The sequence below is a fragment of the Lepeophtheirus salmonis genome, chromosome 3 (genome assembly GCF_016086655.4).
Source record: "Lepeophtheirus salmonis chromosome 3, UVic_Lsal_1.4, whole genome shotgun sequence".
Taxonomy (NCBI): Eukaryota; Metazoa; Arthropoda; class Copepoda; order Siphonostomatoida; family Caligidae; genus Lepeophtheirus; species Lepeophtheirus salmonis.
This window is the reverse complement of record NC_052133.2, coordinates 23414582-23485607: the sequence shown is the minus strand read 5'-3', so window position 1 is coordinate 23485607 and position 71026 is coordinate 23414582. Positions and strand designations below refer to the sequence as shown.

Genomic DNA, 71026 nt, shown 5'->3' with positions numbered 1-71026 from the left:
TTTATTAGCAAAATGTTTAATAAAAATATACTACGTATAATTGACTTAGACGGTTTTTATCCGTTACAGTGGATTTGAAAACGTCACATTCTATGAAATTGTAATTCATTATGAACCATATTCTCAGAATAATAACTAATAAAACGACAAAGTAAGAGTATTTCGAAATATATTTGAAGTTCCTAGTTTAAAATAGAAGGCTTAAATTAAATATAATCTACATACTAAAAAATAAACCATCATACATTTAAGTTAAATATACAAAATTAAACAATTAGAATCATATAACTAATAATAACAATAAATTATAAACACATAATATTGAAATAATAGATTGATCCAAATAATATTTTCTTGTTCTAACATCGGAATTCAGTTCAATATGTCATAACTTTAGGTTGCAAAACACAAGCCAGGCGTGGGGTTTAATAAAAAATATCATCACCCTTTTTTCCTCATGTGCAAGTTGCATATACAATTGTGCACAGGATAGAAAAATCTCTACCGATAAGATCTTAATTATTAATAATAAAGTAAATGTCAAAATCATAAAATAATGTTAGATTTAAATCCATATCTTCTTCCAATCTTAGTACGAACAGCTTCTAGAATCCCACTTTCATTTATTTCATGTTTATCTAAGAAAAGAAACGTTAATCCATGCAGTAAATATTACTCCTTATTAAGAACATCAAAAAAAGACCCCTGGTGATTTATGCTTGTATAACAACATACTATTATAATGAAGGATACACACAATTACTAATTATAATGCTACACCCAATGTAACTACCTCCGTTGTTGTGACCATTTAAGCCGTTGTTTTTGCCTTTTATGAGTTTTTGAACATCATTTCTTGGAGCTTATGAACCATAGCTAATCCTTAAGTGACAAAAAAGTAATATTTATAGACTATGTAATATTGGAAAACCTAATGATCATACCAAAGTCTTTAAGCGAAGTAAGTAGTCTCAGACAAACTAGTTGCGAACCATCCAAAGCTACTACCCCCGTTGTTGTGACCATTTAAGCAGTTGTTTTTGCCCTTTACTGAGTTGTGTATCATAATTCTTGATATGTTTAGCTAAAATAAAATCATTTTTTATGGTTAGATTTTAAAAAAAATTGAATACTTACTGTGAGATAGTACAAAATTCAGAGTTCCATTTCGATATTCGTAAATACTTTTTACTGATAACATGATCATCATTTGGTGTGGATGACTCAAAACATTTTTATATGTATTTCTATATATGACATCAGTACCAACATCCTCCATTAATTTAATGATGGTTCCTCGGGAAGGGATATGTTTACCCTTGTATTTCTCCATAAATTTTTTGAACGTAGATGATTAGCAATGGATAAGGTTATATTACATGCAATAAGCATCGTTGTGAGATCAAAGTTAAAGTCTGACTTGATGTATTCATCGTCAAATTGATTTTATAGATGAATATCCATACTCTTGTTATGAGATGAGGATAATGAGTGGCGTGTAATTCTAGACAGGGGACTAAAGGCACATTTATATCGACAAATCCGACAAACCATCTGTTTCTCATCCGGTAAGTATTTTCCAAATTCCTGGGCCTCCATTTTCATAAATCCAGACAGAAGGCGACGTCATTTTGGGGATTTTATTCAGTTCTCTATCGACTATCACCATCTCATATTATATTAATATTGAATAATAAAGGCGGGAATGATAACGTTCATGATTGATAGAAGAGCATGTATATTATTTAATCAATGATGCCATAAGTAATTCTTCTTTTCTCCTCGCACGCTTTTGTATTCTTACCAAAATTATCACCCTTAATCATGGGTGAGTGGTGTGCAATGAGCAACCAACAAAAACAACCAACATGTTTATTTACTACAAAGTTATTAAAGAAGCGACCCTAGCAAAAAGATAGTTACATCAGACATAGTGTACATAGATCCGACCCTTATAAAGTAATCAGTATAAAAAGGTTAGTGAGATTTTTAAAAACCGACGTTTGGCTTTCAAGATATCATAAATGTTTGGTTCGAAATTGTTGCATCCAATCAAGAGAATTGCTTTCAAATGTCCATCAAACAATCACGCCTGATGTGTTGCCTTAATAGAATTCATTTTTGAAAATATTTGCTAACAGCAATAGCTGTAAATTAACTTTACAACATTAGTAAATTTAAAGAAAATATCAATCAGGATCTCCTTGTATTTTACGTATAATACTTAATTTTAAATTAAATCACAAAGTTTCGTGATCCATATGTTTTATCAAACAAATTCAAATAACCCCAGTGGCCCAGATGAACTAACGTTGGGGCCGAATCTGTCCTGCGGACCGAAGGTTGGTGACCCCTGCTCTAAAACGACGATGATAATTTATTGAAGTGTTCAGCTGATGAACAATAAAAACATAAGGATCATATCATTCAGTTATTATGTCAATATTAGCCTTAATAATATTTCTTAAAATCTTAATAAATTGTTAATTAATCATTAATTAGTGATAAAATAATTTCTAATTTTTACAAAAGGAGTCTGGTATTAAGTAAGTTTATCATACTGGATATCATTGGAACTTGATGCATTCTTATTATTTTATTCGTTGAGTTAAATGGCTGGTTGCATTTTATAACCAAGCACAAAGTTAAGTGGACTCTTGTTGATGGAGGAGTGCCCCCAATTTTAGAACTTCCAATGTGCATTGGAAGCTTTAAAATTGGGGGCACTCTAAGTGGAGTCCCATCGACGAATTTTTAAGCGAAGAACCTATTACTGGTATAAAATGGCCCAGTTTAAAATGTATTTGTGTAGGGGGAGCTGTGCATAGTGAAGTTTGGGAAATCGTGGCTTAAGAAATATTATAGTTCTCATATTATAGGGCCTTGACAACCTTAGTAGCGGACCTGGATCCATAATCTACCCCACCTCTTCCCAATTGTATTTACACTGTCCGGTGCTAAAACCCCTTTTCCAGATCCATAAGAAGTCCTTACCTATTTACAACTCGAATAAAACTGTATCGCCCTGGCAACGTAAAAAATCATTGGAGAACGGCTTTGTGCAATTGCACACAAAAAAAAAACTCAGAAAATTGACTTACTGATTGAAGCTAATTTATTTTGTATTATATATATTTTATTATATTTATGTATTCTATATAAGAACAAAAACACAAGAACTGAGACCGATATGCAAAATATTACTGTCTCGGTTCCGGTCTCAGTTCGACTTTGTCATTTCCAGTTCTAGCGGTTCAAGAACTGCAAGAACCGCCAAACACCTAAGGCACATCCTTGGTTGTTTGTACTCATCAGCTGTCTATCACTTCAATTTTTTCTTCAAGTAAGCACTCTATATTTTTTATCTCTATGGTCAAACCCCCTTGCGCTAAGATTTTTTTTTTAAATTTGTTCATGCACCATTAATTAGATAGTAAGACAATATACATAAACATGTTTTGAACCTGAAATAAAACTAATATTATCAAAGTGACCAGATAATTATTGTATATAATTATGTGTACTTAAAATGAAAATAAGTAAATATTATTAAGGTTTGTGGTACATACTTAGTTGTATCTATAAAAACTAAAGGCCAATTTCCTTAAAAATATTATGATGTATGAACAATAACTTGTTACTTAACAGTTAATACTAGGCGTTATATCACAAGAAAGCTGCTGTATTGCAAAAAAAAAAGTTGTTTTAGAAATTTTTGTTATTAAGAGATAGAATTCAATACATTAGCTCTATATGATAGTCCTGCTGTCAATGGGATTTTTATTTGTTCCTGGAAAGAGTATTAAGGTCTTGATTTATCCTTAACTTAAATATCGAAGAAAGTTACAAATAAAGTCAAAAAATATAGGTATAATTCTATAATTTTTATAAGAATATATTTTCCCGGCTTTGCCCGGGACATTAAGAAATTAAAATCAATTAAGAACTCTACTGGTAAAACTCCAAAAGATCGTAAAATTTTAATAATTATTCTCATTTAGATAGTCTAAGTATGAGTCTACGAATATATACACAATTCTTTCTCGCGATGAGGAAGTAGTTGCTATATTCTGGGTCAGACCCCGAACTCGCAGTCTTGCACTTGTTTCCCTGAGCACCATGGAACCTTTCTAATATCCCAAAATACACCACGACCCTCAGGTTATACAGGTTAAGTACTGGGCTAAAATACAGTTTAAACTGTATCACCGCCGTGTTTCTGAGCTCCAAGAACCCCTTCCAATCTTATATTAATACACCCTCGCCCACGGGGTGTGCAGGCGAGCTGCTGGTCCCGAGATAAGTTAAATTTCTCCGCCGTCCCTTCCCTGAGCACCAAAAAATCTTCATCATATCCCAAAAGCCCCTCAGGTTGTACAGGTAAAGTACCAGCTTCAAGGTAGCTTAAACTGCACCGCCATTCTATGTCTAAGCACCAACAACCCCTTCCAATGGGCAGTAATACACCCCCGCCCCGATACAAACTATATCGATTGAAGAGTCAATCTTTATAATAGTGGTGATAATAGTTTGTCCTATAAATGTAATTCATAATTTTAACCCAATAAGTCTCCAGTATTATGTATAATATTTAGAGATGTGAAAATTGTTGAAATTTGCTAGCATAAATATAAAAAAGTATAATATGTTGGTAACTTAGAGAGACGAAATATCTAAGGACAGAAAACATTGTATAAATTATAGTCGAGGCCGATTTTGCATCAATTCATAATATTATTTGCTTAAACCAAGGTAATTATTTTAGTTTTTATCTGTAGCTAATTTTTTTTTAATAAAACCTAAGTCTGAGTATTATTTTAATATACATATTAGATTGTTGATTGAAGATTATTGATTCGTTGTTCCAACTTATCACACCAAAAAATGACATTATATTTTAGAAGAATTAATTTGGTTTTTTTAAACTTTTAAGAAACAAATTGAACATTTAAGAGATCGTCCCCAAAAAGTTGCTCAGTTTGTAGCTTTTTTTGTATTTTATTATTATAATATAAAATAAATGGTTTTCCTTAGTAATCAAAGTCTCTAAAGAAGCAGCATCCATATTTTGGATTCTTAAATATAAATGGTTTTTTTCTTATAAAATTTGTTTGAAAGACGTTTTTTATAAATAAAACTTCACGTTTTATTTAATTACTTGAAGATTATTCGGATTAGACATACTTAATTCTAATGCATCAAATTTATATATACTTACTTAAAGACAAATTAAATAAAAAATACCTATGATAGTACATTTATATAATTTGCATTTAATTGAAGAATCGGAAAGTAATTATGTGTTTTATAAATTATCAAATTTTTAATACTAAAATAAAACCCTTTTTCAATTAATTGTTTCGTAATAAGGAAGACATAGAAGCTTCAATAAATATTGCTACTTAATACCATTCCCAAAAATTGAAAAAACATTTAGCTTTAGTAGGTGATTTCATAAGATGAATTTAGGGATATATTTTTGAAGGAGTATGTACATGATGTTATAATAAATGTCTGAGAAGGGATTTTCACATAATTCCTTAAATACGATGAAATAGAGTGATGAATATCAAAAATAAATATTTAAATATGTTTAATATATCTACTTTTTTATATATGTGTTTCAATATTACAAAAATCAAATTCCAAATCTTCTCAAATAATATCAAGAGCATATTCGTAATGGAAAGTTTCCATGGAAAAGCTCGTCTCTGTAGAATCAACTTTAACAGGAAGAGTGTAGGCTATCTTGAGAGGAACCCAAATACTTAGGTAAAACTCATAAATTATATCCTTTTATAAATAAGTGGTAGAGGCAGTGAATATTTGATTGCTCCCCTAAGCCTCGGCCGTTGATGGCTTAATTAAGTAGAAATATCCAATACTTACCTTTACATAAACTTTACTACCTGTAAGACTCAATGATGAGCTTATCTACCAATAGGGGCCTCTCAAATGGTTCTAGAGCTCTTACCCCCGCCCCCCCCCTGTCCAATTTCATAACATTTCACCCCTGAACCATCTACCCCCAGCATTTTACCCAATTTTACAATAAATAGCTACCACACAGTTTTTCCTCCTCGAGTTGTTGAAGAAAAAGGTTTTATTTGAATCATTCAAAAGCTTGACAAAAGACTTAATATCCCTATAAAAAAATTTATCAAGATTGATAGACAAACTCTTTCAAGCCCAAAAAATTAAATTGAAGGGGAGACTTGCTAAAGCCCGAAAAGTCAGCATAGGAATGTATATATGGACCAAAAATGGGTTAAAAGCGTCCTTATTAGCAATAAATACGTGTTACTTTCACCCTACAGATAAAAAAGCGGAGCATGTTTTACTGAATTTAAAACAGCTATGGGAAATGCACATTGGAGCTTCAATTGCCAACTTAATGTGAATATGCATTTAGGAGTGGGATATTCCTAATGAAAAAATACTAACTGTGATAACCGACAACAGCAGCAACATGGTTGCAACGTTTCATTTGGAAGACGAATCAAGCACTTACATAGATGAAAAATCTAAGTTGGATAATTTATTAGATACGAATGTCTGCGAATTGTAAGTTATACTTCCATTGCTTTTAACAAATAACTCTAAAATAGTAAATGTATGTAAGATGTCAATTAACTTCAAAATAAAAAATACTAATATGTTTTTTATATTTCTATCAATTGAAAATTCTTTAATTTCATTCATAAATTCTAAATTATGATTTACCTATATTATTTTTCCTTGTCGTCTTTTAAGATCTTGCAAATATCTCAGACATCTTGTCATAATATAAAATTTATAAATTCCCGATAGATTTGTGACATAGATTATATGGAGTTAGAAATATACCTCTTTATAGGTTTGGAATACCAAAATGAATTCCCTGCATCGTCCACACACTACAATTGGTAGTAAACTTGACCAATAAGGACGACTCTCTGCGATTTTTGTTAAATATATTTATTTTTTACATATTCATCCTTAAAGAGGGAAAATTGATCTAAACAATATATTTATCGAATACGAAAATATATTAAAATTTAACCAGACTTCAAGTTGTAACTAGTACTTAAACAAAGAAGATAATGATAGCCAATACTGAATACAGTCTAATACTGAAATACTAAAGAAATGGGGATTATGTTTAAGGTTAAATTTCAATCTCAAATGAATTAGTAGTTAATATATTGAAAATCAAATTTGAGCATGGAAATTTATGTTTAATAACAAACCGTCTCTCATGCATTTAGAAATATTCATTTTCCAATATAATTGCAGCCAAGTTTGTCGTGTGTCTATTGCTATAAGGAGAAAATTTGAGTGTGTGGTTTATTAAACTGCGTAATTCCAAGCAATTTCAATTACTCCCACTAATTAAAAAAAAAAGATTACTTTTCAAAGGATCTGGGATTAAGAGTACACATGGAAAAAAATAATCAGCATGTTTCTACATAGTGTTGGTTTTGGCAAAACATAAATTCTAAATTTCACAGAGAAAGGAAGTCAGTCTAAGAAGATTTAAATGTTATAGTGGGCTCGAAAAAGAATAACAGACAATTCCAAGTTTGGACGAGTTCCGAGCTTTTGACGGTTTCCGAGCTTTTGTCGAGTTTCGAGTAACGGTCGGCTTTTTATGACTATGAGTCGAGTTTTTTGTGTTGTTTTTTATTTACTTAATAAAACTCGAGTAGCAATTTACGAGTTTTAATCATATCACATCACTAGTTTTTAAGTTCAAAAATATTATTTTGCAATTAATAGTTATGGCTTTTAAACGTTTTTAAGCCTAAGCCCCCCATTTTGGGTGATGACCGCCTTTGAAATCCCAGTAGGGAGTCAAATGGATCATATTAATAGAAATTTTAGTTATAATCTAGAGGTCATAAAAAAACAGTAAATTGGCGTTGGACTATGATCCCACTACATGCCCCGCTGGTAAATTTTACAACGTGTGGGATGAAAAAGTAAATTGAATCTGGAATAAGGAGTTCCTTTGCCAATTAAAATGAATTGACTGTGGGTTATAAACCTACTCCGGCCATACTGACATATTTTTTTGTACTTTTAAAACCTATTTTTCAAGCATTATTAATTACTAAGAAAATATAAATTAAACTTAGAAAAATCGTTTCCAATGCAGAAGAAACTCTGACAATGACTAATTCTGACGAAGACGAAAATCTGATAAAAGTCATGACGAAGACGAAAATCTGACAAAAATCACGAAGAAGACGAAACTCTGACGAAGACAAAATAAAAGATAACTATGACGAAGTCTGACGAAAAAAAATATTATGACTCTAAGATCATATACCATAGTGTTCCTAGTTTCAATGTGCCTCCTAATCTAGAACTTGAATCCAAATGGGAGAGGACTGTTCCAAGACAGAAAGTGGATCTCAAAGGGAATTCAAAACATAGACAATTATTAAGAATTCAAGACTGTGCAGCCTCCATTTCACGAAATCGGATTATATTACTATTGTAGACCAAAGACTTATTGAATAAACGACTTGCATTCCCAGTCTTGGAGCCGATTCATTCTTCAAAATTGTGTTTCATCATAGAGATGACATTACTCTTCAAGAAACCCAACAGAAGGAGATTTTCACCTTGTTTTCTCTCTGTTTGCCTTCTGTGGCAAAATGTTAGCACAGCCCTCTATGATCGAAGTCGAATTACCTTACAGTTCCAAGTATCTAAGAACTCTGTCTACTGCCTTTTCCGTAAAGACTGGACTACCGTCATATATAATTAAATATCTTGGAACAATGATCAAACACCTTAACAGCAGAGAGCGTAATGTCAATCGATTAGGTCTACACCGCAGAAAGAGTCTTGTCTGTTAGAGGTAAGTTCTTGGGCTGCAAGGACTACCAAACAACTAAAATGGTCCTTACATTTATGATCAAATCTGTTGGAGGAAACTGCATGCACTTTATATCGGTTCCCAAATTAAACACTGAATTTCTCTACAGTAAATATACTCCAATTATAAAAACCCTCTATCAAATCAGATTTATCGTTGTGGGCGTATTAGTTGGTAGCCAACCAATCAACAGGAAGTTCTTCACTCATTTTCTTTTTGGTGGTGAGCTCCAGACTTCAATTACTCATCCACACAACATCAATAGAAAAGTTTATCTTATCTTCAACCCTGTACACAATTTTAAAAATATTTACAACTGTTTCCAAAGGCAATAATGTTCAAGTTATTCAAGGGAATACCCTTGAACCGTCTTGGAGTTATATCATCATAACAACCCTAACTTTCCTCATGTCAAAGAAATCCATCATAAAGAGTCAAGAAAGAGCTCTGAAACTACAATCGAAGAAATAATTGATACTGTGTGTGATCAAGGTAACAAATTGGGAAGCATTCTTGGCAAGATTTCACAAATCCTCAACTTGATGGGCAAAAATTTGGTTTCTCAACTCAATGACAACATCTGACAAAAAGACAGAAAAAGATCATCTGAAAACCAACTGAAATCTAGAAAGGTTGCCAAACTTCAATCTCATAGTGTTTAAGTTATGACCATTAATTTTTTTGGTGTTTGCATCTATTTTTGAAATAATTAATGTAAATTATACTGGTGATATATTGCAGCTTATTTAGTATTGAATTCTTATTAATTGTCCTATTATAAATAAATGTTTATAGATTTTAACTCTTTAACTATATATTGAAAAACCGTATTAATATATTCTTATTAAGAAAATAACATTTTCTTTAACTTCTTCTAAGTCCACTCTTGGAGCGCGCGTTTTCTAGTCTGTTGTCCAGGTGCTCTAGACGTCCATGGATTCAGGGTGTAGTTGGTTAGGGGTTAAAGGACGAGGGGTATTTGGTAGGGGATGAAAGGCCGGGGGGAGTTTGTCCAGGGGTAGGGGCCCTGTTCTCCTATAAATCAACCAAATTTTTTCAATTAAAATAGATACTTAGCCTGATTGTTTCGCCATAGGCATTACATAAGATACAAAAAATATTTCGAATAATTCCTTACAATCTTAAGTTTATTTGATCTCACAATATACACAAGCTTTGAAATTGGAAGATTCTTATAATTTAGATAAGAATAAAAAGTCAGATCTTGCTCTAAAAACAATCTTAATTGGATATCTGACAAATTATTGGATTGATTTAAGGAGTGAGACAAGTCTATTTGTTCATTGAATAATTCCAATGATTTTCTGTGTCTTGTTTCTGAAGATACCCAATTCGTATTTCACCTTTAGCAAGATTAAGGAGTGTGTAAGGAGAGTACAAATATTGACGGAACTACATACAGTTGCCAATGCTGGTTTTGGTCAAAAAATTCCACCTTCATCTCATCTGACCACAGTAAAGTGCGCCAGAAGTTGAGTTCTTTTTGTTCATTGGTATAATTCAGCCTGCCTTTTATGTTCCTACTCTTGAGGAGTGGAGTCTTTATTGGCACACAACACCGGAACCCATTCTTGTGGGAAACCCCTTTTCACAGTTAATCGTCCAATTAAAGTTCCTATCGCTTTCAACCCCTGCTGGATGCATTTGAGAGTTGTTGTTGGATTTTTGGCAACCTCTCTGCATAGTTCACTTGTGTTGAGCTCAGCTAGAACTTCCTACCATGTCGATGAATATTCTTGACATAGTCCGTTCATTTGAATTTGGTGATGATAATTTGGACAGAGGATTTTGGGATGAAAAACTTGATGGAAAGTTTCTTTGAAGCTGTTACCTTAATCGTGGGAATTGACTACAAGCTGGCGGATGTCCTCATTGCACTCCTTTCTTTTTTTTTTCTTTTCTTTTTTTTTGTCATGTTGAGTGTTGAATGAGACGGAATCAAGAAATTTGCTCATCACACTTTTATACCTCAAATGATCGTTCAAGGAAATTCTTGATCTCTCGAATACTTTATAGAAGTCTTTTAATCTTTTTAAACTTCACCATGATAAAAAAAACAGAAACGTGTTTGTTATTTTTACCTTTTTGGAGGTGTATGAATATTTTTGAAACAAGCAAAAATTGTTTTGGAGGCATAAAAAAGTCCTTATTCAAAATGTAATGGCTGCTATTTATTGTATAGGGGGTAAAATGCTGGGAGGGGGGATATGGCTCGGGGGTGATTTGCTGGAGGGTAAAATGAGGTCATATATGGAAAGGGGGTGTTAAAAGACGGGGATTACTTGGTTGTAGGTGTAAGAGCCCTGCAAGCTGTTTTTTTCATTAGATCAGCTACAACCAGCTGCGACAAGGGACGAAGGAGAAAGGGATATAAACAAGGATATTTGCTACTCTAAGTCCAAAAAGGACTTACAATTATAACTCCGCAACAAATCATCATGGTCTTTTATAAGCACACACAAATATTCAATCAGGTTTTGACTATAATTGAACCTATTAATGAAAGGATGTTCACCACTCAGGAATTAAATAATAATGACAACTACAAAGGAAAAGAAAATGCATTACTCAGACTACCAATTCCAAAAAAACAGGCCAGCTAAAAGATACACCAGATTTTCATCACTGTCCCAGATCATAAAGACAAACATACATGTAAATCCGGCGTGTTTTTTAGCTGGTCCATTAATTTGTAATTGGTAGTATAAACAATGAATTTTATATTTCTTAGCAGTTGCTATTATTATTTAATTCCTGAGTAGTGAACATCCTTTTCTAAACAGATTAATTTATATTGAAACCCTGTTTGAACGTTCGTGTGTGTTCATAAAAGACTAACCTTGAGGATTTGTTGCAGAGTTATAATTGTAAGTCCTTGTTGGACTCAGAGTAGAATTGGGGATCGACATCGGACTCATTCTAGCAAATGTACTTGTTTATATCCTTTTTTCCTTCCTCTCTTATTTAGAAAGTAAATATTTTCAAATTGTAGTATAAGGTTTCTTCTTTAGCTTCAGCTATAATATAAGTAATTTAAAAAAATATACCTTGCAAATAAAATCCTTCATTTTTATATGACTATGAGTAAACCCATTTTTTAGGAATTGAAATCAAGATACCATAATAAATCATTAATCATTCATGTACTTCAATGTTTTTTTAATTGATTTCAATCTATACTTTCATCTGCATAGTTTTTCACTTCAAAATACGGCTTTAAATCGAAGTTATACTATAAAGGCGTGGTTTAAAAAAAAGTCTAAGGAGAAAACCTAGTCGGTTAAAGGTAATTTAATCATTTTCGTATTCTACGGCTTAAATAACTATAATAATTGTAAGTTTCAACTTACGAGCGTTCCAAAACCTGAATTTTTTTGCATAGTTTTATATAGTTTTCATACAAATATTGAACAACCTTAACAAATATTTCTCCGTTTTTCTACCACTGTTGTATTGTGTGTACATTAAGCTCCACTTACCGGTTTCTATTACTATTAACTAATAATTATTTATTTATAATGATATTAATTTGTTATTAAATATAGAGACTGTCCATAAGTAAAGGGTGACTATGAAAAATTGTCGGGTTCCAATTTCTCACTCTTTCATTAACTGCGTGATCTGTTCTTGTTAATCCATAATCATCAAAAGAAATTTTTGTACTTTTTACACTACATTTTCGTCTAACAATTATTTGAAAAAGTTGTGTCAGTTGTTGTAACTTGCTTCTGAAAAAGGTGAAGATTTCCTCATATTCTTTCATACCCATGTCTTCACGATCGGAGGTCAGGATGGCTGCTGTAGCCAAAATATTTGGTGGTTTGACCAAGCAAGCTGTTGATACTGAACTTGAAGTCAGTTTAAGGTCCGTTCAGAGATGGTGGGGAGCTCACAAGCGAGGAGAGAGACAATTCCAGGTCGTCCCCCTTCAATCTCCCCAATTACCAAGCAAGTCATCAATTGTGTCTTGGGGGAAGGGGGGGACGCCAATCTACGAGAAAACTATCAGCTAGACTGACTGCAAAGGTCACAAGGTTACAAGGTGTCTAAAGAGACTATGACAAAATACTTAAAGAAATATGTTGGTGCTGAGGACTACAATCATGCTTCCAATCCCCTGTTGACAGAAAAAGTGAAGAAAAAGAGGATTACCCTTGCCAAGGAAAAGCTAAGATGGAGTCTGGATAACTGGAAACGTTTTGTTTGGTAAGATGAAAGCTTCTTTCCAATCATAGGCTCACAAAATTTGCTAAACGATTGTAAATTAGCCTTAAAAAAAAGGATGATGTTCCATAGGAGCCAATTGTAAATCACCCTCTAAAAATCATGGTTTGGGGAGCTTTTGGGGGTCTAGGAGTGAGTGATCTTGATGTAGTGTACTACAAGAAGAAGATTGATAGTGTCTACTATCAGAAAAAGATGTTTGAGAAGTTTGCTCTGTCTGCCATGACTCGTTCGAGCTCCAGGGGAACAAGTCTGACTCGAAAAATTGTTCCATTGTCTTCTGAGGCTATCTTCATGCAACACAATAGCTCTAGTCTCATGCTTAAAAATCTACTCAAAAGTGGTGTTCTGAGCATCTACCTAGCTTTTGGGAGAAAGACCAATGGCCTGGGATTTGTCCTGACTTGAATCCAATTAAAAATCTGTGGGCATCATGAAGAATAGGTGTAACAGTCTGCCCCCCTTACAAATAAAAGGAGAAGCTAATCAAACAGGTAATATCTAGATGGGAAACTTTGGATCCTTCGAGTCCTGGAGAATATTGCTACTTACATGCACAGGAGCATGTAGGAAGTCATCAAGAAGAAAGGAGGATACATCGATTGATGTACCGGCTTTACATTCTTTCTAGTCTATGAAAAACACTTCTTTTTCCAACCCGACAAATCTTTAATTGGCACCCTCTATAACGTATGAAATTATTCAAGTATTTCTATTGTTAAATGTTTCTCTTGAGAGTGAACTTTCTGCTACTAAAAGCTAATCCAATGACAATGAGCCAAAAGATATTTAGACATTCAATTAGTTAAATTTGTAATTTAGTTCTACTAAACTTATGTATAGCATTTTTGATAAATTTGAAAACAAATAATGTGATATTCCAATTTTAAATTATAAACGAAAATACTTGCCTAGGTATTTTTTAACCTTTTTATCAAATGGTATAATAAAAATCTAATTTGAAGTGACAAAAAATCAAAAATAATAAACCATAATTAATTATTGATCAATATGCTTTGTTCTTAACATAAGAGGCGATTGTTCTATAAAAATAGTTAAGAAAAATAATATGTATTTAAATTGTCGTAAGAAAATGTATAAAATATTCAACAATAACAAATACGAATATAAACCCACTTCGAATCATGCAAATTACATATATATGTATAAATTATTTTTGGTTAGCATTGTCGATACTAATACCAAGTCCAGCATTGCTCAAGATCTTTAATGATGACTCTGTTTGAACTGCTTCACATACATCATTTAAAGTTATTATCACTTTATTAGGCGCAACTGTCAATGGGTTCAATGTTCGTTCATTGGCTACTTTAAAAGACTGACGAAGTAATAATTCGCAAAAACTCTGACATGCCTATAAAAAAAATAATATAAACAAGTTATAGCAATAACTAAATTTGGAGGATAAATTGCATAATTACCAACCTTATATATGAGTTTTTGGGACATTGGATAGTGTATATCTTTGTCAATTTCCTCACTAACAAGATTAATCCCCAGACTGGATACAGATTCCCCAACATATTTAAACATATCACTTTTATCATCAGGGAAAACTATAGATTTTTTGTCTAATTTGTTTTGAAGATTGGTGGAAGAGGAGAATGATAGGGGTATAGAATCTTCTTTTAATTTCATCTTTTTTGTAGAGGGCACGTCGGAATCGTCCAAACTTATCACATCAATTTCATCCATGTCACCATTGGTCAACAAAACTCTAGAACAGGAGGTCCTTTCTTCTGAATCGACTTTTTCATTCCTTAATTCAGATTCATGGGTAGTAAAAGTAGACAGTTTTCGCTTTATTTTTCTACTATCTTCAAAATTAACGGAATTACTGGTATCTGATATATTATTAACTATAGACAGAGGAAACATAATTAACTTCAAAGCATAATTATATCAAAGTAGTGATTCAAACCTTTTAAACTTATATCAGGGACTGAAAAATTAGACAATCGCAAATGTCTCCAAATACAACGAGTGGTCAAATTTGAAACAATGTTTGAATCTATTTTTCCAAGATCTAAGGCTCTACGAATTATTCGATAAATAGTTTTTGCTCTCAGCCACTAAAATAAAAGCATTTTTTTTTTTTTAATTTAGGAATAGGATCTAAGAAAATAGTAAAGGGTTTCATACTCGAAGCTATTACGAGTTATTAAAATAATAGTTTTGCTAATTACCTCAGATGCCATTCTTTTTCCAACATTCCACGTCTGATATTCGGATACAGAGGGTGCGGCATAGGGATGGAGGGATCGATATAAAGGATCAGAAGCAACATTCGTAACCAAGGGAAGAGATTTTGCCATGTAGCTGGCTATTCTTTCCCACGATGGAAAATTTTTCAAGCTTAGCTTTAACACTTTTTCACTAAAGTATATATTATTAGTTTAAGTTTTAAGTTAGTTAGTTGTATATTAATTTGATTGATCTCTTAACTTTGTAAAACATAGGCAGGGCATTGTGGCCTAAAACTATTTTTCTATAAAAAAGAACATCTTACTTTTATTAAATTATATTTATAATTAAATATATATATATATTTTTTGGCATATTCCTCATAGACTTAATTATCGTAAACAAAAAAGATCACACGTGGAAGTGACCATTTTAGACCTTAATTTTCAAAATAAAGAGGGAAAAAATGGAAATTGATAAGGATTAAGAGAATTTGAATGTTAGAACTCTAAAATCGATAGCTTAGATATAAATAACACAGAGGAACAATTCGGGGGGGGCGGGGGGGGGAGGATATTTTTACAAATGAATTTTAGACAATAATCGAATTTATCTATGAGCGCAGAATCCAAAACAGATCTCAGTTTTTCTCTCATCAGCTAGAATTATAGCAATTCGGGGCTATTATCGTTCAGAGTCATTTTTTACCCTTAAAACAATCCCCAAATTAAAAGTAAGATTAATAAAACTTATGTTTTAGTGTTTTTATTGATTCTTTATCTTGTTCTGAAATCGATATATTTCCATTTTTAGGCAGAAAAATGATGAAAAACGACACTCTTCTTTAGACCTTTATAATACATAGTGATGATGAATATAGTAACTTATACTATAGAAAATATTCAATGTTTAATTTAAAAAATATGTACCTCCAAGAACTTTTGATCCATTTTGTATTTTTTAAGTGATTCCATTTTTTATGGGGGTGTACTAGAAAATAGTCAATATTATAATCATATTTTATCCGGCTTCAATACCAATTTCATGACGTCATGCCACTTAAAAAAAGATCGAAGGAAGACACTTCTAACTTGATCATCCCATCTCAATATTCATCCATATTCGAATTCCATAAGGGACTACGGGAATAGATCATTCATCTAAAACTACCAGAACTCATAAGGGAGTAGAGTAGACTCCTTCATTGGGAATGAAATACTAGGATCGAAACAATAAAGCTATCCATTCACGATGAGTAGAGAATTTTAATATTTCAAAATGGAATCACTTATAAAATACACAACTGAACAAAAATCCTTAGAGATGCATATTTTTTTTTAATTAGTCACTTAAATATATTTCTATAATATAAGCTATGATATTCCACATCAATATTTATAATAAATTAGTTATAAGGTTTAAAGAAGAGTGTCGTTCTTCATCATTTTTCAGCCTAAAAATGGAAATATATTGTCTTCAGAACATAATACAGAATCAATAAAACACTTTTGTTACCATATAAAACACTTCTAAATAATTTTTATTAATCCTAATTTTAATTTGGGGATTGTTTTAAAGGTAAAATAAATCTGAAAGATAATAGTCCAGAATTACTATTTCAGAATTCAAATGAACGAGAGAAAAACTAAGATCAGTTTTTTTTTTTAAATGTACTTTCATTAATCAGATGAGTTGTATTGATTAAGTTTAAGTAAAAATTATAGTATTACATTTACTCCGTCTGACTTAAGAATTTTGTGTAAAATCCATATGCATGAGTATATTTGTTTCTCTAGAAATGACCGCGGGGCAAACATACGCACATTGAGTTCAAGAAATAATTTCTCCCGAGCGCGCTGTCCATTGAACTATGTCAATGCCATACAGTTTTGGATTTTGTGTTCAAGGATAAATTCATTTTTGGGTTGAATTCATTTGTAGAAAATAATCAATACAAAAGTAAAATGTAATGACTTACATCCAACGAAGTTGAACTAAGGTTATTTAATCGCCTCTATTTGTCAGTATGCCTGCTTGTAAGCAGGATTACAGAAAAGTTACGTTAACAGGGTCATTAAATTTTAGGATGTCAAGGTTAAAGGCAACACAAAATGTTAAAACGCATAATCGACCATAACTTAGGAACAAATTGAGATACATAACATAAAATAAAATGGGAACTCGATTAGGCACAAACCTCCAAATAAAATAATTTTCCCTAAAAAATTATGGTTTATTATGCGTTTTAACGTTTTGTGTGACCTTGTTCACTCCACATAAAATCTAATTTGAGATATGCATTTTAATTTTTTCTAAAGTTATGGTCGTTTTTAACATTTGTGTGACCTAGATATCTCAAAATTTATTGCAATTTTACTGCTAACATTTATCATTTTCCTACAAAGTTTTACCAAATTTTTTCCGTTATCTTACTAAAAAACAGACTCACAAGCGGAGGCAATAACATAACTTTGGTCAACTTCGTTGTCGGAGGTAAATATGAACACAATGGATTTGAAATTATATTAAATTAAGCATGCTAACTTTTGAATTGTAACATTCATCAAAAATGAATGTTAATTTTTAGAGAAATGCTTTTAGGCCAATGTATTCTCTCTACTGAGAGCCCCTTCAAATTTATTCATGTAATAATCGTGATAATTAATTCATTTAATAATATATTAAGTTAAGCTATTTGAACCACGTAAAATTTTTATGCCATATTTTTTGCAAAAAGTATTTTATATATTTTATAAGATAAAAATAGCTAATCAGTAATAAATAGTTAAAGTGAGTTTAAATGCGAAAACCTCATATAACAAGTATCAATTTTAGAATTTATTTTCGTTAAAGAAGTAATCTGATACGTTGATTTTAGGGAATATATATTAATTATTGGAATTGTTATTAACTTAGATATTTACTTACTTTAAGAATGATAGGAACTCAGTTTGCTTCTTTAAGAGATGAATACCCCTTTTAGCAACGCGATTTTCGATTTCTGATTGAGTCTCATTGCCAAAACGTCCTAGAATGCACTTCCACGTTTCCAGAGAGACACCTGGAACCGCTTTTTCTAGATCAGTTAAGTGTCCATTTGAACCATTTACTTGTGGGAAAGTTTTAGGCATAGAAATAGAAGGGGGATATGTAGAAGGAAGAACATTTTTACGCAACAAACTTGTTCCCGCCCTAATTCCGGTTACCAAACTTCGTGATTTATCCGGTGAATTTTTAACTACTTTAACTTGTCCGTCCTGAAGTAAAACTAATTTACTACCAGGACTACTCTGTCCTTTAATTAGAGACTTTCCTATTGGTGATCTTGAAACACTGGAAGAAACAGCCTCAACCTGCTTATTTTGAACTAAATTCACTGGTAGGTAATATATACGACCAAATTTATTAGTACATCTTATGTATGTTTTCTTTTCTGCGTTTCGATTATTGAGCAAAAGAGATTGAGACTTGGTTGTATCCCCATTTTCAGTTGCATTGATACATTCTTCAGGCTCTGAAGATATATTTTCAATGGGTTTGGTTCTTAAGTCCTTGTCATCAGAGTGCGACAACACAAAGCCTCCTAAATCAGTATGAATTTCGTCTTCTTCTTTCTTTCCTTCAAATTTAACAAAATTTGGATTGCGACACCATATATCCAAATGTGTTTCACTCCCTAATGTTTGAAGTCCTGTATAAGTTCTATCTAATTTTAAATTATGTATGACATCGACAGGCTTATCATCAGGATGCTTAAAGTGAATTTGAATACGAGCAGGGAATTCGCCCCAACCCCTTCGAGTAAGGTGAAAGGGTGGAGAACTGACTTCAACAACATCATGTGGATGATAGCTCACATGAATGAGAAAACGGACTTTTTTAACAATGTTTGATATGTCTGGGTTTTCTTTATCTCCACGAATATAAATCATCCACTTATGAGTAGAATTATCTTGACCTCGTTCATCACAACGAATCCATTTGGATACATTTCCGACGACAAAGCGTCTTTTGGACTTAAATTGGGAACAGCGTGGTTCTTTGGAGGCAGAAGGTTCTTCTTTCACCTTGGATTTGGGAGGTATATATAGAGGAGTAACACTGGGCTTAGTGGAAGAGGACACAGGTGCCTTTCCTGTCAAGTGGGGGCGTACAGCAGGGTGCAGCGAATTTGTGTTCGGGTCAGAGCGAGTTCTTTTGGGAAGGAGTGGATCATAAAACTGTACAACGGCTCCATAGCGAATCAACTGAAGAGATTTACGAACCTGAAGAATCCGCTCATCGATTAGCTCCAACTCTTTTTCCTTCTCTTCAAGTGCAATGCTGAATTCCCGTTGAATCACTTCTTGAGTCCGTAAAATTACTTTTGCTTCGGCTAAAATGAAATTATTTTGTTTACTTGAACAACATATCAAATATAAGTATATTTCTTACCGTTCCGTTCCAATGTACGGACCTTTTCCTCATCTTGCACGACCGGAGACTTGGTATAGTCGGGATCCTCAGACATATTCCACCCAAGAATCCCTCCAATTAAACTACCTTATTTATTCACGTGTTCACTCTGTTATTATTATTATATATTTATATGAAACATGACGTCATAACTACCGGGACTTGTCGTCATTCAAATTTACTCCCAGCTCTAACTTTTTTTTTCCTCTCTCTCTTTTTCATTCTATTTAACTAGGTAGCTCTGCTAAACGGCCTTTCATTTGTCATTTCTAATTCCCCATAAGAACTAGCTTGACGCATGGAATTTTTCATTCTCACTAGGGGTTCTCAAACTTTTTTATGTTGTATCCATATACAAGATAGCATATTCGTAAATTTTAACCCCTGTGCCAACTCCTCTCACTTTACAAATGCAAAATAAATAAAACAAAAATAGAATGACTATACGAGATTAAAATCTGGGCTCATATATTTTTAATTAAGCAAAGTTTTAGTAAAAAATAACCTCAAGCAGTAATGTATTAAAGTAAGCCCTCACATGGGTGAAGGCTTATTCTTATTGAGGCTCGTTATTCGCTGTTTTATTTTTGGAATAACGAATTATTCGCCTATTCACCTTTATTTATTACGTAAATATTATCGATTGCATTTATATATTTTTTGTAACAATAATAAATAAAATATACATTTTTGGTATGATAGGAGATAGGAATTACATGTATTTCAAAAATTCAAAATCAAGGTCCGATTAATAATTTAAATGTGCCTGCCTAATTTCTTATAAAAGCCAAAAATTTGAGACTATTACTATATTATAGTTAAGTACATTATTTTAGAAAGTGATGATAATTCTGAAGTTTTACTGGAATCCATATATAATTTAAACTATTTTTTTATGTAAATGCGTATTTCAATAGAGCATGAGCAAACTATAATATATTTATTTAATTCTCTGGAAGGTGGTATGGCAATCTGTACCTTGTTCTTTAAAAAATGCTGAAATCTGATATTTTATTAAATGATAACAAAAAATCTATATATTTATTATATCACTCAGATGAAATAGTCAAAGCAAACATAAATTCAGAGGGTAAATGATTACATTATGTGCATAATATGTACTTTCATAAAGAATGTAGATAAATATCATGTAAAGTTACACAACAGGTTCAATACATAGTATGAATCATGATACTAAATACACAGGAAAGTAGGAAGGACCAAAACTGGAGGGTCAAAATGCATTACTGAACCAAAATGGATTAACAGTCCCGTAACCATTTATTATTATCTAACTATACCTAGTACATAAATTTTAAAAAATATATAAATTTTTTAACTCCGCTTGGGTTTGTGTTCGTAACCAAACCTATATCGCAAGGAGGGACTAGATTTATTTGCATAGGGTTCACATTTATATTGATTTATGTTTGAAATTATTTAATAACTCTTTTTTATAAAAAGCCCAAAATTTGAATTTATTATTTTTAAGGGTACACAATAATGTTTCCAGACAATGTTCAGTTCTGAACATTTACGCTATGATTACATCCCTCTGTAGTCAAATGTGTAGGAGACGAGTTCAGAAGGGAGCAATTGCTCCCTCCTGAACTGTGATTTATAAATAAAAATTTCTAACCAAATTCATGTCCGATCATCCAAAAAGGTATGGCATATCTTTCTATGACTGGACCTCACATATTCATGAAGAAAGTTATTTTTGTAGAATTTCAAAATGAGTATTAAGTTGTCAAATGAGTCATCGGAAGCTCTCAAAACATTTGGAGAGGCACAACACAGATGATTAAAAAGTTTATCTTATTAATTTCATCTATTGGGGACAGACAGTGACTAGGATTGATCTTGGGAGGGGGCTGAATATCTCAAAATTGGCCATACTGACATATTTTTTAAGGTAAATTTTTAGAGCTGATTAGAAACTTCAACATTCAAGTTAATTAAAGATTAAACAATTATACAGTTGCCCGAATATAATCCTCAACAACTTTAACAGTTTTTGACTATTTTAGTTCACGTTTATAAGAATATACATAGAAGGACTTCTTATATATATATTATCTATCAGTATGTACCTAGTGGCTAATACCGACCCACGTACGTATCTTATACTAGTTATGTACTTTATATTATCACTTTATTTGTATAACTGATATATGAATATGATAAAAGTTATAACTAAGTGATTAGGTATGCGTTATTAATATTACAAATTATGTTAATATCAATACAAATTGTATAGGGATATATTATATAGATGATAAAATACCTATTTTTAGCATGGGCAGTGTGGAATTACACTTGATTCGGAAATAATAGGGAAATATGAAGTAATACGATTAATTCACTTTTGGGGTTCATATATTATTTTATTTATTATCCTCTTTTTGGGCACTGCTTATAGGATGGAAAGGAAAAGATAGTACATCACGTGACGTTGTAGATTTGTTAGTGGTGGTGTGAGCAGTGAAGAACTGTGGAGTATTTTGGACTAGAAAGAAGAGAGAATGTACGTGCGTACCAGTCTATCACGACTACATATTAATTCCTGAGACTTGATTGACAGACAGAGCTAGCTGACTTACATTACATATTTCATATTTCATATTAACTCCTTCTTCGTATTAATTATTATACATTTTCAGTCCTAATTTGTAGAATATATATTTGATATTTACTCTCCTGGACAAATCCATCATTTCAGCTGCAATATGTTCCGTGGAACGAGTAATTTCGATCGACTCCTGGAGAAATGCACCTCCCAAATGAATATGGAGATGGATTGGACAAGTATTATGAATCTCTGCGACAGCATCCGAAGTGGTGAGACGAATCCCAAATATGCAGTGTTGCAAATAAAGAAAAAGTTTACACATGCAAATCCACACGTTTCTTTATTTGCCCTTCAGGTGAGTAATGCGTAATGACTCAATGACTCAATGACTCAAGCTCGTCAGTAATCTTTGAATCATGTCCAATATTACTTGGATTCATATGAATATTTTAGGTAATGGAATCTTGTGTTAAGAACTGCGGTTCCTTTATCCATGAAGAAATTGCAACTCGAGAATTCATGGAGGAAATCCGGGAGTTGGTCAAGGCTACAAAAGACGATGCCATGAAAGGAAAACTTCTGGAAATGATTCAAACATGGGGGCATGCCTTTAGTAAATCACAGAAATATCGTATTTGCACTGTAAGTTCATTGTAGATTCTATATCCCATTTCAAATCCTCCACTTGACCTCTTTTGAATTCATTCCATTTTGGATGTAGTATCCTTAAAAATGGGTTTAACATAAACAGTTTGAAAATTTAGTGACCCTCATAAATTGGGTTGAAAAAAAAAAGATTTAATCTCATATATATCATGAAGTATTATGTTATTTAAGAGATGATATTCAACAATTGTGGTCTTGTCATAAATTTGAATTATGTGATTACGTGTAATACATTGTGTCGATTTTACTTTGATGTTAATGACCCATTAGGAAATAAAACCTCAATTATGTACTTGTAATCCATTCGTAGGATACATATAATATCATGAAGGCTGAAGGATGGAAATTTCCTCCAGTGGTAGAAGCAGATGCCATGTTTGAGGCAGATACCGCTCCAGCTTGGGTTGAGGGAACTGTTTGTCACCGTTGTCGAGTCGAATTTGGAGTTATGACTCGACAGCATCATTGCCGTGCTTGTGGTCAAGTATTCTGCTCCAAATGTTCTTCTAAATCCTGCAATTTGCCTAAATTTGGTATAGAAAAAGAGGTTCGAGTTTGTGAATCATGCTTTGATACCCATGGACCTAAAGATCATATATCTCCCATCAATAAGTCAGGACGTATGGCTGGTAATACAGAAGATTTGCCTCCTGAATATCTTTCTTCCTCGTTAGCACAACAAGTAAGATAACAATCCCATTTTTTTCGGCAGTGTTTTTTTTTTTTTTTTAATAATAATAATTGCTTATAAAGTGTTTTTGTTTTTTTTAAAGAATCAAACTCCTACTAAGACTGGGAAAAGTGAAGCTGAAATCAAGGAGGAAGAGGAACTTCAATTAGCTATCGCTCTGTCTAAATCTGAAGCTGAAGAGAAAGAAAAAAAATAAATATAGAAGCTCTGCAATTCAAAATAACTCAAATAATTATAATGACTCCAAGTCGGAATCATCTTCTAAATTGGTAAGTTAATTTAGAATAGGATGTTATGAAAAAGTGTCTTCTACTTATAATTTATCCACGATTTTAGCCAGAAAATGAAATAGATCCTGAGTTGATGCGTTATCTTGATAGAGATTTTTGGGAAATGAAGGAAAAAGAAAAGGCTAAAAATAATAACCAAATGCAACAGCATTTGCAACAACAGCAGATATCCAATACGAAAAAAGAAATGATTAATAAGGTAGATTTAGAAGTAGATTCCGAGATAGATACGTTAGAAATTCAGAAAGCCTCTGAGTCTTCTTCAAAAGAAAGTCTAGAAATTCAAGATTTCATAACAACGCTTAAAACTCAAGTTGAAATCTTTGTGAATAGAATGAAATCCAATTCTAGTCGAGGAAGAAGTATAACCAATGATTCATCTGTGCAAACACTTTTTATGAATACTATGTCAATGCATTCTCAACTGCTCAGATATATTCAAGCTCAAGAAGACAAAAGGGTTTATTATGAAGGACTCCAGGATAAGCTTGTACAAGTAATTAGAGATTTTTTTAAATTATTATTTTAATGTTTGTCAATTTGATAATATTATTATTTGTTTTTTAGGTAAAAGATGCCCGTGCAGCTTTGAATGCACTTCGGGATGAGGAGAGAGAACGTAAACGCCGTGAAGCTGAGGAAGCAGAAAGGATAAGACAAGCTCAAATGCAGGAAAAACTCGAAGTAATGCGAAAGCAAAAGCAAGAGTTTTTGCAATACCAAAGACAGGTTGCCCTGCAAAGAATGCAAGAACAGGAACGAGAAATGATTTTAAGACAAGAGCAGTCACAGCATCAGATGTATATGGGAGTTAACCCACCGCCTCAGGCTCCCCAAGTATATGGAATGTGGCCTCAACAAGTAGGCCAACCCCCAAACGCTATGCCTTTTTATCCTCAACAGGGATATCCTGATCCTTATAATATGCAAATGATGGGAGGAGCTTTACCTAATATGGGACAGCCACAATCTTCATTTAATTCATCAGCCGTTCAACAAACCCAACCACAGCCTCCAATGGGAAACATTATGCCTTCTCAATCTAATATTCCAGGAATTCATTCGTCCAATCCTCAACAGCCTCCTCCCCCGATGCAAGCTAGCATTCCCTCACCGTCTCCCCATATTCAGGCTAACCTTCCTCCTCATTCACAGCTTCAGTCTATAATACCAGGTGCACATAATGTCGCTCCTGCTACATCCCTTCCTCCTCATCCCCCTCCTGAGAAACCTTTAGAGGCCGAATTAATTTCTTTTGATTAACTTAAAATATTATATTTATTACATTTATAAAAACTTGTCTTTCAATGACGAGACTAATAGAAATAGATATTTTTGCTTTTCACTACGTGATAAAAATGATATTTGGAAACTTGCTTAAAATTTGTTCATCATATAGCGATTGATGCTAATAGATCATTAGTAAAAGTATTAAACAAGCACTATATTTGTTGTTTAATCGTATTAATGACAAATTTATATATACCTAATTAATGTTTCAACATTTTTATTATGTGTAATATTTTTTATATAAATTTATGAGACGGCACACATACTATATATACTTTCTTATTATTTTTGACTCAAAGCTATTAGTTATTTATTCAAATAAAAAGCCATCTGCATTTACAATTATTACTTTACGTAGCTTCTTGATGAATACAAAGGAGGTATTGATAAGCCTTTTTTTATTCCACGTGCTTCAAGGATATTTTGTTTCAAAAGAAAGTTCGAAAAAATGTATTTACTTATTAAAATAAATAAACTTATGAAAACACTTGGCATAATAAGTGCAGATTTCTATCAGATTGTTCAAATAATAAGTAGAAAGAGTATATCTATAATTCAAAACCGAACTCTTTTAAGTTATATTTTCTCCATGAGAAATTCAATTAGTATTCACCCTGAACTTGAAGCTATATTTGTTTAAATATATGGCAATCAATAATTAATTAATCATGTTTTAGTATTTTAACGTAACTACTAACTATATTATAGTACTCCATGACTCAGTATGATGTTTTGGGAAAAACAAAAACAAATATCACTGAAGTAATAGATACTTGTACATTTTGACAATAACTTCAAATACGATTGAACTTTTTATGATCCATTCCAAGGATATTTTCCTTTTGTATAAATAATTAAAAAAAACAATTAGGGCGAGGGGTTTTATTTTTTTTTAAATATGAAAATGTTAATACATTTTTAATATGACATTAAAACAGTGGACAAATACAAAAGAGAAAGGAATACTGTATATATTATGTAGCGTGGGGTCAAATGGCTATATTTTAGTTTCAAATATTATGAAATTTTCTTCTAAGACTATATTTTTCCTATTAAAATTGCTTGTTAGCATATTAAAACATTACTCTCTCGAAAATCTTGGATTTTTTCAAAAATAAATTAAATACTTAGTGTGTGCATATAGAATTGTCTGATAAGAAAATAAAATACTATTATATGATGTATTAATACAATTAGTTATATAAATTTGAATTTCCTCCTCAATTGACTCCCCTGTGACGTCATCAAAATACAATTGTAAACAAAAGTAAAGAAATCTCTCATTGACCCACCCACCTTAGGAAATTCCTCATATTATTATAAAATTGACAGTAATTCCTCTTTTTTTAAATGGACTTTTACAAAAAACAATAAGCTTGAATAAAATTGAATTTAGTATCTAAGTGTGGGTCTTTAAAAGAAGATAAGTTATTATTTTTATAAAGTTACAAGAAAAAGTCTGATGCAAGTTTTTTTTTTAAATTGAAATTTGATAAATTTTTCAATAAACATTATTGCTACATAGGAGAAAATAATATCTAAGACGTGTAATGATAACATCATACAATTGAAAAATTCACGTAATTATCTTAGAACAAGCCTCCAAACGCAATAATACACCCATTAGACTCCATTCTACCTACCCTATATGGATATTGCTCCTTTCCGTAAAAATGTTTTATCTCTAGAAAAAAACATAACATAAGATAACATGTTTTTATAAAAAGGCAGAAGTAGTATATGTATAAAAAAATATTCCGAAGAACTCCTAAAAGAATCAATTATGCAGACATGATATGAATGATTCATTCATATCATGCCTATGATATACACCTATGGGCCGTGAATCACATGTATTTTGTGTTGAAGTAACATTATACTTGTATAACTATTTTTACATCTTCTTCCATTTTTTTCAAAAGTGAATTACAATAGGATTAAAACTTTACATAATACACGAAATCAGAGGGTTTGTACATTCCACACAAAGTGAACCTTAAACTGTATATATTTATTTTTTGTGGGACATACATCCCTTATACTGAGGTTTATGGATGTGAGCTAAAATTACAAAATCTTCATGGGATTTTTTATTTAATTTAGTCAGACATGACGTCATTGAACAGGACTCGGGATTTGTATTCTGAACCTAGTAGAACTAGAGTAGGGAACCTTGTACAATATAAAGTTAAACTATAAATTCCCTCGCTTTGTAATATCAAAGTCTTTAGATAATTATTATTATTTATACGTGTACGTCGTACATAAGACCTATTCAAAAATATACTTTTTTAAATTTTGATATGTTTCCGCATTTTCCCCATGAGGAGAGAAGCTCGAAAATCAGGGGGTATTGATATGTTCTATACCCTGCCTCATCGGTTTTAAAGTTTTTCCAAAATGCCATTTTTGATGTTGGGTAGTTTTGGGAAAAAAGTCTAGATAAAACACACAATTGAAAGTCGAAAAAGACATTAAACTAAAATATAATTATTTTGAATAATACTTTTTACATATTTTATTATCTAAATATCAAGATACAATGAAGGTAAAGATAAACAAGTAGGTGCGCGGATGACAGTACTAAAATTATATACTCCAAATCGTGACCTGTTATATTCTACGGTTTGAAGGAGATACTTTACCTGCTTGGGATCTTTAGTTATTAATTATTATGTTTGCATAGTCAGTCATTATTTTTATTCCTCTCTCTCCAATGTCATGAAACACCCATACTTTATGTACCTATATAATTTTTTTCTTTAATGTAGTCTTCATTTCCTGACCATGATGCAACAGGCTCTTGAAGCCAATCTGACTGTACATTCACTGGCGTGGCTAAAAAAATATGTGATTCTGGAACAATAATATTGTCTAGTTTAGTTTTTTCAATTATAATCTGAAATATAGGTTTTCCTCTTCTAAAGCTGTCAGAAGTGCCTCCGAGTGAAATTATAGTACGTTCTGCTATTTCTTTATTATCAGCTCTTGGAGATATGTCTGATTACAAAGTTTACAAAATTGATGATATGTATGTTTAACTAATTTTATGTCTGGAGATAATCATGTTTCGACGGGCAGTTGATGTAGATAAATGATGTATCCAAGTCAACCTCGCCGGAATTTAAAATGGCACAAACAATGACTGCTAATGGGTTGTCAGATAGACCTAAACGATCAGCAGTATTGCATATTATTTCACATTCCTAAATTTTTTTGGGGAAAGCTTAAGTAATAACACTTTTGATGATTTTTGTTATTCTCCTGTATTAAATGAGTACTGGAGTCTTCATGGGCTGCTGCAACTTGAAAGTGGTAAAATAGTTATGAGTTAAATTATAATATTAATATTACCTTATTCTTGACTACGTTCTTTTTGTTTTGTCCTTTCACTTTTAATGAAAGATTTTATCGTATAAATCTTTTCGTAGCCCGACATATGAGTTTTTTAGATCGTTTTCTGATCCTGATAAAAGATGATGTCCTTTTTATTATTTTGAAAATAAACTGTTAGTTTTGATCTCTTTAATATCATCTGACGCTCCAATCTCGAATAAAGTCTCAAGTTCTAAGATAAATGGACTCTTCTTTCCTTTAGTCCCATTCTATTTCTTTTTTGGTTACAAGCCCTTAACAGAAAGTTTTAAAAATGGTTGAATCGCATTATTTATTGTCTTTGTCTTTATTCTAGCTATCCGCCAAAATGATATGATTTCTTCAATGGTTATTTTGGCAAAACCCTTGACAGTAGATTTTCCGATATCCTCAGACAAACTTAAGCATATTAGAAAGTATTGGAATGCTTGTCTATTAGGTGTTAAGCTGTGATCCACTGATTGTAGAAGAAGGGTATCTAATAAATATTGTATTAGATAGATATCTAGTAGAGGATCTGTCTGATCTTTGTTCGCTTGCTACATTTGAGAATCTATTGATGTCACTTATAAAACTATCAAAATCCTTGCGTTTATCCGTAATATATTAATTAGTATTCTTTTATATAAATTAACAATGTTGCATTCGCAGAGTAAATCAAGAAGTACTTTTACCAATTAATTTCTATAATAATAAAAAATAAGTAACTAAACTTGTTTAATAATAACTAAATCCAATAACTATTTATCTAAATTTTACGTTTTTAGTAATAAAAGCCTAAGAAAATATTTAAAATAGTATAAAAGGTATATCATTCTGATTTTCAAATTGGTATTAGAAAAATTATTTTAAAATAAGAAATTGAAATTAGTGTATAATCTTGTAAAAGTATCAATATATTTTCCCTGAAAAATAGGTAAATATAAGAGAAAATAATATTGATAGACGGCAGTCTACAATTTTGGTACTGTAGAAAGCAGTGTTTCTCAATAATTGAATCACGGGAAGCTGATGAAAAGTTTAAATAGGACTAAATTTTTATCTATCCTATCTAGTATTGTTTTTTCGGTTCTTATTTAGGACCGCGGTCTAGTGCAGTCCAATCCCACTTGTCAGCCCTTAAAGAAGCTAAACTTGATCATTCGTGACGTAATTGAGGGTATATTTCCTTTTTTAAGTACTCTGTTATATATTTGAATAAATTATATATATAACTAATCAATGACTACCAGAGAAAGGGAATAGAGACAGAAAAAAATCAAGAGACAACTGCAGTCCCATTTTCATGTTTGGTTCCTGTGAAGTTATTTTTTGTTTGTTTTTTGGACCTTGGAAACTCTTATATTGTTTTCCTAGCCTAAAATGCGGGAGAAGAATACATGTACAAAGACTGGAAAGCTTAGTTGATTCCTTTATCTTAATTTCACCTTGAAATGAGGATGGGATTCTTCTTCAGAGTCCTCATACAAAGGAGAGATTCAATAAGTCAAATTTAACTCCAAATCCCAGGCATGACACACAATTCCTTTCATGCATAGAGGATGCAATTATCTTCATACGGCGGGAATATAACCAAGACTCTCCATTATATCAAATGTGTCCCTCATTTAGTCATTTCTTTTGTAGAGTTTAGGGATCCCCATCTAAGTTTTCATAAGACTGATTAACAAACAAAGCGGATTCACAAAACAAGTATCGAGTTATTTTTAAGGAATATCTACTCTAATGCCATCAGAATTATACTATCGAAGAGGAGTAGTTATCAGCCTCTAAGTACACCATTAAAAAATATTACGTTCTGAAGGCTCGACTCCTACTCCACTGCACATCGGATCCTCTACCCATGAAAGGAGTTGTGTTTCATGCCTGGAATTTGATTTTTTTTCTGTCTCTAGTCCTTTTCTTCTAGTAGTCCTTGAACAAATTAACAATATAATATGTTGTATTATAATGAGAGAAAAAATAATATTTTTTGCAAGATGTATACAATAATCTTAATATATATATCATATTTCTTATTTACCTAAATAAACCTTCAACATTTATAGGAAACAATTTAAGAACCGGTCCTAAGACTAGGTTAGACCGAATAAATAATGAACGACAAAACTCAAATCCCAACCAGGATGGCCTGGCTTAACGTTCACACATACCCTTCAAATTTTTAAGTTTAAAATAAATTTTTTGATCTTTTTTAATGGAATCTACTTTTTATCTTCTTTCCTATATACCTAATATGATGTATAGTCATGACCCCCTTCCAGCCCCTCCTCCTAATCTCAATTTAAATGAAAGATAAATAATTAATCAGGACATTCACTATTAAAAATCAAATTAAATATATTTTGTTATCAAGTGATAGATGCTAGGACAGACAATCAGTCAATCCTCATATGAAATACAAATGAGAGTAATAAGCTTGGCTAGAATGACAATAAAAATGGGTTGCAGTCATTAACATTGGAAATGCTCCCACTCTTTCTCCATTTTATGGAAATCGAACAATATCTGGGCAATCAAGTAGCAATATTTAATATTTTCAAAAGATGTAATTAGTTTGTTATATAAAAAATTATAAGAATGAAAGAAACATAATTTTTTTTTAAAAAGGTCATAAAAAATGTTCTTTTAAAAAATCCTGGTTACAAATTTCTATTGAGTTAGTTATTAATATTCTGGAAACATTGAAGTTTCTTACCCTAAAAATATTAATCTTCTACATCCTAATTCTCATTACAGCATAATGACTATGGGGAAATATTGATTTCCGTGTGAGACCATTTGAAAATCTCTCTGTAATAAAAAACCTTAATCCAACCCAGATATCAAAAAGAGATTCACGAAATAAGATTTAATATATAATTATACTTAATTTTGAATAAAAAAACTATTTTCCAATAATCAATCGCGATTTTTTTAATGGTGAAATGTGGAAAAATATTTCAGAAAAGTGTTGTATATGCTCCTAAAATTACAGTGAGATACAAATAATAAAATTTTCTTTGTCTTAAGGTAATTTTTTTATTCACAATACTTTACACAACTAATAGAAAAATATTATTTTTCTATTGAGACTTCTTTTAACATATATAGCCATAAAAAAGGATTTTTAAAAACCCATTTCTTTAAACTTTTGTAATCTTCAGAGTCAATTTATACAAGAATACAAAATAAAATAAGTTTACATTGGATAATATTTACACGTTAATATTACAAGTTTTTTTAAAAAAGGCATTGATAACCCTAATATCAACGTATAAGTTTGGGGAAACGTTTCAATAAAAATACTAGAAACTAAATATTTATATTTAGGAACCACTTGTAAATTTCTGATAATTTGTTGATATAGTGCATAAAAACCTCAGAGTGAGTAAAGGCATTGGACTTTAACATGAAGAAAAAATAATTTTTACTATAAATTTTCAGTTTTTAAATAAACTAAGATATAGAGAAATTGAGTTTTGTGTGCACAAAAGCATGAAAAGATGTAACAGTTACTTTTTATAACTATGGAAGTCTTATACATTCAATCATTGACTCCAAATTCAACGTTTTCTTAATGTGCTTTTCTTTATTGATAAAATTAAATAAAGCTGAATAATATCTCAAATATTTTGTATAAAGTATATTATAATTTTGGTGCATAATAGTGTTAATTAATAATTAATTGCAACACCATTAACGAAAAATTAATACATAATGAGCTTTAATAATAGTTGAATTAAGACCTGACTTGAATAATAAAAAAACAATTTAATTCAATAAAATCTCTTCATTTGAGGCAAAATAAAATTACTTCTTTAATTTAGTGATACAAATTTAAAAAAGTCAAATTTTTTTTTTATTATTTTTAAAAATGCATCAACTACATTTATAAATGATCTAATCAAGTATAAACAGTTACAAATTCTAATTATGAACATGTTTTTAAATAAAATTTGTCTTGTGGAAGTTAAGCAGAACATACTATAATCTGTTTAATAATATATTTTATCTATGGGCTATGAGTATGCCTTATTTAGTTATTACTAATAATTGATTATTTATTCCGATATGAAAATGTTCATAGTAACACATAGCCGTTTTTAATCCCTTAATCATGCCCAAAATCAGTTAGTGGTTACTAAATACTGGATGGCCAATTATTCTTAACGATTTAATTATCATTTAATAATTTTTAGAAATTGTTTACAGCTTAAGAAGAGCTAATTTGAAATAGTGATAGGAATTCTGGCTCTTTCTGCTCGTTTCCACAACGGCTCTTCAGATTTTTTTGTTGCTTTAATATATATATTGGAATTACAGAAGTGTCCGCACAGGGGCGTCTGCAGTGAGTCTTCAGGTGTAAGCTGTACCCCCACTCCAAATATCTTTATTTTTGGATTTTTTTTTTTCAAAAACCAAGCCCTCCTCCAAATATTATCCTGTGGGCTCCCCTGTAATATGAAACTTCGAATTTTATATGAAGAGAAATAGGCAAATGAATGCGCCCTATACGCGGTACAAAGCTGTTTTATCACAACATAATTATAAATAATTCCGATTTAAAAATATGACCTTTTAAAACTGAATAATTTACTTTTTAAAAACTTTTGTTCTAATCATCAATGATATTAGCTAGTTAATTGAACAGAAGCTTGACATATTATCTGCTTTTTTCATTGAAAAAAATGGCAAATTAAATATTATTGTCTTCTGAGCTTGAATCAGTATGATACTCTTTCTACATGGCTATCACAAGCGTTAAAGTTAAGTATTGAATTTAAATTAAGTACATGTTAATTATTGAAATTTGTAATTAATCAAATTACGTTTGTATCAGAGGCATCATGGTTTGAAGTTGTCAGATATTAGATAATAAATATGTAGATATACTGTTTACATATGTCCTAGTTTGTTGACAATAATATTTTCGTTTGATTATCATGAACCCAGCCCCCATTACTCATTAGTAGACTGAGGATTTATGAGCAATCCCTCAAAAGCTCAAAAAACTACTCTTTTTACCCCTGAGTCAAAAATTGTTCATTTTTCTCAACTAATATGAAATAAGTAGACAAAATTTGGGTTCTAGTTAGATTACACAACAGCTTTTGATTATATTTTTCGATTGAAAATCCACCTGCAAAAACCATCCTTCACTACGCTAGCGTTTTGGAGTTAAAATATATATATGATGAAATCAGGGTTATGAGATCATGATCGGATATGTGAGGGAACCAGATTAATAAAACAGCTAATAAGAGGAAGGAGAAATTTGGCTCAAAATTGACTGTTGAATAATCCTCCTTGAATCTTGCAACAAATGAGAAATAATTTTGCACCAAATTGCGAAATTTTGCTCTTCCAGTTATGAGATAGGCTGGATGTATACTGAATAATCAGTGGGGATGATGAGATGCCTCCATCTAACAAGACTTATGAAGATCACGCCAACTCATTAATGTGGACGTTGAATTGTCTCTTAATATGTTTATAACTACCCATACTGATCAAATGCAAAGATTAACGCAAGGAAATCTTTCTAAAATCTTGATTTGTAGATATAATATAGCAAAATTTATGAAAAAATTATGATTAAAAAAAAAAAAATTCATTCATTCATTTAAATTACCCTAATGAAACTATATTTTTTTTTAAATACAAAATTGCTCCATTTTGATATTTTGGGTACTTATTTTTCAAAATTTTAGTGTTCTTCTTGGCAAAAAAAAATCGTTCAAAAATTTTAAGTCTACTAAATAATAATTATTTCTGATATGCTTCTAATTTTTTTTATTAATATTTAATTGCTACTAAGTATTTGATTAATTATCTAAAACAACTTAAAACAAGTGAACTAAAACTGATTAATAGAAATATTATCATGCGTATTTAATTGAAGTTATTTAATTGTGTGTCAAACCGTAATAACTTTACTTAGAATTATCCTTTATTTATCATTCTTCATTAAGTTATTGAAATATTGCTCTTCTCGCACGCACAGGATTATCAGTAAATAGCTGCTTAGACAAACAATAATTTATAAATGATAACCTTATCTCCTTAAATTTAATACTATAATGACGCAAATAAAATCTTAGGTGTGTCCTTTTTTTTTTTTTTTTTTTTGCAAGAAAGTGACCTTTGATTATATGATTAGTCAAGAATTTATCTTTTTTTTGTTTCTTGGTAGTATCAAAAGTATGGGAACATCATTATATTTAATGATAATACGACGTGAAGTTAAAATACAAATTTATGTAGAAGAAATTTTTTTATCAATTTTGTGGAATCAATGCATAATTGTTAAATGATGAATGAAAAGCAAATAGAAATAGCACAAAAAGAACCTCTCCCCAAATTAAAATAACTTGTGTAATCATATACAAACCAACAAAGTAGTACGATTTTTTTAGAAAATCTTCATCCAATAGTCTTGTAGTTCACAAGATTCATGTTGTTCTCGAGACAAATTTTTCAAAGTTATGCCTTGGTCTCGAGCAGGAGTATTGCTAGCTTTCATCACCACAAAAGGGAGCTAGCAACGTAACTAATCTTGATTAAGATGCCGGTCTTGATCATGGACTTATTTCCTACAAAAACTAATGTTGAGACAAAATTTGGCCTTATACTTCCTGTATATACTTTATTCAATTCTGAAAAAGACCAATGATCTAGTTGAATACGCTCCAGTTGGATTGAATTACATCAAAGTGGTTCACGGCCGAAAAATAATGTTTTTAAGGGCTTTGTTTGGATATTCATATTGTATGATTCATATTCTAAAGTGTCCATAATATATTCTTCTAGAGTAGTGGTTCTCACACTGTGATAAATAGAGTCAGGACAAGTGTCACAGAAATACAAACCTTATTTTTTATAGAAAAAAAGGTCGTTTAAACAAATTGTGTTTTCATAAACGTAAATTTGAGCAAGATATATAATAACTTCAGAGAACCCTGAATACGGAATTTTTTTTTTTTTTTTTCAATTCAGTAACTTGAAGTACAGCTTTGTACTTTAATATCTAATATTTCCCATATACGTGCATAAAAATGTATAAATCCGACAGTTACAACTTACTTTTTATAACTATGAAGGCGGAGTTCATTCATTCAATTACTCCAAATTCAATGTTTTATTAATGGGGTTTTCTTTATTGATAAAATAAATAAAGTAGAATAATATATCAAAAACTAATATTTCTTATATTTTAAATATTGTTTATATTTTTACATAAAATAAATTAAACAAAATTTTATATTTTAACAAAATATAAAAGGATTTTTTTATTATAATTATAAACTGCATATTTGTAACTACAATTTTATAATTTATTATATATAGACTAACACGAACACGTTTTCTTAAAGATAGCCAATTAAAAAGATTTTATTTATATTTAGCTTTTTTATGTTAAAATTCTAAACTAAAACGATTTACTATAAATATATATTAAGTAAATTTTCTATTGTAAAACCTGATTGTATATAACATTTTTTTTGTCCATTTGGTGTAAACATAGTCAAGCTTGCACTCTTATGACACTCTTGAAAATCCAACATATGTGATTATGTGAAAGTACTGATTTTGGTAAATATAAATAATTTTTTTCAAAAGACCTTGTCATTTATTTATTGTCATTTTAAGGCTGAGGAGAAAATTGACAGGATGCCTACTACAAGGTGCAGAGGTTCACCATACTGTCATGGCTCAAGACCACCTACCCAGAGGGCAACTATGTGTGGACCCAAGATTGTCCACCCTCACACGCATCGGTCAAATGCCAGAAGTTCTGCACCGACAACATGGTTGATTTTTAGTCCAAGGACCTATGGCCATCATCTTCGCCGGATTTGAACCCCTTGGACTTTGCTGTATGGGGCACTTTGGAGAGGGAGACTAACCGGACATCTCATCCGAACGTGGATTCCCTGAATTATGTCATTGTGAAGAAGTTGAACAACTTGTCAGAGAAGTTCATCATCAACTGCTGCAAGGCTTTCCTCCGCCGTGTGAAGACTGTGATTGCTACTGAGGACGGCCATATTGAGTGAACATGTTCACAAAGGTCGTTTTTCAAAGTTTTGTTAAACAAATTTCAAAATTACTTATCAAAAAATATAATTATTGACATTTTTGTAAAATCAGTCATTCAGTCCACGTTTTGCTTCCGAACCCTGTACTAAGTTAACTTGTTAATCTGCTCCTTCTTGTGCTATATTCATTGACAAAATGTCCTTTGTTTTATTCGTATGTAATATGCATTCTCCTTTTTTCAATTAGTTCAATTATTCTTTTTTTTTTTTTTTCTTTGGTGCATTTTCGAAACTACAAACCATACCTTAATAAAACTTTATCTATCTTGTTTTACAAAAAAACAAAACTTATTAGTGAAAAAAAACTAGCCCTCCAGAGTCTGGTCTGATGATAATGAAATATAGCCATCATTACGTAACTTAGAATTTTGAACAACTTTTTAAAGCATGTCTCTGCCTCCGTTTAGAAATAAATGTTTTTTTATCATTGTTTTTCTGAGTGGGATGTAATCACAAATACAAATATTAAGTGTTTCCGGAATTGAACTTGGAAATTGAAGCTAGGCACTTCTTTATTTCAGTATCCCAATAAAGGAAATGTTCAATATCTTGAAAGAGATCAACTCATGTAGCTGAACTCTACACTACTATCCTCATTCTTCAAAACTGCAAACCATAATTTTCTTTTTAATCATGAAAAAAAAAAAAAAAAGTTGCACTGAAAAATCATACTTAAAACACAACACAATAAATTAAAAAAAAAAAAATAACAGCTACGTTTGAAGCTTTTATTTGATTAATTGACTGCTTTGTAGGTTTCCCTGGTATATCCAGAATGAAGTTGTCTTCAGGTTTTTCCTAAATTCTGAAGGATCCCACATACGGTGTATCAAGGGGTCCTGTAATAGGAGTGATCATGATAAAGTGCTTTTCTCCTATGCTTAACTTTCTCTCCTCTGATGAGACTCCTCCGTGAATTACGCATCGAGACGCTGGATCCATGATTTGGGCTTGCTCGACCAGAAGGGAAAAGTATAAAATAATAAAAGTATTATAAGGCACATTATGAAGTTCATATGTCCACAGTTATATTACTCATAAATACATAATAACCAAGGTTAATAGAAATACAAGGCTATAACATAACGCGTGTACGACTGATGTTTTACTTCCACCACGCTTTTCATATTGACGTCATAGTGTATGAGTGGTTGTGTGTTTTGTCAAAATCTGGGTTTCTTGCCCAACAGTCTGTACGATACATTAAATTGGAAATTCTAGCAATAGTGACGTCATACCCTATGAGTGATTGCATGTTTTGTCAAAATCTGCCTGTCTTCCCCAGCAGTCGGTACAATACATCAGATTGAAAATTCTACCATGCCTGATAACTTGATGGTCTAACCTTGTATTTCTATTAACCTTCATAATAACCATGTAATTATAATAGATCAAAATGATATTATAGTATCAATGTACAGTTGGTAATTAGAATGCTCAATGTTGCTATTAAATATTGCATTTTAAGACGAAGAAATTGGAACTTGTACAATTTGCTTATAAAAGTTGAAACTTGTACAGGCATCGCAACTTGTACACAACACAGACATATAGATGCATTTTCAGTAGATTTGAGACAATTTTTCAGATACAAAAAATTCAGAAATTCAAAAAATTGAAATCCAAAAATATCACTATGATATACTTATTCTATAAAAGTTAGAAAATTGACTCAAGACTTGATACTCGAATTGGGTTCGAGTCCACATTTTGATTATTTGAGTTTTAAATCAAAGATTGGAGACTCGATAACAAAGATTTTGAACTTTACTAAGACTTGCAATACACCTATTAATCTTTTTCGAAAAAGTAAAAATGTCACGATTTATATTATGCATCAGGAAATGATCATCTTCATTGAATTGAAATGTGTAGAATTTCCCTTTTATCTATTACAATTCTCTTGAAAAGCATTAATCTTTATAAAAGAAGGGATTTGAAGACTTAATTGTTTGGTGTACTTTAAAAAAAAATAACTCAGCTATTCAAGTAACTATAAAATTTGTTCTATATTTATTAGTGATATTCGCTTATTAATTACTAAATCAAATGCAACTATATAATTGATAAGGACAAAATAATGAGATAAGAATTTTTTTTAAGGAATAAAAGGAGAGATTTTGATTGATTTGGTGTGACACTTGTTAAAATAGTTCAAGCTAAGGGGAACAATTAATAAAAACATCAAAGAAGACAATGCCTCCATATTCATCACAAATATCTCTGACTGATGGCAGAAGAAACAGTTTGAAATCAGATGATCAAGTTGAATACGTTCCAGTTGAACTGAGTTACATCGAAGTGGTTCCCGGCCGAAAAGTCGCCTATAGAAAGCATGTTGGTTCCAAAGGACCAACTATTCTATACATTCCTGGGTTTTTATCATCAATGGAACTTAAAAAGATCATTGATGTAGAAAAATTTGCCCGTGAGCATGGATATTCCAATGTGCGTTTTGATCCCGAGTCCTGTGGTTTTTCTGGAGGTTCTCGGGAAACCATTGAATTTGAACATTGGATTGAAGATGCACTCTGCATGATTGATAGAGTTTGTGATCCAAAAGAGCCTATTTTGATTATTTCATCTAGCGTTGGTTCATGGGTAAGATATGAGAGCTCTAAGCAATTCACAAGTTAACTTATAAACTAAGAATAATAATTAATAACTTCCTTAGATTTCTACTATTGTTGCTCAGAAAAGACCAGATAGAATTCATTCAATGCTTTTTATTGGACCTGCATTTAATATAATTTGGAAAGCATTTATCTATCACTACAAGATCATGTCTGATGAAGAAAAGAAACGTGTAGATGATGGAGAATACCTAGTCGTCAACTTAAAGTAATACTCCTTATAAACCATATTGTGAAAAAATCGTTATCTTAAACGGCTTTTTGTTTCAGATATGGAGGCAAAAACTATTTGCGAAAGGATTTCTCAGAAAAGACTAAACAATTCGAAATTGATACTGCATCTCCCATTAACATCAATTGTCCAGTCAGAATAATTCATGCCGTTCCTGATAGAGACGTATCCTTTGAAACCTCTCTTCAAATTGCCTCAAATATCGCCACCACAGACGTTGACGTAATTCTTCGGAAAGAGGGGGATCACAGACTCAATACGGATAATGATACTACTCAACAGCTCTACGAAATTCATAGACTTATTACTCAATATCCCATCAAAAACTAAAAATGGAGCTATGTACTTTAAATCTTTGCTATCATTCAGACAATATTTTAATTTTTTCTATAGAAAATTGAAATTATAAGTTATAAAAATTAAGTTTTATATCCAATATACATAAGCAGACAAAATTTAAATTTAGATTTTAATTCCTGTCTATCTCGAAAATTCATATAAAAAATATTCATTCTTTTATGATAAGAAAAAACATTATTTTCTTAAATAAACTCTCAAACAAAAGATATATATTATACAATTTAATAAATAATGATCATAGAATTTTAAACTTTTTTATAATTACGTGGAATAATGCATGAATTTTCTGAATTTGTGTAGTTATGTCATCTATGAACACATACTATACTATCAAATCTGTTAAAATGAAAAAATAGTCTGACAGAAAAATTCCACCTGTGCCTTTCAATACAACGGTACGAGTTCCAATACTCGACGTAAACAAAGGTCGGGGTGAATCGCGTAACCTCTTAGCTGTTGTTATGAACGTGACGGAAGATGGATTTTATAAGCTTGGAACTACAGGAGGAATCTTAAAACAACTATATGCTGGTTATAATTCACTGTATACAAAAAAAAAAAAAAAGTGGTGAGAATTGAAGATGTCCCTGACCGTGAAATCCCTCCTTGATCAACATCTATTTCTCAATCTACAAGGAAGTTAAGTGCAATTCAAAATGTATTTCCTGCTGCAATAAGTAATATGTATAAGTGAGTTTATCAGAATGTAACAAGATTTTTAATAGCAAGATGTGTGTGAGTAACATCAGAGTATCAGAATAGTTTTTTGTGAATAATATAATAACTAATGTCATTGCAGCTTTTCCATTTTCAGTCTTAGTTTTCCTATCGTTTTTTTTTCTGAAAATAATATCTCTTTTGCAGGTTTATTATTTCAAATGCCTAATTCATAATAAAGTTTTCTATTCCCATCTTGTCACTCGTCTTCAGCAAAATTTCATCTTCGTCAGAATATATTACTTTGCCTAAACAGTTACTGGTAACTATATATAATACCTAGGAAAAATTCAATTTATTATATTGTTTACCTGACACCATCAGGGATTATATACATTACCTAGGTATTTTATATAATGCCTAATTATACATATTGCCGGTAACATATACAATATACATATATAGGTTTAAAGAAATTGTATAAATTAAATATGATCGCAATTAAATGGATCAGATTGCTGATCGCAAATGGCCTTGATCGTTATATCGCAACATCGCAGTGAATTTCTGATCGCAATTTTTTTCCTGATCGCTCAGGAAAGCCTGCTTATTATGAATATATTAAAATAAAAGAGCATATATTTGTGTAACGCACAGCATTGCATTACTTTGCTAATATGAGTTCTCTAAGTCAGGGATTCTCAACCTTTTTCCAGTGATAACTAGTACAAAACATTTTTAGTTTCAGTGATGTACATACCGGATAGTCGAAAAAAAAAATTCCCACAACTTTGTGGCCTTTTTTGAATTTCTACAGAGAGTTCTGAGAATTCTGAATATATATATTTTTTTTTCATTACGTTAGTACGAGTCGTTTTGATGATGGAGTCCCGAGGATAAAAAATATCCACTTTCCTGTAGACCGCAACACCGTTTACAAAATTAAAAAGCGCATTGAAGCTAGCCAGGACCTTAAGGGATGCAGTGGAAGTGGGAGAAAACAAAAAGTGGATCCGACGAGGTACAATGAGGATATGATCACCAACCTGAACTCCACGATCACATCCATGGCAGACGATCTCTGAGTGGCAAAGTCTACCGCATCTCTCCGGATAAGAAAAATAGGCGTTAAATCCCTCAGAATAGTTGAAAGGGTCTTATTGTTGCAAAAACAGTGTGACAAAAGGCGTGAGAGGGCCAAAAAACTCTTGAACGCGAGTAAGCGAAATCCAGCTGACATCGTTGTATTTTCAGATGAGAAGACGGTGTTTAACCAGCAAAATGACCGGGTATTTACATTCCTCAACGTACCACTGGAGGGTTCCGCCAGAGTAAACACATAAAAGTAACATCAACATAACTACCCTCTAAAACAAACAAACACTTAAAATAAGCAACATACAGATGTATAAAATAACATAAATTATAGAATGCCTACATAAAATATTTACATATCTACTAGTTTATCATTTAAAATAGACCATTCATAATCAATAAAACTTCCATCCAGAGAGTTTCGTTTCTTTTCAATCGATAATAGTCTATAAACTGTAGACACAAATTTCAATGAAATAATATTAGCTTTCATTAAGTCTGACGATAAGTAGATATCCCCCTCATCAACAATTCCCAAATATTGTTTAATTCTTATTCTTCCATTCTGTGAATAAGGACACTTCATGAATAAATGAATATCATCCTCCTCTTCCTCCTCACACAGTCTACAAATACTTGTACTGTTCTTTTTCACCCATTTATTTGTACAATTATATTTGATTGATTTTCCTTTATGAGTTCATGATCATATAATGAGCAAGTAAAACATCATTCTTAAATTAATAAATCTCATTCCTGTGGGTCCTATTCCATAAAAATATGATAATGGCAATTTGTATTATGAAATGCATATTCAAAGCCCTCAAAATACAGCAATATTTTGAACTGTCCGTGTAATTATTTCCACGGATGTTTTGTGTTTGGACTGTTGGATTTTAATGCCTCGACGAACAATAATCTTATTCTATTTGCATGTAAATGGTGGATTTTATTATAAAATCTATCTTAAAAGGAATAACTGCATTTTTTCAAAAATCAGACAAAAAGGGGTATTTCTGAATATTGCACTGGTTTTTCGATCTTTAATTTTTTTCGAGTAATTTATGCAACCCTAAACACTCAATAAAAAAAGTCTAGTAGTATTTTTTTTTAACGAAAACCATTCGATGCAGGCAAAAAATATCAGTTATTGTATTAGCGTCAAACCGAATATATTTTTGTGCTAATAAGGTGTATTAATTAATTTCATTCATATGTTTATTGACAAATCTAAATATATGTAGCTAAAGTTAGATTAATTTTAATCAATAAAACTTATATTGTGAGAAAAATATTTTAAAGTGTAATAAAAACAAATTTTGTTAGTAGAAGGTAATTTCTAACTAAAAGAGATTATCAATTTATCATAGATTATGTCGCATTTAAAAGAGAGTAGAATAAGCACCTCCACCAGGTTGGGTATCAAATAAATAGTAATCATAATTATCAACATGAAGTCCTTTGTATTTCTTATAATATGATTCTATCACAATATTCTTGAAGTTGGATATTTTTTCTCTTGGAAACAGGGCTAAAATGCATCCTCCCCATCCGGCACCTGTAAGTCGCGCTCCATATGCACCCTGATCAGTAGATAATTTAACCAAACGATCCAAGTCAGGATGTGAACATTCATATAATTCCCTACAGCTCTCATGGGATTGAAGCATTAAAAGACCCATTCTATTTAAATTATCCTGATCCTGGGATTCTGCAACATTTTTGAATTCATAGACCCTTCTAGCTTCTGAAAAGACATGTTTGGCCCTTTTTTGTAGTGCAAAACGATTTGAGAAGCTCCAATCTTTCAACAAATCCCTGGTATTATCATTAAGTAATAAATCTTCCTTCTCATAGTCTTCGCTCTTTAAATACTTCATGACACATTCTTCCATTTCTTCGAGAGACAGTGAAGATAGTTTTTGAAGATGTCCTAAGGTATGTATATCCGATATAGGAGATATATCAAGAGCTACAGCCAAGAGCTTACAAGCAAGTTTGCATTCTAGAACACGAGAATTAAAATCTGTTCCAGCGGCTTTATTAGATTCTGCTAAGCTTAAAAAAGGATCACTTGAAATGAAAATCAAAGAAATATGGAGAAAAATGTACCTATTGATTATCACAAAATTAGCTCCTCCAGGTAATATAACATTAAAGGTTTGAAGAGGGTTGAATTTAATCAGTTTTGCTTTTCCTTTTTCTGCAAGAATTTCAATAGCTTGATCCATTCCTCCACCTTCAGTTCCAATATATCTTTCCGCTTTAGCACATACATTTGCTAGTTTGGAGGACTCTAATTGCATTTCGTTAACCCTTAACGCGCCTGTGTATTTTAAAATATATCAAATGCATACATATTGCTAAAATGAATTACATAGTGCAGCTGCAACAACCAGGGCGCTTGAGCTTGAGAGACCCGCGGAAGGAGGTATTTGACCATCATATAGTACATTAAACCCTTTACTTGAAACCTTTGGGAATTCATCGATGATTCCCTTTAAACCACAGAGAAAATATTTATACCAATAAGGATGACGTCCTTTATCAATGGTCCATGACGTGGACAAGTCCAGGCTAAAGTCCTCATACTTTGCACTATTTGTGTTTCCTAAAAAAATACAATCAGAACAATTAAAATAATATTTGATGTAGTTAATACTTAGTGTGAGAAGAGGCTGGGAGGAGGGACTAAAGAGAATTACTGCAGTTTGCTCTATGGCCATAGGAAGAACTGCGTAGCCTGAGTAGTCAATATGTTCTCCTATAATATTAACTCTTCCTGGAACTTCAACCATACCAATGGGCTCTTCACCCACCCTTTCCTTAAATACATTTCTAAGTTCTTTCTCTCTTGATGACATAATTACAAAGAATCAGGAATACTGAATAGAAATTGATGCTTATAAATTATAACTACATCGACACATGTAGTAATACAGCTTGTAAGTTAATTGTATACAGCTCTCAAGTTGATGTTCAAACTCTAACGTCAATCATTCAATGGATGTGTTATTTTTGGTAGGATACCTTGGTTTGTATTGATGGTGACGTCATCAAAGAGAGATTTTTGTAGATCTGGCTACTTAATTAATAAATAATATAATTTATATTGTACAAGTATAATTTATAAATATATTCGGAACCAAATGTTATTAAGTAATTAACCAATTGTTGGTAGGAAGGACCGAAACTCAATGTAGGATCTATGGTTTAAATGAACATTATATTCTGCCAATGCTTCAAACTATGATAATCCATGGATTTATAATTCATTAGAGGATAAACTGTCAAAATTCTGTCTGTGATATTGGTAATAAAGAAAAATACATTTTTATATCCCAAATGTTGCATTTGATAAATGAATAACTAATTAGCTCGACAAATATCTGGAGTGAACCAAGGCTCAATCACTTAACCTCATGTAGGCGGAAGTGTATTTTTTATGCTTAAAAATCAAAGGAAAAAACCTAATCTAACATTCTACAATATTTTTATTATTACTTCATTTTTATTTCATCAGCACTATTATGAAGATTTATTAGATCCCATATATCAAATCACCAACAGAGAATCACGTCACGTGCTACAATTAATATATCTTCCACGAAAACAACATTTTGGAATTGAAATAAAAAACTTACGTAGAGTGAGTGTTTCAACCTTGGAGTGTAACATTTTTCTTCAAGTCAATTATTAAAAAAATTACAAAATATAAAGTTTAGATCGAACATTTTACCCGTTAAAGTTAGGAACTATCTTTTTGGCAAATGATTTACAATATATATAACGTAAATCTTTATACATAATTAAGATGAAAAAGGATTGAAGGGATGAATGATGATAAATTGATTAATAATATTAATATTATATTAGACTGTATTGTGTCTGTGTCATTTTTATTTCATAACTAAGTAATATTAATTAATTTTGCTTTATATAATATAATCATCTGCTATTTTCTTGTAATACATTCTATTTATTTATGGAATAATCATTGAAATGTTTGAATATAAAATTAAATTTTACGAAGTAAATCCTTGAAAGTATTTTGTTAGAGGATGTCCTCCATCTTTTTGTTAAACAGTGATTGGATTACCATTATTTTACATGTAAACACAACAAACCATTTTTGAAACACTTAATAAAATCTTGTGAAATTATAGTTTGTGTAATAATACTTAATAAAATGATCTTATACATTAAATCATAAGGAAAATGGAGTTGCGCCTATAAAGAATCATAAATTTTCTGGTATGTATGTAATAAATGCAGTGTTATGATTTAGTTTTTTAAATGTATATTTATTCAAAAAATATACCAAATACTGTTATGTGTACATTTCATAATATAAAGTAAAATATTGAAAAACACATGTAATGATGAATAACTTAGAATCCAAATGTTCAAAGATACATAGTAAATTTCGATTATTATATAAAGCAAAATTAATTAATAATAATCAGTGACGAAATGAAAATTGCACGTAAACAATATTGTCTACTTTAAAATTAATATTGTTAATCCATTAATCATCATTGATTATCCCTTCGATCTTTCCTGTTTCTTAATTTTATATTTAAGATTTACGTTTTACATATTGTACATCCTATGGCAAAGAGATTATTCCCAGCATTTACGGATAAAATGTGTTCTATAAAACTTCATTTCTTGCATAGTCAATAGAAATAAAAGAATTTCTATTAACCTTGATTTCTTATAAAAAATTTAATCTACTTATAGAAAAACGTTAAAAGTAATACTGTAGTAATCCCAGCCGAAATAATTTACTAATTAATTTAATTGCTAAACGCAAATTTCTTTAATTAATTTTTTTTATTTCACTTCAAAAATGTTGTCTTTCTGGAAAATATATTAATTGTTGCACATGATTTCACATAGTTTATCTGATACTGATGATTGATGAAATAACAAAGAAGTAATACAATACAAAGTCAATTAGGTTTTGCCATTTGATTTTAACCCTAAAAAATAAACTTACCCTACACGAGGTTGAGTGACTGCCCCTTGTTCTACTCCAGATATTAGTACGTAGAACTCATTGACTCTGTACTCAACTGGAGAACGACAAATATTCGCAAAAATAAAGGGAACACAAATCCTAAAATTAATATCCGTGCTTCCTACTCCGTCATAGTGGGGGGAGAATAAAAAAATGTGAGATGATGTCATCTATTCCATTAGTAAAGCGTTTAGTTAATCATGGCCGTAATAACTGGGGGGCAGCCCCCTAATTTTTTTCTGTAGTAGTATTGATCGGTTTATTAATGGCTAGTCATCTATAGTCACTCCAATCAGGCCCTCCAACCCAAAAAACAAAATAATAATAATAATTACGGCACTCTTTAATTAACAATTACTACTGTTTAAAAAAATTGTTGTGATAACTGAGTGATATAACCCATCACAGTCTCCCCTAGTGAAGGATATATGTTTTTTAGCAGAACCATTGAATAAAACTAAAAAATCTTAAATTGCATTGATGATACATTTCCCTCAACTTTCGATGAAATAAAATATTATCATAAAATATATAATTAAAAACATACTTACTAGTTAACATTGCTTGGTCTTATCAAAAACATCCCAATCAACCCTTTTAAAAATAAAAATTACCAGATTGTCATTGTTGACTTGCTATATTATTAATGAATAAATTAAACAATTTGTCATAAAAATAAATGATTTTTTTAATGGTAGAACTAATTAACCAACGCCAAGGACTACATCATTTGTATATTTAAAAAAAAATCATAAATAATATATTCTGTTGTATTTTTGGCCACTTTTCTCAAATTTAATAACTAATTGAATTTAATAATTATGAGACAACCAATACTATGATATAGGTACGATAAAACTTTATATTTAATTATATCATTAATTCTCACTGATCAGTGATTCCCGTTGTCATTGATATCAGTCAACATATAAAATTACAATAAGAAATAGTGTGCTCATTCATCCTCAAATTACAGGTCAAAATAAAACATAATGATACAAGTACTAAAAATATGTAAACCTGCCCTGGTCTCTTATATTTTTCCAGGATTTCATTCCGGCGCAATCTAACCAATCAAAGTAAATAAACCCTGATGATGACGTCATTATATCCTTTCTAATGTATGTTTTTTACTGCTGTAAACTGACAACTTGTGATAAGTAATATTATTGTTTGTGCCCCGACTTCTCAAATTTTAATATAATTCTTCCATCGTCATTTTCATTTATTCTCAGAGAGCATTTTTACTTGCAGCAGTAGACATTCCTTGGACGTAGTAGGGCACTTTAAGCAACTCATATAAAGTAGTAGTAGTATTTCCTCATGGATGCACTAGGATGGAGTCTTCAAATCTGCGTCAAAGTTTGGTGCTATGTCTACGTCCTTTTTACAACTTTATATGCATTTTTCTATAGCTCCTTCACACTCCACATAATTGCCATTGGACTCTTTCTCTGTGCTCTTGCATATTACAAACTTCCACGTCCAGAAAATTCAGCTCTACTTCGTATACTTGGTCCTGACCCACGTAACTTTGATGGAACGCCTAGCAAATCTAAGAAGCACATTGGCATCATCGCTCACCGGGCAGGTGGAGTGGATGAAATGCCTGAAAATACAATTGGTGCTCTCCGGGAAGCCAAAGAAAAGGGAGTTAAATGTGTAGAGTTTGATGTTTCCTTTAGCTCCGATGGAGTACCCTTTGTTTTCCATGACAGTACAGTCGACAGACTCGCTATCAATTCTAATGGTTATTTTAGTTCCAAATCCTCTGAGGAAATCAAATTGATTGGTGTCAAAAATAAGTTACTTCATTCAGAAGAGGATGCCCATGTGGAGAACATTCCCACTTTAGAAGAGTTTGTCTCCGAATGTCTCAAACTGGAATTAAAGATGATCATGGATGTTAAAGATTTTTATTCCGTCTCATCAAAGTCTAAAAAAAGTTGTCCTGATATTGTCTTAGATATCTTTCAAAAATATCCTGAGCTCTATAACTGCTGTCTGGTATCATCGTTCAATCCTTATATTATTTATTGCGTCCGTTTTAAGGATCCAAGAATCGTTTGTGGTATGGCCTGGCGACCTTATATCATATCAATGGAAACTTTTTCAGGATCTTTTATTGATGCTCGCCCTCGCTACGACTCATATCTCTATCATTATCTATCAGTTATAGGTAATTCATATACTGTAATGTAATCGAAATAATATGTACTCATATATTCATTGTTTAAGGTGATGTCGTACTCAAGTGGGCATATCATAATTTTCTATGGCATTTTTTGGGAATAAGTACAGTTTTAGTTCATAAAGGCACTGTTACATCAGAGTATATTCAGATTTGGAGAGAAAGAGGAATTCGAGTCTTGGCGTGGACTGTAAATGACACACTTGAAAAGATTTTTTGTACCAAATCATTACGCATTACTCCTATCTCAGATGCTATCGATCCTATTTCTGATGATAGATTTCTTACTAGTATTTGCGAAGAAGAAGACGAAGACTGATGATGGTCCATGGAGAATTTAAATAACTTATTTTTGATATGTACTTATCAAGAAAATTAGGAGAGGGGTAGATTGAGTGTACAATTCAACATAAGTGCTTATTTACTTTTTGGGTATTTTTAATTATTTCATTGAATGTCGTAAGGAAAGCAAATTTCTTTCGATCTTTTGTAGTTCTAATCAGATCATAATGAAAAATTATGTTCGGATGTTCTATTCATTACTTTTTATACAAAAAAAAATCCCGTTTTTTATTATTTCTTTCTTTTGAACTAGATGTTCAATTTGTTATAAAAAAAAGAGGATAGCTTCATTCTTATAATAATATGTCTTGTACATAGCTTTATATTTATTTTCGCATCGATCAATTAATCCATTACAAATATTTATTCCTTTGTTCCTCTCAATTTCAGTGCATTCCGATTATTACATCCATATTTTGTTTTGTTCTTTCTACAATTTGTACTTATGTAGCAAATATACTTTTTTTTAACATACAATTAATTAGTCAGCATAATTTCCATTGCTTTCTTTATCTACTTGAAACTCGTGTTTTTCCATATAATGAAAATGACAACCTATTATTCTAGCTATGTTCTTTAAGAAATATTGCGTCTTTTTACCAATTTAAATAATATTTCATTTTCAAATTTGTACTTACTCAAATAAGGAACTGATTACAAGGTTAACATTCTTCACCTTTTTGATACTTTCATAGTTAAGGAATGCACATAATTAATTTATTCTAAATACCAAAGCTTTAAAAGAAATTGCTTAGAGTGGGAGGAATAAATTCATATGTCCAATGCAATTAAATACATGCATGGGAGGGAGTTTATTTGATTTTGCATTAAGTAACTGAAATTACAACTACTTTAGACCCTACATCAGGGGCGTCCGCAGGGGGTGGGATATAGGGGCTTATTTAAAAATTAAATATTTGAATTTTTTTTTCGTCAAATTTAATATTTGAAATTCCATTTTTGAAAGAAAAAAATTATTTGTTATTAGCAACGGATTTTTAATTTTTTTTTACAATGATTTCTTTTATGTGTACAATTTTATTTTTGTACATCTAAATTTTTATAAATAAAGACCTTGCGATTGAGAAAAAAAATATAATAATTTTTTTTTTCAGATTTAAGTTGTCACAAATAATTATTTTTCCTCCACCTTATACTCAACTAGTTATTAATGATTACTGAAGAGTTAATATAATTTAAAATTATTAGTTTCTAGTTACGACTAGCAACTTTATCCACTTTCAATCTCGACTGACAAAAGGTAAATGAGAAATATATTTAGGTGCCTAATTTTTTTTCTTAATTTTAAGAAATCCTTAAACAAATTTTTACTCCTTATTTAATTTTTTTATTCCAGAGGGATAATTTTGCAGAAAAATCCTTAATTAAGAGTGAGAGTACAACCCCTCCTGCGGACACTCTTGTAATGATAAACTGTATTTTTCTTATTGTAACTTTTAATTAAATACATTGAATTGATAATTTTATGAATGATGTGAGTATGGAATAGCACAAATTCTAAACGAAGTCCCTTGAATGTTCATATTATTACGTATTCATGTACTTTAAATCATGCCAGAGTCAACTTATGAAAATCTTTGTTTGTTTCATAAAGCTAGTCTTGAGCGTTGCCAGTATGCGGCTCAAATTTCATATAAAGGTAACTTCATGGTCACACTACTTTACAGTTTTATTATACTTCCCTTAGTCCAAAAAAAAAAAAAAAAAAAAGGGGGGCAATGGCCTTAAGGTTCCTGTGCCACTGAATATGACTAATCTTTTGTGAAATGCTTAAAAAAGTTTTATCTTAATCCATAAGGGTGGATCCTTACAAAAAAATTTTATTTTTAAAAACAACCATATAAAAGAGAATCCATTGGATATTTCATAATTTAAGGAGATATAACATACATTACTAACAATTTACGAGGGATATTCTCACTTAATAAAATTTAATAAATATGTAACCAAGCAATAAATTAGAAAATACAGGAACTTAATTTACCACACTTTTGAGTTATTTTTGAAACAATGAACTGTGATATTACAATCATGTATGATAAGTGATAATTTTAGTTTGTTGAGATGGATATTTGGTTAAGGTGAACAGATTTTTACAATTTCCTTGAACAGTCTCCCTTTTAGGTGACCTGTACCCAATAAAAGTTGTAGAAAACTTCCGACCACTGAAGTATGTGTCCCTGTTTTAAATTTGATAATGATAATATTTAATTATTTTTATCAGTCCGTATTGAAAAATCCCCCATTTTCATTTCAGAAGTCTTAAATTTGCTACTTCATTTGAATGCAAAAGTTGGTAAGTAAGTTTTAGTAACTAAAAATTGTTATTAATTTTTAATATATAATAATGACCAACCCTTTGTGATAAATGACTGATTGCTTAAAATTATTTATTCCTCAATACCTTATCAGAAAAACAAAAGGAATCGAGGCTACATTTTTTTTTTAACTTACTTAATAAAATATTACTTAGGTGAATATTATGGGGGGAATTTTGTACAAATGAATTGAAGACAATAATCGACCTTATCTTTGTGCGCAGAATCTAAAAGTGATCTCAGTTGTCTGAATTCTAAAATATCTGAGATTATAGTAATTCGGGACTTTATAGTTCAGAGTCATTTTTTACTTTTGAAACAATCCCCAAATTAAAAGTAAGATTAACAAAATTATGTGAAATTGTTTTATGGATTATTTATCTTGTTCTGAACTCGACATATTTCCATTTTTATTCTGAAAAGTGATGAAAAACAACACTTTTTAGACCAGGAGATATGGAGTACCAACTTCAACAATTCTAATAAATGAGTGGGCTACTATCAACAATAATGGTAAAAAAACACAAACTACGGAAATATTTGAAATCTTAAAACATTGTTTTTGAGCAAAACAGGATGGATTGACTTAATGTATACAATTCAAAATCAAATTAGATTTATGTTAAAGGGTTTTCGAAAGTCAACTTATAAAAAAATAAATTAACTTATAATTTGAGGTATAGAATGTGTCCTTCAAAAATGAAGTGTCGACAACAGATGGGGTTTGTACAAGATTATGTAGTAAGCTTCATTCAAATAATGTGAAGTATTATATTCTTCATTGAATAATAATGTAATTAATTAATAACGATGACTATTTATACTTTAGGGATGGAAAACTTCCTACAGACTGTATCGATTACTCATATCCCCAATTCAAGACTTTAGGAGGATGAAAATAATGTAGTTTTAAGTCATTACAATTAATTGAGCCGGAAGCTAGTAAAATCGCATTTATTTTTACACGAACTTAAATGGATTTGGAATTGGAATAAGTTTTATTAAAAAAATATGGGATATTTACTTATTAATGTTGCATTCATAATGAAATTAATTCATAGGGATGAAGAAGATTGTTATATTTGGTGCCGAAATAGAACCAATTGGAAACATCAGTTAGACTGTATTGATTTTCTATATTCCCATACATGAGCTTAAAAGGATTAAAATTATGTAATTTTAACTAACTAGGTACATTTAATTCCTATGAAGTAATAATTATGGCTGATGAGCGAGCCGGGAGTCAGAAGAGTCACATGTATTTTCTCACGGAGTCGGTTTGGAACACAGAGAATATGTATATTTATCTATGATTTGGAGCCATACTTTTTAAATAGCTGCAGATTTTGAGCCAGGATCTCTAAATATTATAAATCCAACCTCAAGAAACTATTCGAATCATACTCTAGCAATTGAGTTTAAATTCTCAATCCCTAAAATAATGAACGAACATAAAAAATTTCATAAAAACTACACACATCTAAGAATCAATTATTCTGAATTTATAGATTGGAATAATATTTTATGATTTTGGCTCAAAATCCAACCATTTGAATTATGCGACTTCAAATCCATTTGACTCATTACGCAAATACACTTTACTTTATGAATTAATCACATTATTATCCAAAGATCAATCGAAGAATAAAATTTCATATTAATTAATTATTTGAATGAAACTTACTACTTAATATTACTTAATATTTTTAACATTTACGTTAGAAAAACCTATAATATAAATTTACTTTGATTCTGAACTTAATACATTCACTCAAGCTATCATTTTTTTGTTAAAGAACAAATTTTTGTGATTTCAGATACCATCCCAAAATGGAAGTGTTGCTTAAAATACCACGTGATGTTAAGAGAAAATTATAACTACTACAAATATTATAGCTTTATAATTGTACAAAGTTCATATGAGTTACCAAGTCCAATTTATCATCAAAATTGATGTTTTTTACCACAATAGGTTGCGTGATTGGAGCTTATGCTCCCCCAGATAGTATTAGAACTCATCAACTCAAAACATAGAGGTAAATAAAGTATAGAATATCGAGGACAATTTATTGAAGCGTTCAGCTGACGAACAACAAAGAAACATAAGGATCAAAACATTCAATTATTATGTCAACATAATCCTTTATTTAATTAGTAATAAAATAACCTTCTAATTTTTACAAAAGGAGTTTGGTATTAGGTAAGTTTTTCATAGTGGATATAATTAGAACTTGATATATTCTTATTATTGTATTCGTAGTGTTCAATGCCTGCCTGCATTGCATTCAATTGTAATTCAAGAACGGTGGCTTTTTCTAAATCCCCAGTGCACGATCTTGTTAGTAAATAGTTGAAAAAATGTGATCATAAGTAACCATCTACTTTTAGATTTCCTAAAAATCCAGCGCTTCTAAAGCAATGGATAGTAAACTGCTGTCGCCAAGATTGGAAACCAACCAAATGGTCAAGAATCTGTTCTAAGCACGAATCTGTTCGAATCTTAAAGAGAAGAACCTATGAAGAAGACAGTACTATAAAAAGGAATTATGATTGAAAAAAGGTCAATTGTAAATATAGTCGTTGATCATACATATGTTCTACCTAGTACTATGGACTCCTTGGGGCATGTGACAAAAAGAGCAAAAAATAAATTTATGATTCTTTCTGAAAAAAATGAACTTCCTTCAACACATTTAAAGACTTTAAAAATTAATTAATTTGTCAAAGCTAACGAAGGCTTCAGAAGCGGATAACCAATGCTACATATTTATGTCGCCATTTATCAAAAAAAAAAAAAAAATTGTTTCTGGAGCTCTTTCATCGTATGATCCATAATAAAAAGTGAGAATTGCAACAAAAAAAAATACTCAGAGGAATTAAAGCAATTTGTATTGACTTTACTGTTTTTCTCTCAGAAGAGTTATGATTATGTCCGAAGGACTTTCAACATGGCATTACTGCATCCTTTTATCATTAGAGGCTGGTATGGATCGATTGATGGTTCTCCTGGCTTTACTTTAGAATCATTTGAAGTATTATAAATACGAGCTCAGCAACAAGAAAGCGCCAACGGTGAAATAATATATTGCAACCTCACTCTAGATGAAATGTGTATAAAGAAAATGATTGAGTTTGATGGCAGATGCCAGATAAATATAGATAGCAACCATATGGAATTTATTCGTAAACATGGCCTTGCTGATCGACCATGACTTCAGCAAAGTGCCTAATCAATCCTAATTCTTGCATAGCAATTTCGGACTATAAAAGAGTGGTCATCACTTACATTGCCGGATTTGTAGTGAAAAAATTGGAAAAAAAAACGTTTAGTGAAAAATGCATTGAATCTTTGTGATGTCTTGAAAACGAATTCAGGGTCGATTATACCTTGATAAAACAAAAAGATTGGGTAGGATCGTAAAAATTATGTCTTTCAATGCCTTAGTGATCATATATTTGATTCATCTCCATAATCTAATCATGTATTTTCCCTTATAAAAACAATTTCTTGATGTTATGCAAGTATAAAACTGTATCACTTGGGAAAGCTAGAAACTGAGACTGTAGAAGGAACTAAGATTTGTAGTGTCTCACGAATCTTATACAGTTTAAGAATCAATTATTTGAAAAATATCAATAATATGTTGAAAGACTTAATTTTATTAGTTTTTTAGTATTTTTTAGAATAAATTATACTTCATTGATTAGATGTTTATTTATCTTAAATATTCTAAAACATTTTTTATTAAAATTAGTAAGTACTAGAACAAATGAGAATATTAGGAATTTATAAAAAAAAATCAATTATGAAAATGTTCTTCATCGTGTTGTTATAGGCTTCATGCGATTCAAGGGCAATTTAAATACCAATCGTAAATATTCCTTTTAGAGATGAATTATTATAACATAAATAAGAACTATTTCGCATTTTAGAGATTTTATATTTATACTTGTCATTTTGATAAGATAATAATTTGAATGTTTTGATCCTTATGTTGTTTGTATTCATCAGCTGTTTCTCCCTTCAATCTTTTCATCAAGTAAGCACTATATTTTTTATCTCTATGACCCAATGAGTTCTTCTGACCTATATAATAATTAATAACTGGATACTCAATAGGCAAAGAAAAGGAGAGTCAACCGTCAGCTGTCGGTAGCAATCAAAGGTACTTATAATTTGTATATGAAGATATATCGGAGACTTCTCTCTCACTTCGAACATTGGAAGGCACAACGATATTCTCGAAGCTGTACAAGGCTTAAGATAAGGATAAGATTCAAGTTCTTCTCCTTGCCCTTTTAATCCAAATTCATTTATGTACTATGTCGTCTGTTAATGCCTATAATCGGAATCCTTCTTTTAGTTAAAGCACACTTACAACGTTCAGCGTCTACACTCACTTATATCTTGCTCCGTGACCTTATCCTTCTCATTGATAACAAATGTTATACAATAAAGTCGGTGTTCTTTGAGAAGCCATGTTGCATCAGAACCAACAATAAACTAGAATCATTTTATTACAACAATCTTTGCTACTATTTATTTTTAGAAAATACAAATATAATATACACATGATATTTAAGACCTTCGAATCATTGACTCTTTAAAAAAAAAAATCTGTTTTGAAAGATACTTACGTATAAATTCTTTTTTAAAATGCACAGAAATGAGGCTGGCTTCATGATGAAGCCTAATTTTAGAATATGTCAAGATAATACGTTTTTGTAATTTAAGGATATGGTTAATGGTGAGCTGTCAAGATTATGAGATTCAAGTTCCTTAAATATCTAGAATTTATAATTGTATATTTGTAGGACACGGCTGGTAATAGTGTTTTGTATCACAGTAGCTTCGGTCTTGAGAACTCCTTGAATTTTGAGTCTCAAGAGACATTTTTCAGTTCCTATACATATTTTCAATACACTTTTTGATGATAAAGGAGACATCCATTGGATTTCCTCGCAATTAAATAATTGCGGTAGTTACATGGATTATGACAGTAAAGAGCTTCTAAGCACTCAAGGAATACTAAGTACTTGGAAACTGACCTTACTACATATCCAGTGATATAAGCAACCACGCATTCTTTGAATTGTGTAAGGGGTTGCACAAAAGGAGGCACATCGCAATAGTCATGGTCTTGGAAAAGTAAATGTTTTTCTTCCAGGCCATATTTCTTAATCAGGGATAAATCTTCATCATCCAGGTATTATATGACTTCTGTTCTTTGATTTAGTGAAGAGTGCAACATCATCGAGTCTTATGCAATTGTCTCCGCCGTCAGAAATATGATGTCTGACTAATAGCCCCTTGTAAATGGAGGAAAACATTGGACAAGTTGGATTATTATTATTCCCTAAATGCGATCGTATGGCACAGAAGAATAATTCGATATGATCCTGAAAAATAATTAGGAATAAATAGGGTTTAAAGTGAAATTAATATGTATAAATAGGATGAGCCGACCGTACCGGGTATTATAAAAAAGAAAATGTATTTAATTTAAATACCGGAACGAACCGAACCAATAAAACAGCACCTAACCAAACCAGGTACCCGGTTCGCTCCTGATAGATATCTACTTGAGATAGTATGTTAAAAGATACTTCATCATTTTCGATTTTACTTTACAAAGGAATCGAATATGTCACTAATTGAAGTTATGGATGCCATGAGTCCAACAAAAGCTGTTCTTTTCTTCGTTTTGACGAAAGGATTGCCAGATTCATCCTTCAATTCGTTAAGATGCGGTAGTACTTCTTCAATAAATGGTTTCCAAAAGACTTCATTAAAATACAGAGAGGAGATTTGAAGGTATTTATCGCAAAATTCTATCGCATCTGCTACAGACGCGCTGAGAAGTTGAGTAGCCAACTTTACCTAATAAAAAGTTAAAAAATGCATGTTTATAATTTTTTTTTAAATATATCATGTTTTCATACCTTCATTTCATATTATGGAAGTTCATGTGCATTTTGCTAAGTTAATTTTCAGCCCGTAGTCTTTCGGATGTTTGAAGTTTTTCCAACTCTTCGAGAAACCTCCATTCGACCTTTCTACCATCTTTATCCCCCATAACTTTGATAGATACAAACGTATTTCTAACTAATTTTATACAATGGCATGCATTTTCGAGAGCTTTATTGGCGTTCGATTTAAGAATATAAAAGGAAGATTGAGTAAAACCCGGATCACTATCCACATTCGAATTCCAGTTTCGAATGGTACTGAGACTAGGTAGGCATAAGTCAAATGTCTTTCTTACATAACTTTATGCTTTCGTTGAGTAGAATGACTATGTCAAAGCAAATGCTCAGAGCTCAGGTGAGTAGCTACTCCGACTTCCCTTTATACCACTTCCGATTTGCATCCTTTTTAAAAGGTTTTTAGGAACGTCAGACATTGTATCAAGAATGGATAAAGCCTCTTCTGATAGCATTCTCTTGGACCTCAGGTCTTATAGAACGTCAACCAAGTTTCTTAACTTCTTGGAGATAGTACTCCGTTGATATCTGTATTTTTGAGAACGGTCTGCAAGCTCGGAAATCATATTCGTTTGCCATTGGAGCTTCTCCTTAATTACTTCAGCTTATGGGAGAGAATAGGGATGATCCAATTGCGCATTTTCCGTACCCTCAAAGTGGGAAGGATATATCTCGAGTCCAGGAGATGGTTTGACCTTTTTAGGTGATGAGGACCTCCTTGTAGGATACTTGCGTTTTCGAAAAGTTCTTGCAACTTCTTCTTGAAGGAGAGGCGGGAATGATTTGAATAGAGTAGACACAGCATTTTCTCTCAGCCTTACAACATCCAGAGTCCGATTGAAGGATTCCGGAGTAAAATGTTCCGAACAAATTCTCGAAAACTTTTTGGTGGTAATGTCATAAATATGATGTCATGATAAATAAGCATTGCCCATATGCTCTATAAGTCATATAGGTCAATTATTGAGTGTTCTTTTGCAGAAAAATATTTTTGATTGTAAGTAATTTCATCGCAAGATATTATTACCGTGTGCAATTTCATTACAATTTATATTATATTCAGACGATCAAATAATTATTTATGACCCTTTTATAAAGTGGGATAAGGAACTCTTATAATATGTTTATGAGTATGACTCATTCCTGACCCACAGGTTGTGCACCATCTACTTCAAGTGCTACTAGTACTTTAACTCAATATGGTAATAGTATTATACTTATATGTACTTGTATTCGTTATTATTTATTGGAAGTATTGTAGATCCCTTATTTAATGAGAATATATTGAAAAATACTCATAAACGACTTAAATGTAGTTCAAATTTACAAGCTAACTAATGGTAGTTTATCGTATTTCTTCTTCTTTTTTTTGCTTTTCCATACTTACAATGCTATAGACAATAATTTATATATAGTCTCAGTCTTCCTTAATAGGTGATCATTCGATCTTTCAGTCGATTATTATGTCGTTTTATGGAACTCCATAGTTCTTATATGTAGAATTATACAATGATCTCGCAAAAGATCAAGAAGAATTTATGTATTCTTGATCATAGATGGAATGATTCACAAGCTCAGAAGTCAAGCGCATTTCCACAATCCAGGATTCTTCCATTAAATAAGATGATATCCACCAAGTGAGGGACAAATACTAAGAGGTGAGATCCCTTTAACATGAAGTTGTAGAGAGGATCAGAAGACGTATTGGATATCAAAATAGAAAAAAATATGAGTTTCTAGGAAAGGATGGATGCGGATGAATATATCAGTATCCTTCGTACGAAAGGTATACATGAATTAAATGTATTTTCACGCAGTTTACAACTTTTTTATCCTCCTTCGGCTTCTAGTATTTATCTTTAACTATAGCCAATTATCACTTATCAGTAGGGAGTAACACTGAACTTGGGTCCGTTGTAACGCCATCAAAAAAGTTGTCTGCTAACATCAACCAGACGACATCGCAAGTTTCTTATCAACACGCCTTATATAGTCACCTTGTAGCCTAGCAGCTTTGTTATCAGTGATAAATTCCAACAAATCTTTTACAGAATAATAGTATACAGCCATAAGAAATAATGTGTTCCATAAAAAGACAGAATAGACATCCTACATCCACATTTCATTGATAAGAGTCCTTCAGTTTTCTTAATTAATATAACGCAGGTATAACTTGTCTCAATCACAATTCCATTTATAAGGTGACTTTGTGATGTATGATCTATATGCTAATTATATTTATATAACCTGGACCTTTGATTTATTTATTACTCGTGTCCCTATTTTGTCATTGGAAGACGAGTGGAAGATACTTACAGACTCTTAAAGATAATGTGCCTCTCTTTTCTCGATAGTTTTGTCTGCATTGTCAATGCCTATTCCATTCTGCTAATGAATTTATTTATTTCTGAATAAAAATGTCTCATTTCATTTTGTATATGTATAGTGTCACTAATTTGTTGAATCTACTTGTTTTATTTTATATTAATAACTTCTATATCGTTCATATGTCATTTTAAATTTGCCTGATTCTCTCCTTATAACTTCTATTAAAATTTATAATTAATAAAATTATTTTTTTTAATTGTATTTTTTTTAAATTTACCCATACTTATTTAACTTACTATAATAAACAAACGTTATAATACTTTAATAAATTATCTTAATAATGTTCACAATTTCAATGTAACGATTAAGACGTTATACTTCGTAATTAAATAATAATAATTAATATCACTATATAATACTATGCTTCGTACAAATTCAAATAAAGTAAATACTAATTACATTTTAAATATTGAAATTCCCTACTCATCATGAATAGATTTCTTCAATGTTGCAATCTTGGAATTTCCTTCGTAAAGAAGGAGTCGAATCTGCTCTCTTGAGATGGATGATCATGTTAGAAGTATATTTCTTCGATTTTCTTTATCTGACTTTGGTCCTATCTCTTGGGGAACATATCTGAAGAGTTTCAGTATTTTCGTATCATAAAAAATGCAGGCCCTGATTTTGTAGGTTAACTTGTATCTGGATTTACGAATAACAAAGAACAACTTCCTAAATGGTCTCAAACGGGATCTTAGCTTCAAATAGTGAGCAAGGTGTTTGTCTAATATCCGTTTCTTAGAGTTAACAACTGGGTCTGCTCCATGGATTCCAACATGTAGATGTGCAATTTATTTAATAAGTATTTTTTAGTGTATTTGAAGTATGATATAATAATGTCTACACGATTGTAAAATCACGAGTGCGGGCTGCTTGATCATTCTGTTTTGTAACTTGTAACAGTGACGGATTAATAATTAGTATATTTATTTCTTTGTAAAAATGTCTCATTATATTTTGTATCTATATAATTTACACTTGTCCCTAATAATTTGTTGTATCCATTTGTAATATTTAGTATTAATAACTTCTATGTCGAATAATTTGTCATTATTAATTTGTTTAATTTTCTATGTATAACTATTAACTTCTATTAAAATTTTCTAATTAATATTTTTTTGTAATAGTTAATCGTTTTTTCAGTTTTTTTTAATATATTATACCCAAACTGTTTTAACTTAATATCACAAATATACGTTATGATACTTAAAATTATAAATTTATTAGTAATTTACTGCTACGGCTAAAGTGTTAACCATTAGTTTTTGATTACTCATTAGTCATTGTTTGTATAACATATCATATTAGAGACTTTAAGGGAAGAAATTTAGTAGATCTCAATGTTAATAGATCAATAATATACAAATATGAAAGTTTTTTTTTATACCTGAATTTGAAATTCTCCACTACTTTTTATATTAATTGTTCTAGTGTAATTTGAAATATAGAAGCTTCTCATTTCTATAGCAGAATCACGTGATATTATTTTCTTCAAACCCATAGTCCATAACTTATGGACCGTAGGAAGACCGTAACTTTCATCAATTATACCATATGTCTCGCTTCCGCTTTTTACACATACTCGCATTTCTCTTTATTTACTTTTTATGACGTCATAAAAAGTGTGTAAAAGTAACAACAAAGACTCAAATTATCCAGTCATAACAGGAAACCATAACAACTATAGATACAGTCCTTTACAAAAAAAATTGCGTCAGCCTTATAAGCTCTAATGTTGTTACGAGATTCTTATGTGAGGGATTCCCCTTTACAAAGCGTCGATATCTTTTTTTTTTAAACTATTTTGTAATTTTAATTGCAATAGATTGTTTTAGACAATTCTTGTTGAATATTTACAATAAAGCTACTAAAAATTTACAAAATATATTAAGAGTATTAAAAGTACATACCATTTTAAGTTTTCTAAATTTCTTAGGTAAAATCATTGTCGAAACTGCTGGAATTTGTAATCATTTTCAATCTTTTGAAAATATAATAATAATGTCTACACGATTGTAAAATCACGAGTGCGGGATGCTTGATCATTCTGTTTTGTAACTTGTAACAGTGACAGAATCATTTTCAGCAAACTTTCTCGTGAAGAAGCTTCTTTGAGTTTCTAAACCACATTTCATGATAATTTTCAGAGTGTAACGTTCCAGAAATCTTTTGCTTCATTGTGACGACGAAGATTGTACTCTTTCAAAACTGCAACACTTTTGGTACATATTACGCAACTTGATTTCTGGTCCTTTGCTTCCACATAGAAATACTCCCCACTCAGCTGTCCACTTCTCTTTTTTTATAGCCATAATCATAATGAAGAGTGAAGGAAACGGGATGTCGAAAGGAAACAACGGGAAATACCAAACGGAGATGGAGAAAATGAATGTAGCTCCTCCTGGTGCTACATGTTCACTGAATATATATTTCTTGAAATGCATAGAACAAGGCAAAGATACTCTATAGTTATTTAAAAGATAATACGCATAAAATACACTACAACAATAGTAAATGTAAAGCAAATAGCAATCAATATCCTCTAGTTTTCTCGACAACATATTAAAATTTAAATTCTATCTCAATGTTTCGCTTTCTATACGTTTATAAAGCATATTCAAGTACCGTCGAAGGGCCAGATGAATTGCCCGAGGGCTGCATCTGGCCTGCGGTCGTAGTTTGGTAACCCCCGATCCAGATGGGTTTGATTCCTTTTTCTTGTATTGGAGGGTTTTTTCATTATAGATAAAAATAATTATAGTGTCAAGGATTGGTTTGAGGAAGGCCTTTAGATGATTTTAATTTTAGAATTATCAATGATTTTAACTTTTTCTATTAGTCTCGTACAAATTAATTAATTGATAGTCATTAGTAGTCTGTAATTATTTATGAGTAATTAATATATTTTAGAATTTGCAGTCTATCATTTTTTGGAGTTCACATAGACTTATTTTATAAAATATCCTGTTTTTATGTTTCAAACAAATTCTTTTGATTTTCATGTTGTTTTAACAAATCTTTATTATTGATAATAATTTGTTGTGTTAATATAATATTTTATTAAACATCAATAAGTACATCCCCATTCAAGTTTTATGTGTGAACCATTACTATTAGAGATTGTCGATTGATAGCCGATAGGAGGTTACATTCCAAAAAATGTAGCATCTATTTATTATCTTATTATTTATGAATAATTTATAAAATTATAAGTGTCTCATCACCGGCCTATTGCATTGCGTACTTTGGCGCTACCCCTAACAAGCTGTTCCTCTACATAACGAGGTTGCGTCTACATAAATAAAACGATATAAACAACTTGAACTAACAACTTAACATATAATTTTCTGCTGCTGGAAATGGAGTGCCGAGAGGTTTTGAACGATATCACCAAGGAAAAAACGAAAACTGATTGTTCAGAATGTTTATCGCTTGAGAAAGAGTTTGAGAAAAACCCTGGAGGAAAATCTATCAGGTCCAAGGGGCTTATAATTGCCGGAATTACGGGTATTTTGTTAAATATTTTATATATTTAATTAATAATTATGCAAATTAAATTACAACATTATAAAATCCTTTATCCGAATAATTAGGCGGAGTAGCGATAGCATTGAGTGGTATTTGTCTTCCTTTTGTTACGCCTGCACTCAGAAGGATTTGTCTTCCTTATGTTCCAGCAACCGATGCTCAAATTCAAAACGTGGTCAGGGCTCTACAACATCGTAGAAAAGGAACCAGTCTTGTAGATATTGGCTCTGGCGATGGAAGAATTGTAGGCCCATTGTGTTTGATTTAATACATATTTGATATTAGGCAAAAACTCTATTTTATTACATAGGTCTTTGAATGCGCTAAATTAGGATATAATGCAACAGGAATTGAGCTTAATCCATGGTTGGTTCTATATTCAAAATTTAAAAACTTAGCAATTGGGTCATCTCTCCCAGGTAAAGCTTCATTTATTCGACGGGATCTTTGGAAGGCAGACTTAAGACAGTATGACAATATAGTTGTATTTGGTGTTGAGGAAATGGTATGAAATGACTATCTAATCAAATGATGTAAATATGAATAATCGGCAAACGTATTACTTTTTCAGATGGGGGAACTCGAATTTAAATTAATTAAGGAAGTAAAAAAAGATAGTCAAACTATTGCATGTCGCTTTCCACTCCCAAATTTAACTCCGGATCAAGAAATAGGTGAAGGGATTGATACTGTCTGGACATATTTACGTAAAAAGAAACCAATATAACTTTGAAAACGTTTAATATCTGCATCTGAGCTAGTTTATGACTCTTTATTTTGATTGAAGATTTAGCTTAAAAATGTCCGAACAAGTAGCTCTAAAACTTAAGCCATATGATGTAATCCCTTCAGGAATCTTCACCTTCTAGTCATTAAAATAGTTTGACCTTTTTCATCCTCCAAATAAATATTTGATTTTTACTCAAAGTAATTTAAATTCCGTTGTAGATAAATTTATATATTTTTGCCTTTACGTCTTGAAAAAGCTCCTTTTGAATTTCATATTTTTACAATTCTGATAAATCAACTATATATATATTTGCACGCACATCCCAAGATTAAAAAAAATTAGTTATCCATATAAGTACTAAAGTTAAGAACTTATATAACGAATGAATTATAATCGTACATAAAAAACCGTTCCCAAATCGTTCATCTTAGAAGTAACATATTCCAATACTAATTTACTACGGTAAAGTCTATAACCAATAAAACAAAGTTATCTTTGATACAATGGAAGTAATTAAATCATCATTTATATGTTTACTTATTATTTGTATTTATTATTAATTATCAACTAACAGTCTTTGTAGTCCTTTGGCTTATTCTCTGATGAACATTTAATTGAATCTTCTTCACTATCCCGTATTTCATCGAAGCAATAAACTTTTCGTCTTTGAATACCATTTTCGCAACTACCCCAACTTCCATACCACCATTCAAGTTCGCATATCTTTGAAATGCATTCTCGTTGATCAGGAGATGGCCTTGACGCCCTTTCACAAGAATCATCTACTGTAATTATAAATTAATTAGAAATATTTTTGAACGGTTAACTATTAGCTCTACCTTGATTGTTAAGGAAGCTGCAACTTACTTCTTGAGCAGACATATTCTCTTATTGAATAACCATATCCACATGTGACAGAACAACTTGACCACTCTCCAGGAGTCCAATTCGATGTTTCTAAAATTAAATGTTATGATACTTTATATTTATCGAATTTAAGAATTTTAAAACAATTATTCACCCAAGTGTGAATAAATAAATTTTTCTGAACGACATGCTTTGAATTCTTCAGGTTGAACTCTGAAATCACAAAAATCTCTCGACTGTGGCCTCCTTTCCGAATTCAAACAAAAAACACTTCGAGTTTCTTGACTTGTTTCTGGATCACATTCTTGCCACTCTCCAGCCCACCAAGTCCCACAGTCCATGTGATTGCACGTATACGAAATGTCATTCCTCTTTGGTTCATTTACTAAACGTAAACTTCTTCCAATTTCAGTTTGTGTTTCTTCCATGGGAACATTGTAGTCCCAAGAAAGAGTGACTCGTTTTGCTACAATATTGGATGGGTTTAAAACGTATAGGCGGATTATTTTATTTTTAAATCCATTTGATATATTAAGTGCAGAATTTATATAATTTTGGTCATCTATGATTGGGAGTAAGTTAATTATTATTATTGAAGGATTTCTACTTTTCTTTACCTCTATCCTTATAAGATATTTGGATATTTTTCCCAGTGTATTCGTCCCGAATGAAATACAAACCTGAGTACCTAATATCGTTGTACATGTGCAATATATTTACGAAACCTAAAATATGAATTATTTGTGCTTATTAAAGGAAACTTTGTTTAGTAATCATTATGGAGTGATTACCATTTTGCTCTGCAGCAGCAGCTAAGTAGACTCTTTGTTCATGTTTGAATTGATGAGGTAGATGCATGTTTATTTTGATATTAAATGCCTGGTCTGAAAATTCAGTGACGAGGGTGAGTCTAGCTTCAATATCGTCAATGATTTTTTCGTCATATTTTGTGGCGCAATTGGATCCATCTCCACCACATACACCACATTTGTCCTTTGTTACATTTGAATTAATATTTCCATTACAGTCGATAGGTATGCAGTCTCCATCTATACAAACGGCATCCTCTGCCACTGAACAAAATGTCCCTTCTTCCACTAGAGATAAATGTTTTAGAATATTCTAAATATTTTTTGATATAATAACCTGGAATAGTTCGATGGAGATCCTCTTCACGCTCAACTTCTTCTCTTGAATCCTTTCAATGAAGAACCAAATTTAAATGACATGTGTATGAATAATAATAATATAAATTACTAATAATTAATTAATGTTTAGTTATTAGTAATATATATTACTAATAATTAATTAATTATCGGTAGTATTAAACGATAAAGTTCAACACAAGTTGAATTTGGACCATATATCTTTATTTTTTTTTCTCCAAACAATTAATGTAATTAAATGAATTGGTATTAAACTTACTATCCTAAGAAAATGGCAATATATAAGGCACTGATTATGAGTACTCGATTTGACGGAAAGTCTTTGTGGCCAAACAGTTTTTACGCATTCATAATTTGGATCTGGACTGAGACAATTATTATTGAGATGAAGGTTACATAGTTTGTGACGTGTATCCTCATAACCTTCCTTGCAAAATTGACCAGACTTGGATGGAATACATCTTCGACGGGAGTATGAAAGTCCTGCACGGCAATCCCGGGAGCATACGGACCATGATGACCATTGCTCCCATTGACCTTCTGATTCATCATATTGGCTAATGAGAACAATGAACGAATTATTATAAAGAGGGCTAGATTGAATATAATAGGTACCTCATGAGTTGACATGAATCTCTAGTGCACCATCGGTGATAGCCACAAATAGTTCCTTCCAATGGCATTACTGGAGCTCTAATGCACCTACCCCTGAAGAGACACCATAATTCTGAGCAAATACCTTTTCCTAATTTGCATCGACGAACAATCTCCCTTGAATTTCCAATATATTCATTAAAAGCAAATCCGCATTGTTCGTCCCCACTCCAGGATACTCCTGGAAGAAAATAGGGATACTCTAAAAATGATATCAGATCATCATCGTAAGGAGTGGTTGTGTATAGACACTGGGATTCTGATCTTGTCATGAGGAACTTTTGAAATTGAGATCGTGATCTTTGAGACCATATAAAGTCTCTTAAAATAGAAGGTACATCTGTCTTTATATTTGGGAACATGATGTAATAAGATCCATTATTTTCCTCCTTTTCGTCGTGTGATATTCCAAAAGTATGAGCAATTTCATGAGCTATAGTCTGTATAGTATTAAATCCTATGTCCTACAAAAATTCAGAATAAATTAAAGGGTTAATACCTTGAATTTAAAATACCTGATTTAGAATGCAAGACTCAGTTTCACTACAGAAGGACCATGTTTTTGCTACATTTGAATGTATTATTTGAAATATTCATCATTTAGTTAAAAACATACCTAGTCCAAGAGTATTGCAGGTACTTTCGTTCCCTTGAAAAAGTTCAAAGTTACAAAGATTTCGTCGAGTAAGAAAGACACTCAAGTGATGATCTTTTACAGTGGTTCGATGTTTTTGCCATTTACATAGAGACTTTAGATTTTCTCGTGGATTTCCTTGTTCTCCCATTATTCTATGAATGTTTTTTGATAGAAATACCTTACCTAAGGATATAACAAGTTTTTTACCCAAATGACCCTTCCTGAAAAATAATCAATGGTTGATTATATTATTCTTACATTAATGGGACGAGAGTTAAAAAGACTTAGCTTAGTTATGTTAATTATATAATTTATAATTAAAGTAATCAAAGTAATGAATTGTCATGATTCTATTTCTACGCATATTACGACTTCAATTAATATTTACGCTGCTCACTAATTTTGAATATTTATATAATTATTATGTTTATGTTGATAAGCCAAATTTTTTGAATTTTTGAATCAATTTACCAAGAAAGAAAAATCAAAGATACATACTTAATAGCAATGATTAACTTTTATTATTTTTTTTCAAGTAATTCATCATTTATTTCAAAAAGTTTAACACTAAACTCATCATAATGGAATCAATGTCAATAAAAAATCGTTCCTTTATAGTCCTTATAAACGAATACAAGTATTGAATTATGTCATTCTTACTCTTTGAGCTCTCAAAAGCATCAAGTTGGAGGACTTAATTTTGAATATTTTTGAAACGTATAATTATATTCAAGTGTATTAAAGAACCTTTATTGAATGGATTTTTCAATTTTAATTTAATTCATTTATACATTTATAACGAAAAAAGTTGATGGCATGACTAAATAAATTGTTACCTATACAATTCGTTGACACCTCTCATGAGTGTCAAAACATATTGAATTAGTTTGTCCATATCTCCATAATGGTCCAACATGGACTGATCAGCCATTATCACAGCACGAATAAAGTAATAATTATCCTGAGCCACAGTTAAAGAGAGGAAAAACGTATAAGTACATATGACTCAGAAGTCTATTGAATCATGAATGAATACACATCTTTATAAATGTATGTAAATCATTTCTTAGGATGGAATTCATTGGATAAAACTTCAGAGTCATATGAAAGAAACCTTTTCTTGCACAGAAGAAGGGGGACCATAAATAGGATTGAGTTGATTATCCGAATAGAGTAATTTTGTAGAATAGCTTTGAACACTTCTGTGGCCAACACTGAGTAGAAAAATGAAGGTGGCAAAGGTACCAAAGATCAACATTTCTCTCAAGTAATGCTAATGTCACTTCCTTACATAACTGATTAAGCATTGAACAAAATTTAATTTAGATTCAGTACTGAGGATTTGTAAATACATATAAATACGTATGTGTAAACATGTGGATTTTCGTGATATCATCTAATGAGTTTGATTTCCCCAAGACATTAATATTAATACAAATCTATATTTAGACTTTATTTAAAGTATTTTTCTTCATTCCAGTTTTTATTTGCTTCTTTTATTTATTTATTTCTTTACTTCAATAAAAAAAATTATTTTTTTTAAAACAATTCAAGGATCATTTTATTAATGTGGATTCCAGTCATGCATGTGAAGACTAAATCGATGTAGACTGAGCTTGGAAAAATATTTTAAAAGGAAAAATTTCAAAAAAACGTATTTCAAATGGAATATTGGGTTCGTAGATAAAATAAAGCTTGTATAAATTTGTCTGGAAATTCGTTTACATATAAATTTGACTAATAAAAATTGGTGTTTAACGGAAATATCTGTCATTTTCTGAATAATTTTTCAATTTTTTTCATTTTTTCATCAAACGTCAATTTCAATTTAAAAAAAAGAAATACAACAAAACGATAAATTTCGGACATAAAATTTTAGATTATAATCCTAACCAGTAGTATTTTCAATTTCCAGAACATTGTATTACATCAGTTTTGGAATATTTGTAAGAATGAACCAATTATTGAGCGTAATTTTTTTGTCAACATTATTCTTTATAACTTTTATGTTTTTGCAATTCGAATTCCAATAATGTTATTTACAATTTTTTTTTTTTTTGCAAAATTTGAAAAAAAAAAATTTTGTAATTTTTACTGAAGGTTTGACATAACATGAACATTATTAACAAGATTTTAAAGAAACAACAAAATCAATTCCCCAAACTGTAGGATAGCAAAGTTCGTTTACATCAGGGCTTTTCAAAATTTTGCGTGAAATTATTTTCAACAAGTGTTTTAATAATTAAAATTTAAGCATTTAATAAAAAGTCCTTAAGGTACCTGTTATAGTAGATATAAATTCAAATTTTGTAGAATATGTATATTAAACCGGTTTTAAGAGGTTGATTACACTATACAACAAAATTTGAACTTTTTTATGCTAAGGTTTTAATGGTTATTTTATATTTGCCTTTGTTCATGCCTAAAAACTTGAAAATGGACGTGTTCAATTTTTTTATTGTAGTTTTTAAGTAAATAATGAAATAAAAAAACCTTTTATCTTTTATATATTATGTGTATTCTTCAATCACTGCCAAACCAATGGATGGATTTTCCTAAAAAGATTTATCTAGGTTCTTTAGGCTCCAAAAAGCAGATCTGGTAACATTTTGTTCTGGCTTTTAGGACCATGGCATTTAGCATTTTGAGGTATTTCACCTTAACAACCTGAGGGCCGGTTTTTGGATATTAGAAGGGTACTTTAATGCTCAGGGAAGCGGCGGTTGAAGAATTTAACCTGTATCAGGGACCAACAGCACAAAATTCATGAGTGGAGGTATATTTTAGCATATTACAAGGGGTTCTAGGTGCTTAGAAAAGTCGCCCCGTTGCAGTTTGTACTGCCTTGAGGCCCAGTACTTCACCTACACAACCTGAGAGCCGGGGTCTATTTTGGAGTGTTAGGTGGTTTCCTTGATGCTCCGGGAAGCGGCTGCAAGACTACTAATTCGGCGTCCTACACAGATTAAAGTAACTACTTCCCCATCTCGTGAAAGAAGAGTGCCTATATATTAATATAGTCATACTCATAAAACCAACATAAGAATCATTCTTAAAATTTTACAGTCTTTATATTTTGTTTATAATAAGTAGAAGAGTTCTTAATTAATTTTAATTTCTTAATGTCCCGGACAACGCTGGGCAATCCTACTCTAGTATGAATTATAAACAAAAGATTCCAGTCTTTATTTCTTTCTTTGAATACTTCATCATCGTTTAGAAGTGACTTTTTTATTGCATTAAAAAAGGGGCCCATTTTGTCATAGATATGAATATTTGATATTAAGAGATAAATACTGTACCAACTTAATCCGATAAGATATTATTTAATAGGACTATGCAATTTTGGCACTGATACAGTTAACCCCCTCCCTTCTACCACTGAAATGCCAGTAGGAAAATTTCATGTAAAACAATCAAAAGTTTAATATTTTGTTCAAAAGACAACAGTTGTTATCAAAAT

General features: G+C 31.0%; 7 protein-coding genes and 5 long non-coding RNA genes across 16 annotated transcripts; 6 read left to right on the top strand and 6 right to left on the bottom strand.

The window, feature by feature from the left end:
• Positions 1-152: 152 nt before the first annotated feature.
• LOC139904956 (uncharacterized) lies at positions 153-1800 on the bottom strand. Its single transcript, XR_011779316.1, has 4 exons — positions 1138-1800; positions 945-1084; positions 794-882; positions 153-734 (listed from the first exon to the last, which is right to left on the bottom strand). It is a non-coding gene; the product is annotated as an uncharacterized lncRNA (long non-coding RNA).
• Positions 1801-14166: 12366 nt separating this feature from the next.
• Positions 14167-20177, bottom strand: LOC121114738 (uncharacterized). Its single transcript, XM_040708786.2, has 6 exons — positions 19751-20177; positions 18245-19691; positions 15319-15508; positions 15054-15204; positions 14558-14991; positions 14167-14486 (listed from the first exon to the last, which is right to left on the bottom strand). Exons 1-6 carry the CDS (start codon positions 19824-19826, stop codon positions 14283-14285), a joined length of 2502 nt encoding a protein of 833 aa, XP_040564720.1. The 5' UTR covers positions 19827-20177; the 3' UTR covers positions 14167-14282.
• Positions 20178-22008: 1831 nt separating this feature from the next.
• LOC121114737 (Hepatocyte growth factor regulated tyrosine kinase substrate) lies at positions 22009-25625 on the top strand. Its single transcript, XM_040708784.2, is given in 8 exon segments — positions 22009-22119; positions 22194-22698; positions 22797-22985; positions 23320-23691; positions 23783-23892; positions 23894-23969; positions 24037-24486; positions 24558-25625. Coding segments are annotated over 7 exon segments (2091 nt in total). The 5' UTR covers positions 22009-22119; positions 22194-22500; the 3' UTR covers positions 25254-25625.
• Positions 25626-38865: 13240 nt separating this feature from the next.
• Positions 38866-40062, top strand: LOC121114736 (palmitoyl-protein thioesterase ABHD10, mitochondrial). The gene is made up of 3 exons (XM_040708783.2): positions 38866-39337; positions 39411-39577; positions 39640-40062. Exons 1-3 carry the CDS (start codon positions 38933-38935, stop codon positions 39929-39931), a joined length of 864 nt encoding a protein of 287 aa, XP_040564717.1. The 5' UTR covers positions 38866-38932; the 3' UTR covers positions 39932-40062.
• A 2851-nt stretch (positions 40063-42913) lies between these two features.
• Positions 42914-47330, bottom strand: LOC121114733 (N-acetylgalactosamine kinase). The gene is made up of 5 exons (XM_040708781.2): positions 47288-47330; positions 44376-44798; positions 44091-44324; positions 43826-44039; positions 42914-43771 (listed from the first exon to the last, which is right to left on the bottom strand). The coding sequence occupies exons 2-5, from the start codon at positions 44575-44577 to the stop codon at positions 43096-43098; spliced, it is 1326 nt and encodes a 441-aa protein (XP_040564715.1). The 5' UTR covers positions 44578-44798; positions 47288-47330; the 3' UTR covers positions 42914-43095.
• A 538-nt stretch (positions 47331-47868) lies between these two features.
• On the top strand, positions 47869-49746 carry LOC121114735 (glycerophosphodiester phosphodiesterase 1). Its single transcript, XM_040708782.2, has 2 exons — positions 47869-48915; positions 48975-49746. The coding sequence occupies exons 1-2, from the start codon at positions 48060-48062 to the stop codon at positions 49244-49246; spliced, it is 1128 nt and encodes a 375-aa protein (XP_040564716.1). The 5' UTR covers positions 47869-48059; the 3' UTR covers positions 49247-49746.
• A 638-nt stretch (positions 49747-50384) lies between these two features.
• LOC139904958 (uncharacterized) lies at positions 50385-50796 on the top strand. The gene is made up of 2 exons (XR_011779320.1): positions 50385-50530; positions 50627-50796. It is a non-coding gene; the product is annotated as an uncharacterized lncRNA (long non-coding RNA).
• A 2629-nt stretch (positions 50797-53425) lies between these two features.
• Positions 53426-56191, top strand: LOC121114731 (uncharacterized). Its single transcript, XR_005863329.2, has 3 exons — positions 53426-53808; positions 53869-53946; positions 53997-56191. It is a non-coding gene; the product is annotated as an uncharacterized lncRNA (long non-coding RNA).
• Positions 55785-62401, bottom strand: LOC121114730 (uncharacterized). 2 transcript variants are annotated; one of them, XR_011779318.1, is made up of 3 exons: positions 61892-62029; positions 56010-56112; positions 55785-55948 (listed from the first exon to the last, which is right to left on the bottom strand). It is a non-coding gene; the product is annotated as an uncharacterized lncRNA (long non-coding RNA). The 2 variants fall into 2 exon arrangements; XR_011779319.1 differs by lacking the exons at positions 55785-55948; positions 56010-56112 and adding an exon at positions 60223-61676 and having other exon boundaries at positions 61892-62401.
• LOC139904957 (uncharacterized) lies at positions 56122-59451 on the bottom strand. The gene is made up of 3 exons (XR_011779317.1): positions 57552-59451; positions 57081-57489; positions 56122-57008 (listed from the first exon to the last, which is right to left on the bottom strand). It is a non-coding gene; the product is annotated as an uncharacterized lncRNA (long non-coding RNA).
• LOC121114729 (ATP synthase subunit C lysine N-methyltransferase) lies at positions 61639-64775 on the top strand. The gene is made up of 4 exons (XM_040708780.2): positions 61639-63488; positions 63575-63753; positions 63820-64014; positions 64081-64775. Exons 1-4 carry the CDS (start codon positions 63341-63343, stop codon positions 64234-64236), a joined length of 678 nt encoding a protein of 225 aa, XP_040564714.1. The 5' UTR covers positions 61639-63340; the 3' UTR covers positions 64237-64775.
• LOC121114728 (A disintegrin and metalloproteinase with thrombospondin motifs 12) lies at positions 64734-69010 on the bottom strand. Of its 4 annotated transcripts, none has more exons than XM_040708778.2 (12): positions 68678-69010; positions 68400-68524; positions 67543-67784; positions 67442-67491; positions 66888-67390; positions 66532-66829; positions 66253-66304; positions 65898-66203; positions 65724-65831; positions 65261-65668; positions 65107-65196; positions 64734-65024 (listed from the first exon to the last, which is right to left on the bottom strand). In XM_040708778.2, exons 1-12 carry the CDS (start codon positions 68819-68821, stop codon positions 64807-64809), a joined length of 2544 nt encoding a protein of 847 aa, XP_040564712.1. In that variant the 5' UTR covers positions 68822-69010; the 3' UTR covers positions 64734-64806. The 4 variants fall into 4 exon arrangements, with proteins under 4 accessions (XP_040564712.1, XP_040564713.1, XP_071743303.1 ...); XM_040708779.2 differs by having other exon boundaries at positions 65079-65196; positions 68678-68959; XM_071887202.1 differs by having other exon boundaries at positions 64734-65021; positions 68678-68959.
• Between the last annotated feature and the right edge of the window lie 2016 nt (positions 69011-71026).

Bases quoted from the DNA above. Each gene is read 5' to 3' on its own strand.
- LOC121114738 (XM_040708786.2), bottom strand. From the start codon at position 19,826: ATGTCTGAGGATCCCGACTATACCAAGTCTCCGGTCGTGCAAGATGAG. The intron at 15,509-18,244 runs GTAAGTAAATAT...TATATACTTTAG, and splicing joins GAGTTCCTATCATTCTTAAA to TGAAAAAGTGTTAAAGCTAA. The intron at 14,487-14,557 runs GTTGGTAATTAT...TTTTTTTTATAG, and splicing joins CCCAAAAACTCATATATAAG to GCATGTCAGAGTTTTTGCGA.
- LOC121114736 (XM_040708783.2), top strand. From the start codon at position 38,933: ATGCCTCCATATTCATCACAAATATCTCTGACTGATGGCAGAAGAAAC. The intron at 39,338-39,410 runs GTAAGATATGAG...TAACTTCCTTAG, and splicing joins CATCTAGCGTTGGTTCATGG to ATTTCTACTATTGTTGCTCA. The intron at 39,578-39,639 runs GTAATACTCCTT...TTTTTGTTTCAG, and splicing joins TACCTAGTCGTCAACTTAAA to ATATGGAGGCAAAAACTATT.
- LOC121114733 (XM_040708781.2), bottom strand. From the start codon at position 44,577: ATGTCATCAAGAGAGAAAGAACTTAGAAATGTATTTAAGGAAAGGGTG. The intron at 44,325-44,375 runs GTATTAACTACA...GTATTTTTTTAG, and splicing joins CCAGCCTCTTCTCACACTAA to GAAACACAAATAGTGCAAAG. The intron at 43,772-43,825 runs GTACATTTTTCT...TCCTTTTTTAAG, and splicing joins AATTTTGTGATAATCAATAG to CTTAGCAGAATCTAATAAAG.
- LOC121114735 (XM_040708782.2), top strand. From the start codon at position 48,060: ATGGATGCACTAGGATGGAGTCTTCAAATCTGCGTCAAAGTTTGGTGC. The intron at 48,916-48,974 runs GTAATTCATATA...TCATTGTTTAAG, and splicing joins TCATTATCTATCAGTTATAG to GTGATGTCGTACTCAAGTGG.
- LOC121114729 (XM_040708780.2), top strand. From the start codon at position 63,341: ATGGAGTGCCGAGAGGTTTTGAACGATATCACCAAGGAAAAAACGAAA. The intron at 63,489-63,574 runs GTATTTTGTTAA...CCGAATAATTAG, and splicing joins TATAATTGCCGGAATTACGG to GCGGAGTAGCGATAGCATTG. The intron at 64,015-64,080 runs GTATGAAATGAC...TTACTTTTTCAG, and splicing joins TATTTGGTGTTGAGGAAATG to ATGGGGGAACTCGAATTTAA.
- LOC121114728 (XM_040708778.2), bottom strand. From the start codon at position 68,821: ATGTTGATCTTTGGTACCTTTGCCACCTTCATTTTTCTACTCAGTGTT. The intron at 66,830-66,887 runs GTACCTATTATA...TGTTCTCATTAG, and splicing joins GATTCATGTCAACTCATGAG to CCAATATGATGAATCAGAAG. The intron at 66,305-66,531 runs GTAAGTTTAATA...CTTCATTGAAAG, and splicing joins ATTGCCATTTTCTTAGGATA to GATTCAAGAGAAGAAGTTGA.